The sequence below is a fragment of the Lipophrys pholis genome, assembly GCF_963383615.2.
Source record: "Lipophrys pholis genome assembly, chromosome: 7".
NCBI lineage: Eukaryota > Metazoa > Chordata > Actinopteri > Blenniiformes > Blenniidae > Lipophrys > Lipophrys pholis.
The window spans coordinates 12,130,897-12,201,756 of NC_137638.1; the positions used below are offsets into that span (position 1 = coordinate 12,130,897).

The following is a 70,860-nucleotide window of genomic DNA, read 5'->3' on the forward strand; positions in this document are numbered from 1 at the left end:
CTGCCATGATGTACGCCGGAGCTTCATTCTCCATTTAACCAGAACAGCCCTGGGCTCCATGAGACACACTGAACAGTGCATAATCAACACACTGAGACAGAAACATCATTGTCATCTTGTCTTGAGCTGACACTGTCACTTCATTGTCATGGCTGTTAGGTCTGCTGTGCTGATGTCCTGCTCCACTGTTTACGTTACAGATGTTGCAGTAATCAGAGCAGCAGCGTGTGAAGGACTCAGCCTGCAACCCCGACCATCATCCTGCCGGCAAAGGTCATTGTGGAAATGCTGGATGATGGTGATGGCTGGGATTTAAAGAGACGTGGTTCCACTGAGGTAATCCGGTTCTCTCACATCAATACTATGGCCATCATTAGATTTGTTAACTTTTTAGATGTTTTGCCACTTATTCCTGAAACACAAAAACAAACAACAAACTAGCAAAAAATAGAATAAAAAGGTCTGACAGAGACTATTACCATGAGCCAAAATATGGCGTATCTGGAGTATATGTCGTGATATTATGGTGCAATATCAGCAATTACGTTAATTTAGTCACATGGTAGTAAAGACAATAAAGCACTTGCGTGCTCAGTGTTTGTTCATAATGTTTTAATCATCTTGTTAGATTTTTTTTAACCAATTACAATGCTTGTCACAACATTATCTGGCCAGTTTACTCTCAGAATGACTTCACACATTAGCAGCGACTTTGAGTGCCTTTTTTCATCTAAAAAACAATGAATCTTTCACATAGAAATCTATATCCGTCAAGCCACAATTGCTGTTTTGACGCCAGCCTGGCTTGAGGATACAACTGGTGTACTTTTAAGGATGAGGGTGGAAAATGATGCCTGCAAGGCGCACTAAATTGTCAGACAGCGGGGTTAGCTATATCTCAGTCTGAGCATTTATCCTGGGCCATAATGGGGTGCTGAGTTGCTGGTGGCGGCCATTGTTTAATGATCTCCTTGGGCTCTGGGAGTAAACTACTGCAGTAATCAGAAGGGTAAACTCAGCTATATTTCAATTTGGTGAGCTGCTCTTCCGTTCAGAGAGGCCGCTCTGAGACAATAAATAATAGGACTATTTAGCCTATCCCACAGGCTGCCTCTCTGACATCTACCCAAACACACACACACACACACACACACACACACACACACACACACACACACACACACACACACATACATACATACACACACACAGTCTGCCTATAACAATTCATGTCCCATCCATAAATCAGCCCCACTAAAAGCTGGTGATTAGCGACATCATTTAGCCCCTAAAACCCAAACAGCGACAACTGTTTCCTTCCCTGTTTTAGTGAGAAGATAGAGAGATGCACAGATGGTAAATTGGGTGGAGGGGAACGAACTGTAGCTGGATGACTGGACTTAAATTCAATGCAGATTTCACTTCATATTGTGGCCAGTGAGAGTTTGACCTTGCAGATTATAACATGGTCACAGGGGATATGGATGTGTCCTTTGCAAAGCTTTTTGTTTTGTCTACAAGGTCAGCTAAATTTGAAAGGCCAGAGTCTTTAAGAGTTATACTCATATCAGTATAACCAGTCATTATTATTTAATGTTTGCAATGTATTTTGTACTTTAATTCTACTTAAATGTTGCTTTACTTCTTTAAATGTACAGCGTTTGATTAGGAATGAACAGAAAACTAAAATTGTCTGATTGACTTTCAAGAACATCACAGAGCAGTTCAAATACTGCAATGATATAATAGTGAAAGCATTCTCAACATGTAAATGTTGTACCTCTTGTCCATTGACACATTATATTCAGTTACAAATTGATTAATTACAAAGCATATTTGAGGTTGTTTACACTTCATGAGATGACAGCAAAAAAAATTACAATCTGACATTTCCTCGAGCACTATTGTGATTCTTTCCGACCCGGCTGCTGGCATCGCTTATAAATATATATTTCTATAATGATATATGGACAATTGCATTGTAATAATCATTTGCTTATTTTCGTGTCAGGAGCTCAGTGAGACCTAATGATGAATTCTTTATCATCTCTACATCAGCAGCAGAAGCATTTCTAAAATTACCGCAGGGCAGATCTGCAGCATGCAATACCCCTGGTGTTTATTTGCTCCGCAGAGTATCATGTTGTGAAGTTGAAGACTAAAGTCTGTATTGGCAGCACACATTCAATACAAAGTAAAAACAGTTAATGGTACCACACTGAGCTTTACGAACGCAATATGTTCGGTCCGGGAGTGAAACACGAGGCAGTTTTTATGTAGATGTGACTTGAGTTTACTATTTCTCTTTTCTTTAGCTTTTTTGTGTTCTTTTCTTAAAAACAGATTTAAAATAACAAATCGCTTTATTGTACTTTGCAACTCTATCTGCATTTGTTTCCACTGATAAACAAAGAAGCAAAAACCGAGAAAATAAATGACAGCTGTACAAAGCATTTCTGCATCTCCTGGTTCTGTGACAACAACAACATATTGTCTACGTGCAGTTTGCGTTAAGCATCAAATTTTTTAAAATTACTGAAATTAAATCTTAATTGATCCAAAGAGGTGCTCTCAAACAACCAGTTATGTAGAGAAGCGGAGTACAAATATATTGAAAACAAAAATATCCTTAAAATTGTTATAAAATGAAGTATTTAGACTGATTTACACGTGACAGTGAAATCAAACACATTAAGCTACCTAACCCAACAATTTCCTCATCTTCCTTCCGGCAGTACTGTTCTACTGGTCTCAGCGGATAAGGATCAGACGTGTGTCTGATGATGGCTTCCTAAAGAGCTTCAATTAATGGCCTGTCACTTATCATTAGACCTGCTGAAAGGGGGGATCCCGAGAAGCACGATGCAAACAAAGGCACGTTTTACAACATCAATTCTAAAAGCACCCACTGACTCTCCATTGTAACAGTCAGCCTCAGAGGCCCTCGTCCCTGCTAGCCCCCGAGCCCCGCCGTCTCTCCTGGGGGATTAGGAGGATCTGCAGAAATTAGCCGTTTGGATGACAAGCAGAGGCCAAAGGACGAGCGGGTGTTAATGTCCCGTTTACGGGAACAAAAGCAGTGGGGATTTTAAATAACACGTCTTCACTGCCGCCTGTGACCACTCCAGCCGCGCTCTGTGTGTGTGTGTGTGTGTGTGTGTGTGTGTGTGTGTGTGTGTGTGTGTGTGTGTGTGTGTGTGTGTGTGTGTGTGTGTGTGTGTGTGTGTGTGTGTGTTTGTGTGTGTGCGTGTGTGTGTGTGTGTGTGGTAGGCTGCCTAGCAGTGGTAATTGATTGAAGTCAGGCAGTTGCAGAGGGAACTGTCGTGTCTGATAGTCTTCATCATCCTGCATCTGGGGCTCAGATATTCATTGTATTTTAAGAAGGATATTTGAGAAGTAAATCCTGACGTGTTGACTTTAAATGTGAGTGAAACGGAGTAACCAAACACTGAAAACAATTATATTTACATGACAGGTGGACATTTTCAAACACCAGCCCAGTATTACTACAATAGGTAACATTCCCTGAACTGTTATTTCAAAGGCTGAATTATTTTATATCATTTTGAAATGATGTTGCTATTATAGGTCAAAGGTGCAAGATGTCAACATTCAACTTGAAGTCATACAATTTGTAATGCCCCCCAACTATCTTTGCTCTGGCACTAGCTAGGTTGTTTACTTTTCATTACAGTTTCAGGATGAGGCAGGGAGATCCTCAAAGAGAACATCCACAACAACATCCTCTTGACTGAGGATCTGCAGTGCTGCTTTTGTCCATTACGCTTGGCCTCCTCATTGACAGCCAATAAATCATTCATTTAGAGGCAAAGCAGGGAGAGAATCAAACAGCCATTTCAGAGCCTGAGGCCTTTCACTGTAGTGGCTGCTGCAGGCCACAGATCTAATGTAGAGTGGCTAGGCTGCAGGCGGGTGGAAGGGCTCTTAAGAGACAGGAGCGCATTGTTTGGAGAGACGGGAAACGCTGCTCTCATTAGACCTGGAGCTGAAAACCAACCTGAAAGGCCTGCTTCAATTTACCTGCCCTGTGCTTGGAATAAATCACCCGTGTGTGTGTGTGTGTGTGTGTGTGTGTGTGTGTGTGTGTGTGTGTGTGTGTGTGTGTGTGTGTGTGTGTGTGTGTGTGTGTGTGTGTGTGTGTGTGTGTGTGTGTGTGTGTGTGTGTGTGTGTGTGTGTGTGTGTGTGTGTGTGTGACAGCCAACACTCACACACTCATAAGCAAAAGCATACAAAGGGCTTTTTACATGCGTTTCAGAGCTCACCTCTTCAGATTCAGAGTTGTTTTAGTGCAGCACTTGTTAAAGGTAAAACCTTTTACCTCTCTGCCTCCAACAGCCCTTTTATTAGGGCGCTTTCACATTCAAATCAGAATCACAATTAAGCCAGTCCTGACTTTTGTTCCCTTTCTCCTCTACATTCAAGAATTTGTTTTTCCCATAAAATGACTCACCTCGATAGGTTATGCAGGCAAAAAGGCAACTGTCGGGAACGTAAGATGCCACAATGAGAACCGCTTCAGGGCAGACAAAGCACAGAAAAATATAGCTGTTAACCTTTCCAGAAAATATTGGAAAAAAAATAATACTGGAGAAAAATTTATAACTTTAAATTCACATTTGGCTTGGTGACAAACAGCATCACGCCAGAGTCTAAACTCACTCAGTGCAACTGGAGTAAAGAGAATCTAATACTTTACACCTGGTAGTCAGACACAGCAGGTACCACTGTGTGACAAATCCCAACACACCAAAACACAGAGAGTGAATTAATCAGAGAGAAAGAAACAGAGTGACAGAGCACAGGTGAAAGAAGAGGAGGCATGGATAGAGGGTGAGAATAAAGATACAGCGAAAGAGGGGCAAAGAGGGAAAAAATTGGGAGTGGGGAGCAGCAGGCCCCTCTAGAAATGTGAGAGCAGAGATGTCAGACTATTTAAATACTGATGAGGCCCCGTGTCTCTGCTCGTCTCTGCTAATGACATGCTCGTCAAAGCCAGACAAAAGAACCTACAGCCTGCTCCACCATGCCTGTCGAGGGGATTCTCACACTCTTGCTCTGTGTACGAGATACCGATGAGAAGTGATGAATCTCCTCTTCCTCGTCAGAGTCCGGCATCTTGAGACGCACAACTCTCCCACAAACAATGGAACCACATCTCTGCTCGACTCGCTTCAGCATTACTTTCTTTACTCTCTCCTCATTTCTCCTTTTCCTTTTGCCTCATCCCCTCATCCACTGGTTCTCTCGGCCTGCTGTGTTTCCACTGGCATTGAAAATTAAGCTGTCACACTGGAGCAGATGGATTACACACACATGCACAGAGTCACACACACAACTCATAAATGAGGTGAAATGGAATCAGACTCTTATTGAATGCCTGCTTGAAAAACTGTGTGGTGTCCATGAGCATTACACTCTGTTTCAAACCGTATCGATCCCTCCTTGTTATTTGTTTTGAAGTAAATAGTACGTACATGTTTGGACTAACGAGAAAGCCTTTGCCTCTCATGCTGCTGACAGGAAACAGCAGGTGATAGACCAACGTCATGAAACGCTGCTATAAAACAGGCAATAAGTAGCACAAGATATGGTCGCCTCACAAAACACATAAGTCAGTGCCGACAGTCACGTCAGACAGTAAAGTGGCCGTGCAACAGACACTCAAACGGACAGGAGGAAATATATTTGTTTGGATTTCAGTGTGTGACTACATTTTCAATTGTTATTGCAGCTAGAAACAAAACTTTTGCTCTAAATTGGCTTTAAAAGACATCATAAAACTGTCTCTCCATCTTTCATCTCCCCTCCTCGGCTTCTTCTTTCGTCTCCTCTTTGTGACTTTAGCTCTAAAGCAGAGGAGAGTGTCAGCGAGTGTGCGGTTTGATTCAGTGCTATCTAACCTTGCTTTATGAAAGCATTAAATTGATGGTTCCAGGCCAGCCCAGAGAAAATGCACATAAAACTGAAACTAACTGAGAGATAATAGTCCTCATAAACTCGTCTAAGAGCTCTATAACTCACAACGTCCTCAACTTGTTCTGTCTTACACAGCACGAGCTGTCACTTACAAAATACTGATGGCCCGAAGGTACAAACTGCAATGCAAATGCAAAACACAGGAAACGCTGGGCTCACGAGGGAAAACAAAATTGAAAGCTTCTACTTCTCTCAGAGTTATTGACTCAAATTATATATATATATCAGACATTTTAGTGAAGAGATTTTAGTGAAGAGATTTGTTTACACTGTCAAATATGAATACTGGAGGCGACGCTCAAACAGCACAACTGACAAAGGCCTGAAAGTGGCTAAAATCATCAAACTTGGTAATTCTGTGGTGATCACTTTTGGCTCACATTCCAAACATCTCGGATTTGAGCTTGGCGGCTCAGCTTTGTACTGTTTTGCTTGATTCTTTGTTTCTTATTTTTGCATGCATGATTTAGAATAAATAAATAAATAAATAAAAATGGTCCAGAGTCAAACACCGGCCAGGGGGTTTCTGTGTGTTTGCATGTTCTCGCCGAGTGTGCGTGGGTGTCCTTCCACAGTCAAAAAACATACATGTACATTTAAATGGTGACCCCAAATTGCCTGTAGGTGTGAATGTGAGTGTGTGTGTTTGCCCTCTGGTGGACTGGAGACCAGTCTAGTTTGTACCCTGCCCTCGCCCAACTGGGATCGGCTCCAGAGCCCGGCACCCCTGCACAGGATTAAGCAGTACAGAAGATGGATTGATGGAAGTTAATGTTCATCTTGATCACTAACAGTGCAACAAAAACAATGACGATGAGAATAATAATAATAATAGAAAATTGAACATTTCGAACATTTTCTAAGGCTCTCTTCCACAAAGTTTATCCCACATCACAAAGCCCAGCCTGCTGTCGATACAACTTTCCCTTTTGACTGACTGAATGAAATAAATCAGTTTTCTGACTGCAGCACAGCTTATTATTAGTTAGGACTTAAATATTATTATGCAGTCACATTATGGGGCATAATTCAATACTACATTACTATGCTTAACAATATAGGTTAAGTGAAGGTTTAGGTTAAGATTATGATTAAGCAAGTAGTAGTTAAGGTTGAAGTTAGAGTAAATCTGAAAGAAAGTCTGTGAAGGGTCTTGAGATTATTATGTAAATATATAAATATATATATATATATTTATATGTATATATACATATATACTGTATTTATATAAAATAGAATAGAATAGAACAGAATACAATACAATACAATACAATAGAATTAGATAAAAGTCAATGCAATATCCCTGCAATATCCCTGAAACGATAATATCGTATATCCTGTATTGGTGTATACATGTTTATGTGGATCCTTGTTTTATTCTCTTTTTTGGATACAAAACCTGAGAGTAAAGCAAATGACACTTAGGCCCAAACTTAACTTGTCTTTTCTCTGAATCCAAAGCTTTACTCATACAATCTGGTATGATCGGTCATGTCTCCATCTAGAGTATTAAAAACGTTTACGTTTACAAGGAATCCGTACTTTGGAAATTATTCAAAATGGACATTTTAATGGTCATACCTGCATATCGATACAACAAGTGAGGCAGACAGTGGGTGCATAAAATCCAGGAGTCCATTGTACATGTTTGCAGGTTGCACAGGGTGGTAATGGATGGCCGGTGGGTGCCCGCTGACGTGTTATTCTTTTATAAAACATTGCCTCTGCGTACTGGAGCGCAGGGGAGAGTGTGTCATCCTTGTGATGAATGACCAGAGGGTAACATCTTCACTCCTGACCCCTAACACAGGCGTGCATGCTAGCTCAAACACACACACACACACACACACACACACACACACACACACACACACACACACACACACACACACACACACACACACACACACACACACACACACACACACACACACACACACACACACACACACACACATAAAATCAAACATTCACTCATGCACATTCAAGTCAGTAAACTGATTGTTATTTTCAACATGAATCCATTATAAACATCTAATGCTGTGGATTCATTCAGCAGACTGGGATCTGGGCTGGTGACCTCTCTGTTGTTCCTTTCTCAAGACTCTGTGATGAATACAGAAAGACACTCAATCTTTAAATTCTTCTCAGTGCTTTTACCTGCAATGGTTTCATGGCTTTATTATTTTTTATTTGATCATACATCAGTCGTTGAAAAGACTCTTCTTCACTTGCTCTCATTTGTCACACAGCTCGACTAACAAGCTCGCAGTCATCAAAGGTAACCTCGGCTATGTCCCCTTAGAAAGCATGAAAGACCAACATCAATAGCAGCTTGTGTGAACACAGAGCTGGAGCTGCTGGACAATGCTAAGGAGCTGGAGAGGTGAGTAATGAGCACCGAGCTTCTGTTTTCACATGTGCAACACCAGCACCTGAACGCAGCACACATGCAATGCAATGAGTAGTGGAGAATGCTCATACTTTACAGGGCTGAGTCCAACAAATCTAAACCTGAAGAAGTGCACCATGCAGAGGAAAGAAGAAAATAAACAGAGAGACAGAGGAAGAAATGGGGAGAGAAGGAGACATGATAGGGAGGAAAACGAGACAGAGGGGATGGGGGAGACAATGAGACAAGGAGACAGAGACAGAGTGGCTGAAGGTGGTGGATGAGGCAGCAGAGGTTTGGTGGGGCAGGTGGGGAAGGGGGAACAGGCAGCCAGTCTATTATCAGGGGTCTATAGAGAAGCATTTAGGGACAAATAGGACACCACCCCCCTGTCACCCCGAACCATTCAGCCCCTGTCAGCCCTGCCCATTCAGCCAAACCCCAGGGGGAAGTGGCAGAGGGAGGACAGAACAGAGAGGAAGCAGGATAGGGTGGTGGTGGGGGGGGTGGGCTAAAGATGGAGTAGCCCAGCACCACCCCTCCATGATGCTTCAGATGCTGTATCTTAGCAACAGCACTCAGGGTGTGACCTGTAGTCATATGGCTCCATTCAGTTTCACACTTCTGGAACATACACACACACATGCATACACAGGGGCCCCGCAGCACTTATCAGGAGCCAAAACAGGCTCTCATGTTCAACAATTAGCACAGATCATACCTCCCACCCGCCTCCTCCAACCTGGCCACAGCAGCAACCCCACAGGGCGCAAACTTAATTACCATCAACAGACAGAGGGGAGTTTATCTTTACACACTTAAGATGATCCATTTTGTAGTGTTTGACATGCACGCACGCACGCACGCACGCACACACGCACACACGCACGCACGCACGCACACACACACACCCCGCGTGTACACCTACACAAAATCTTCCTTTTTCAGCATGCTGTCAATCACACACTGATTAAAGCAGCATATTGATGGCATTCTTCTCCCCCCAATTTTCATATGAAATTAGTATTTAATGAATTGTGTGCAGAATAATTATAACATAATGATATTTAATTGATACCAACTAATTGTTGTGGCATCGTGTTATTTGCAGTTGCTGGGAACTTTGTATAGTTTAAGTTCATAAAGGAACATTTGGCTGGAGAACACTTCGTTAAGCACCATTTAAACTTGAAACATTTCAGCAAAGGAGCAGATTAATTATGATCACACTTTATTTTTTTTCTGTGGAAAATTTGCCTGTCGCGATTCGGTTGGGATAAGAAAAATTGAAGATGGAAAAGGATGCTATGAAAGAGGAAAATTATGCTCTGACATCTTCAAGTCACAGCGTCTGTGATCTATCTCTATTGTCACCATTATAGCCAAAGACAGACAGATGCACTCATGCACACACAGGCACACATGCTGGGTATTTGTTTAGTGGTCCCCCCTTTCAGAAGGATAACTGTCTTTATCAGTCTTGTTCTAGTTAATAGATTAACACTCCATCTTTTATTAATCTAAGCATTATCAGTATTGCCTAAAGCTGGTGACGTACAATGTTAATCATGACCTTGGGGTGACACACACACACACACACACACACACACACACACACACACACACACACACACACACACACACACACACACACACACACACACACACACACACACACACACACACACACACACACACACACACACACACACATCCAATTTGAAGTGGAATTGGTGAGTGATAATAAACATGCATTCAATAATTGTCCCAAAGTCACTTTGATCTTTTTTCCACCCCGAGGAACCTTGTAAGCCAAGAGGCATATTGAATAAGATTGTCTACTGAGTCTTTATGACTACTCATTAAAACACACTTTTATCATTTGTTATAATATAGCACACTCCTCTCCAAATGACATCATTAAACATAATTCAATCTTTACCTCTTCTTCATGTGTGCTGGTTTTGCTGATTTATCCCCACTTTTATTTCATTTTCTCTGCTGCTGCTTGGCAGCTGCAAACTGCTGCACTGCCCCTCTGTGGACTGTGGCTGAGGTGCACGGCAGGTAACTGCAATAACAACGCAAATAACTCTCACACAAAAGTGTCCTCTCAGCTCAAATTGATCTAAACTATTAGTAAAACATGAGGAGACAACATCAAGTTTGACCAAATGTTGTCAAGGACAAACTTTGACTGCACTCACATCACAAGAAACACACACACCTTTCTCTTTCACTATATAGAAGTATATATACATGCACACACACATAGAGCAATTTAGTAAATGTCATCAAGTCTGCAGAAAGAGAGGGAAATAGCCCTGCCTCCCATCGTTGTATTGGGAACACAGGTGAGATTGATGAGTAGCGTCTGTTTATGATATCGGTTATTCAAGATGAAAGATGAGGGTTTGTAGAGGGGTTCCTCCCATTCACTGTCATTGATTTACACACACAAACACACGCACAAGAACATACCCACAGTGAGTGTCCTTGCTTTGTCAATAGTCAAGGTTATATCATATGCAGGAGAATATTTTACTAATATACCGAGATCAAATCGAGCAAATAAAAATTTACTTCTGGTCGTGATGATAGAACAAAGAACGACTTCTTAAGGGACACGCTTGCACCATACAGGCAAGGAAGTCCGGAGTGAACATCCATCAGTTTGAAGAAAAAAGAAAAAGAAGAACATAAAACTGTGGTTTAAAAGCAATAAAAGACGGCAGGGAAATTTGTGAAGAGCAGTCAGGGCAGAAAATGAAGCACTCAAGCCTGAGGCAATTCGGTTCTGGTGAATTAAAACCTAAACCTCCTTCACATTAACATCCACAGAGAGACAAGTGCCACAGTAAGTGAATGTGTTGCCTGTGTTTGTGTCAAAAGCCTGTTTTTCTTCCTTGGCCAATTAGAGGGACTATGGCACAAAGGCAGCTAATTTTGTCAAGCTCCTGTAAATGGAATGATGGATGCTGACGTGGAGTGGAGAGGGGGAGAGGGGGGCTGTGCGAGTGAATGTACGCTTCATGTAAGCCCCCCTTATTAAAGCTTCTTGCAGAGAAACACAGGCAAATGCAGCAAGGAAGAGACAGCGAGAAACAGTGCGGGAGAGAGAGAGATGCACAAACATCTCCTATTCATGATGAATTAAAAACCTACAACACACTACTTCTCACAAGAGAGCATTCATTATGTGGCCTAATGTAATGCATAAAGCACAGGAGCAACAGCCTATCAAGTGCAGCGATTTGGCTTTTTTCACTTGTGCTGTTTCGTTGCTATAGGGTAATTTGTAGCACTCAGCAGGGCAGCCTAAAGTGAATCAAGATTAATTTACATGCAGGCGAACACTTAGGCAAAGGCAGAGCGGTAAGCAAATGCGCCGTCTCTGCGGCTGAGCGGAAAGAAGGCAGCAAGACAGGAGGAGGTGGCAGGGGGGGCTTGAGGGGGGCAAGTGTTTGATAATTAAGGAGCATCAAATGTGATTGCTGAAGGCAGTTAAAAGGCCACAACATCCCGACCGAGGTTGCTCTCAGAATGCAGCCTGCGCGTTTCAGCTGGGCTGCATTGACGGAAACATGGATTCTAATGGGAACAACGGCCCCACAGCCAAGCAGCTACTCCTGATTCAGTCTTCATTAATTGTGGTTTAGACTCTCTCCCTCTAAGCATATTATTCCGATACATTAGTTTGTCTTTATTTAGGTGGAAGAGTGCCACACTCAATGCCGCACCAAACAAGAGAGTGTGCTGCTTTCCAGGACTCGAGGAACCCTCGTATGAACCAAAAAGCAGGGGTTGTTCAATTGAAACACTTGATTTAAACAACACATTGCGACATATCACAGTGACACAAAGACACCGCAAAGAGTCCCTGAAGATGCGAGGTTAAAGTGACAGGACTAACTTGGACAAAGTGCCACCAACACTCTGATGCAAACGCAACTACAAATGCACCAAGGAGAGAGCTTAAATGAGCTGTTTGAGGTGGACACACATCTCAGAAAGGCAAAGGATGCTGAATCCTTGCCCCACTGAACAGACTTAACATATCAGAGAGAGAGATCACTGGGATGGGATAAAAAGAGTATAGCTGGTAGGCTCTCTCCCCTCTGTCGCTCAGCAGTAATGGTCTCTGGACCAAGCCTGTGGCAGGGGAATCTGATCAAGCATGCCGTCCGATGGAAAAAACACACACACACACACACACACACACACACACACACACACACACACACACACACACACACACACACACACACACACACACACACACACACACACACACACACACACACACACACACACACACACAATCATTCTGTCAAATCTGAATAAACACAAACACACATCGGTTGGATTGCGGGGTGCTGCTTGGGGATTTGGGGAGAGCGCCTGGCATATTTGGCCATCTCAGATCTCCTGTCAGGGCCTGAATGCAGGATGACAGCAGTAGAGGGCCGCAGCGTCTGGAGACCTGTCTCCATCTATGCATCTCTCACATAAACAAATTCTCCCATCGCTGTATTCAGACTAGCCTCTCTGCTCTATTACACACAACACACAGCTGCCAAAAGCACTCAGACACCCAATCAACAACCACCAGTGAGAGAGAGAAGGAGAGAGGGACGGGAAAAGGAAGAGGAGAAAAGAGAAGAAAGGGAAAAAGCAAAGAGGGGGGTGCAGCCGAGGGATATGCAGGAGAGGAGAGAGCGAGACAGGAGCAGCGTCGGGGGAGACGCTGAGATGAGAATGTTGAGAGGAGGCCAGCGCTCCGGAACTGTGCTCAGCGTTCTGTCTGGCCGAGCAGGAACCTCCTGAATGCAGGACAACGATCGGAGTGGATGAAAGAGAAATGGGCTCCTGTCAGGTGAGGCCCAAACAAGGAGCAGGAGCATCAGGCTAAAGGCTGCAAACACACTAAACGCATGAAATATTAGGTCCACCTGCTCTTTTCGTGGAACAGGTTGAGCAGGAGAATACAGGACTGAGGTCGGTGGGCTATCCTGCGTCACAGTAATCAGAGCTGCTCAGTCATTAGTAAGGTCACCCTGGAGCCAAATCTGTACACATCCCCCACCTGCTTCTAATTTTAATGTGCATATTCTACATGTCTGTTCTTTGGTCCCTGAATTTGGCTTTGTAGATTATATTCAGCATTATAAGCATTAATATGACACCTATTCTCTGAAGCACACACAAACCTCTAACCTGCTAAATTATTATGGTGTTATAGTGACAGCAGAGCAGTGGTGTACGATTCTGACAATAGGGAGCCTCTGTCCTCCATGTTTTAGATATCTCTGTGGTTAATACCATTGAATCAAATGATTATGCCATCAACAAGCTGCTCGGAAAGCCCAATAAGGTGCTGGTAAGTGTGATGCAGCAGAGAAACATCTAAAGCATGCGGAACAGCTTCCCTCCATGACCAGGATTGGACACCCTGCTGCAGAGCAACTCCTCAAAACAATGTGACTGTTAGACAGAGTCAACACAGGGGTGGTATCGTAGGCGCAAACATACAACCTCCTCCAAAGTGCTCTTTCAAACTGATAGCCTAAGCAAATCCCTATGAGGAAAGGTGCTCCACTACATGCTCACCTTCCCCTAGAGCAGTTCTTTCCCTGTCCTCCTTCAACAGTCTGTTGTAGAATAATCTTGGGTAAAAAGTTGTGGCAGATGACATGATCATAACACCTCAGATTTCACCAAAGAAACCACAACATCATGGTTGAGTGAGTTCCTCAGTACCAGAGTCAAATTCTCTTCTGTAGGACAATCCCAGATTGCACTCCAACTTTATTTTGTTTTTCAAAAGCAGAGTTGTCTGTAATGTTCCATATTGTGGCCATTAGGTGTACTGGCATCATGTAAAAATTACCATTTCTTTTGGATAGGTGTCTGCAAACTGAAAGAAAAGAAAAATGCTAAACCCTCCTAATCACAAGCATCTTTCTGGTTCCAGATAAATATTGGATACAACATCTAAAAGATGAATCTTGATGTAGTTGGAAATGGTTGATGTAGAAAAGTGTGCTTCTCAGCCAGATTGATCTGCCACATTACAAAACATTCCTCCTCCTTCCTCTGTGCCACTACCTTCTTCTCCCACCTCTTCTGATCAGAGAATTGATCCCCGGGCCAGTCGATTGGTTGCTACTCTGATCCCGAGCTGGGCCAATTACTTCAGTGAGTAATAGTGATTAGTTTGTGTCTAGATCAATCCACAATGATACAGGCAGAGAGGCTGTGGAAGGAGCCGAGGGAACCACTGACTATTCACATCAGCAGACATTTGTGAAACAACACCGGTGTCGATGCAGGATGCTCTGCTTAACCTTTGAAGTAATTGTTTCATCATCACATCAAACCTTCACAGGCCATTCATCAACTCTATGAAGTTGCAAGACAATCCAAACTCTTCACCTAAATTCTATGTCTACACATATCCAAAGGATATATACATATGTATATTTAACACACAAATAAGCTCTGGACACCACACTCACAGCACACTTACAAGGTATCCCTAAAGCTCAGTCTGTGGCATTGGTTTGACTTTATACAGGTCATTAAAGGAAAGCTAGTGCTAATGTTGAAGGCAAATCTATTTATGTTGATAGTATTCATGGGCAATCTTTCCATAACATTGATCAACACAGTTTGTCTAATAGGAAAATAATAAACAATTACTCTTGCAGACGAGAAGGGTAATTGATTTTCTTCTGTAAATTACAACCACCATCAGGCCTACATACACAGAAAGGTGATCATCTGCATAAAATCAATGGGATATGATCCTATCTGTATGATAACCATGGACTGTAGCTAAGTAGCCTTTCGAAGAGAGAAAGGAACGTGAAGTGTAAAACAAAGAAGCAGATGTAAAGACAGCAGTTGTCTTATTAAATCTCATTGCAGAAGTGTTTAGCATTTTTTTTGTTAGAAGCTAATGTAAACTTAAGAATCTGTGCTGTAGCGATTGCTTGGGACTTCACCTGAGCACCATAAGGCTCTCCTTCATCTGATCTCCTATTCAAAACAGTCGACACACTCTAGCCACACAAAAACATCATGTATTTAGTATCACTATAAATGTGAATATAGCTGGAACTCTTAAAAACAGCAACAAAAAAAAAAAAAAAAGTTAAAGTACAAACAATAAAAGAAAAATAATTCAATATAATGTTGCATTAAAGCTAGCTGATTAATTTCTTGTGTGCGCTCACACCACCCCTGGTGTTCCCAGCCGGACACTGACTTATAGTGATTGGTAAGCCCACCACCAGACAGCTGTATATGTATGACTGTGTCCAGGCCTCTAAATCAATACTGCCACCAAGTATCTGCCTACAGCAAGAATGAATCAAAAATATATGACTTACTAACATGAATAACGTGATTTACAAAACTGAGGAAACAATATACAGGGGAAATATTACATTATAGAGGCCCATCTCACTCTGTTCCACCAGCAGTAACAATTTGTGAAAACACATAAAGCACTTTATAGTTTTTCTCTGAAAATTGTTTGTGTGATCATTACTTTGTTCTCCCAGAAGCAAAGAGAATTATAGTTTTTTTTTTTTTTTACTGTTTTGTGCTTTAGCCATTACTAAATAAATCGTTCTCATCTACTGAAAATGTGAGAGGGACATTGAATCATGCCAACTCACATTTTATTTTAAATGTTATAGGAAATTAAAATGATCAGAAAACACATTTTCAACCATAGATCCGTGATTTGAAGGGAAAATTCTTCATGTCTCGATCTACCAAAAAATCTCTTACTGAGTCTGTATTCTTCACACATCAATTGTTTAGTCCAAAACGCTTCCTTCTCCGCATCACTTTGAAATACAGTAAATAATATTTCTTGCGATTGTTTACAAAATGACCAGTTATCAAGTTGACTCCATCATCAAATGTAACATTAGCATCAGAAGCTTATCAACAATTAGGGAAAGTTCTGATTTATAAGTACAAAAATTACTTTGTTCTTTCAATTGAGAAAATAAACCATACAGAACAAGTTTTTGAATTTGAACTTTTGAACTTAGCTATTTTATGCAGGTAACTAGCTGCTTTGACAATGTAAATAAAACCCATGCAGTCAGAACTCTTTGTAACTACTTTTACTTTAAGTGCTTTTATTAAAAGTGATTTAATTAGAAATCCAGTAAAATTCAAACAACAGTAGTTGTAGTAAAAATGCAAATTGTCAGGACTCTTTCCACCTCTGTATACAACTTCTATACCATGGATGGTTTGTAACTTTCTTTTTAATCTGGGACCAAAAGATACCAAGTTTAGAACAAAACTATTTGTTACCAACTTACCAAATAGGTTAGTGTTTCAAATCCTGTTGTCTGGCCTGACCACTATCCATCATTTCTTTTCACAGATCACTAGATACTATGAAGGCTACACTGCCCAGAAATGTTTAAAGTTGGCACACGTCAAAGAATGTGGATGTTTTCAGGATTAATGTCATTTTTGATTAAAACAGTTATTTGCTTCATGTAAATAGATTTCTCCGGGATGGATATTGAGGTATTGATTTAAAACTCCTCCAGAGGTTCAGTTTGTTGGAATGGGCATATTTGATGTGAATCAAAATAAGTATTTGCTTCGTGGCAGACATGCAAACTCTTTGGCTTTGCCTGCCTTGTTATATTCTTTAGTTAGAATGGGGTATACTGTGAACTTTTCTGGCTTCAAGACATCAGAGACAGAAGGTGAGTGGGTTTAACTGATGAGAACAACCTGGATCAAGACAGAGGGCTTTTAGTGTGACTACTTTACTGTCCCTCCATATCTCTATGACTCACCTTCAATCTTTCCTATTTAGTAGCCAAACACAGACATACTGTATAATGAATCTATTTTTTGGCTGTGACAGCACTCAACCCCTTTTTCACTCTGTGTTCACAGAGGGGGAAATGCGGTACACAGTTTTGTTAGAGTCTAAAACCAAATGTAGGCCTTTTCAATGACAAAGGCTTTGGGGGCTTTTAAAGGCGAGAGAATGGTTTTGCTGGAGACAAACAGCAAAAGGAGGCTTTCAGTATATTAGCTTCTCAAATCAAATCACCATGAAGGGAAGGCAGCATCAGCATTTAACATAGTAAGGAGGCCTGGACATGGAGCAATAAAGGGAAAGCTCTGTTTGAACATGTCTTCTCTTCATAGATTTTAATGGCCTAAGGTGAAGCAACATGTGTTAACACTTGATAACTACATTAGCCTGAAGTATTTTTAAATAACAGAGAAGGTTTAGTCCCTGTTCCAATTCTGTTTCCATTACTGCTGTAAATCACAGAAAATGAAATCAGAACCACGGATGCGTTCAGACCACATCCTGTTATCAAATTATATGAATTTATCAAAAATAAGTTAATTTGAAAATCTAAATGTAATTAAAAGTACTGCCATGCATATAATCAGCACTAATGCAAAAAGGCAACATATCACCTATCAAATGAAGTAAAGACTGCAGGTTTATCAATCGCAAATGTACAGCTGAATCATAGTTGTTGAAGAAGTAGCTTTGTCCAGATTGATGTCCTGCTTCCGTCATGACCGGCTGGAAGGCTGAGATCACTCAATACTAATCAACAGGCTGGACACGAGCTGGTCTTTATCACTTTGTCCCCTTTATATGACTCCCAACCTTGGCTGTGCAACCAGTTGCCTGATTTCTCATTTTGTTGCACTGCGACTGACAGTGAGCGGCTCTGATTGAGGGGATCCATTAGGGATCAGCCTGAGGAAAGCCTGTTTGATGGATGAGACCAGCAGTCACCTTCAGAGCTTGCTAACAACACCTGTATCCTCTCCGACACACACACACACACACACACACACACACACACACACACACACACACACACACACACACACACACACACACACACACACACACACACACACACACACACACACACACACACACACACACACACACACACACACACACACACACACACACACACACACACACAAACACACACACTGTACAGCATAGAGAGCATGAGCGATAAGATGAGAATCCCCACTGAATTATCAGTAGTGACTGTCGGTCCAACCTTAGCCAAAAGCAATAACTGGTGCAACTGCCCTCGCGAAATAAAGGAGCACTTTGGCAGAATCCCCTCAAACAAAGCCTGATTTCCATACAGAGGTGGTAGAACTATATATTTGTCAATGTATTTCAGGCATTTTCGAACAGGAACACTTTACATAATGGAGGCACTTGATACTTTCATTAAAGAAAAAAAAACGCATAACGGCTTTAAAGAGTGGTTTGTTTGTTTGTTTGTTTGTTTGTTTGTTTGTTTGTTTGTTTGTTTGTTTGTTTGTTTGTTTGTTTGTTTGTTCAGAAGGTTTGGGCCAATCTTCTTTGGGAGGATGTGTTTCAGCTGTATCAGTCACCTCGTCCCTTCTGAGGTTTTGATAACATTAAATGTCTGTTGAACCTCATCGTTCCCAAAACTGCCCTACTGCTACTTGTCTCACACTGAGTAGTGTTTTATTGTTAAATGCCAGACTTCCTGATGCTTTTCACTTCAGATATCCCAGCTAATAACCACTGTATCCAACAAAAAGCCTTCATGTTCTGATTTAAAATGTCTGAGAAGCATCTCTGTATTTCTACTATTGTTACAATACATAAATTTTTTTTATTTTACATAATTTTCAAAAAATAAGTACTTTTATAAAATATATATATCACACTTCTAATACATTTTGTTTTCTAAGTCTAAAATCGTGATGATTTACATAAATAGTGATTTGTTCAATTAAGTTTTTTTGGCCTATTTCACCTTTGATACCATAGCTCAATGTTTCAACTTTCTCTATAAAACAACAAACCACAGTATATTTTAAGGAACACTCTTACAAGTGTCTGACGCATTGACTTCCACAAATAACAGATGGGTTGAAAATATCTTTGTTTATGTTTTTATTTTGTTTGTTTATGTTTGATATTTGTTTAACTCGCTTTTGTCCATAGAGTTGTCGTGGGCATTGAGAGTGTCTTCTGTTGTGCACTGTCATATGTATTGTGTCAAGTGGTTGGTACTCTCGTCTCACAACAAGAACATTCCCAGTTTGACTTGGAGGACGTTGTTCTCCCTACTGGATTTTCTCTGAATACTCCAGTTTAACAGTCCAAAAGACAGATGTTGGAAATTCATCAATGACACAAAAATGTGACCATATGTCTGAATGTGAGAGCATTATTGTCTGTGTTTGCTCCGTTATGTTATTTCTCCATTTTGAGATGTACCTTGCATCCACTAATCCGTGGCCTACATATGGTTTCAAAAGTTAATCTTGATTAAATAAATTCGCATAGGTTTATTTGTCACAACCTGTGGAGAACATGTATTTAACCATTTCCCTTCATTTCTTGGCCTTTTTTGTGAAATTATTTCTTTGCACCACTGCATTTCTTTGCTCATTGCAAACTCAATGTGTAGGAGGGACAAGAAATCACCTGAGTCCTGCAGAGGCAAAGAGAAAGTGAGAAATCTATACAGGATTTCCAAGCAGCAGCATATGATAGATTTGACTTGAAATAGGTGCTTTGAGTTGTTAATCATAATTTCAAAAAGTACATTTGACTGTCTGTTGTAACAATGTGCATAAATACATATAGAGGAGTGGCACACTGAAACAAGCTGGCCTTGCTTTCAAAATAGAACTTGAAAGAATCATTGGACTTATGTGTGAAAAAAATTTATTATTTCGGAACACGGTTGCTTTCTTCACTCAACATTATGCAGCAGGTACATGAAGGAACACAAGTGTGCCTGTATACTTACTGTATGTGTATGATTCTCCATGCCTTGATATGAATTTGCATCTGGCTGGCTAATTGCCCTCAGCAGTGTCATCTCATTAGGACCCATCAGCAGTTGACATTTAAACAGAGAGCAGCTAAAAGCCTCTCTACTTATTTAACAGTAGCATTACTCCCACATCCTCTGGAGGGCCAGTGCAGACACGGGCCTTGGTCTTGTTTCTTCTTCCTCCCTGCTCTCAAGGCCTCCAGTTAAGTTTAATCTTAAGCCATCAACTGATGCATTTAATAAGAATAATACTGTGATTAGCTACAGTGTGGTCATGGCAAAAGGGGGAGCACAATAATGTCAAGGAGGGGACGCAGCGATGAGTAAAGCAGGAAGGAGACGCGGAAGATGAGGGAGTGAGGAGAGACAAGGTATGAGAAGGGGTGAGGTGTTGGGAGGGAGGTCAGCGGAGTAGCGTTACAGAAGGAAGGTAGAGCCTGATGGGCACCAAATGAACAAATTATGACGGGCTCCATTTTGCAGGATGGGGTCACCCCCCTCACCTACCCGTCCCCTCTCTTCCCCCCATCCCACCCTCTTCTCTCTTCCACTCCTCCTCTCTTCTCTTCTCTCTCCTGACAGTTCAATTTCCCCCTCTCGCCTCCCTGCTCCTGCCTGCTAATTGTGAGTGAAGCCTTATCATTGGGCCCCCCATCCACCCGCGGTCCGAGGCATCGCTGTGTCTGAGAGAGGAGACTGGAATGTCAAAATGTTATCCGAGACAGCAAACAGCCAGAAAGACGGAGGTCACACACAATAAGACCGGACGTTCATCTGAATGCACGGGCAAAGGCGTGGAGTCTCTCACAGACTGCTCAGGCAAAAAGACAGGAAAACACTGTAATACAGAAAGTACAGTTCATAAGTTCAGGGTCAGTGTTTCATACCTTTGGAAATGTGCTTAAGAAATGCCGTCTTAGCAGATTAGCTTCCCATTTTTGTTCTTAAAGATTGGTTGCAGCATCAATAACTGTGTAAAAGGTGCCAATCACACAGAATCATTAGAAAACACCTCTGTTTCACTGAGAGTGACACATCTTTGATCCAATAAAGTGTTATCCCAAAGCATATTGGATTTCAAGACAAAGGAATCAAACTCAGCTATTCACCACTAGAGCTAATTCTTGGAACTTGACTGATTTGTGTGCTTCACATTAAAAAAACACATGGTTGGTGTGCTGATGTCTCCTTGGACAAAACTCCTACAATCTCTCACACACACACACACACACACACACACACACACACACACACACACACACACACACACACACACACACACACACACACACACACACACACACGCGCGCGCACACACACACACACACACACACACACACACACACACACACACACACACACACACACACACACACACACACACACACACACACACACACACACACACACACACACACACTCCTCAAATCTTGGCAGAGAGCACTTGACTCTTGTGTGCAAAGTGGAGCTGAGGCATGTTATTTACAGCCCAGTGGAGGCCAGGTCTAAATGACACTTGAGCATAAAGCTCATCTCACACCAGCGCTCAGCTCTCTGTCTGTACTTTGAAATTGAAGCATTGCTAAAAGCATTTGCTCATGGTCTTCCCCGTTTAGTTGCACTGTTCACTCAGTTTGTACCAGAAAGACAGAGGCAGATAAACAAGCTGAGAGTTATGAGGCAATCTTCACACTGAGGGGAGCAGCTGGCTTTGGGAAGGGTTGGGGGTCTAAAGTGCTTTAACGGTGAGCTGATTGGGCTGATCTAAGGTCAGAATAATCTGAATGCAGGAGGAACTATCGGGGGCGACACTGGACAGAATTACTGACCCCAGATGTCCCCCATCACAGAAAGCTAGATGGAGGGTAAGAAGGGACAGAAGGGAAAAGATTCAGAGCAAGATGGTGAGAGAGAGAGAGAGAGAGAGAGAGAGAGAGAGAGAGAGAGAGACTATGTGTTCATCTACATTCCAACCCTGGTAATGAGGGTTAATTCATTGGTTAAGGATTAACAAGGTGCAAGAATATGATAGGCAAGCAGTTGGCTTCTCGAATATAGATTTAAATCAACCCCATTATGTGTGATGTAATTTCAGCTCCAGAGCCCCGCCTAGTGGGAAAGTAATTACGTTGTGACTTCAGGGACTCTTCTTAAAGTAAAACTCCAAACCTGTGGTGCTCCGATACTCAGTTCAAACACCACTTTTCTTGTCTCCTTTCTTAATTTCTCCTCTCATGCAACACACAAACACCAACTCCCACCATACAGTTAAGTCTTTGTCAAACTGATTTAACCCTGCGTAAACTGTGCACATTAATCTTCACATATTAAAGACTCTATATATGTTCCACATACATGGGGAACAAATGGCCAGTTTCACATTTATGAATGCGTTATATCACATTTAATTTGCTTTAATTTATTGCTTTTACAGAGTTCATTACAGCATCCATGCAAACCAGTTCAACCAAGCACAGCAGAGTGTTGAGGGGAGAGTGGTGGTGGAGGTGGTGGTGGTGGTGGTGTTGGTCGCGAGGGACTCACATGCAGGCTCAAATTCAGTGGTGACTTTAATGTATATACGTCAGGTGTGAACCTGGAGTAGGCTATATATTTTTTTGAGATCTAAGTTTTGATTGATTCAATATTGATAATTGTCATTTTTAATATAATATGTAGTAGATACAAGGTTAAGGGATAATGCATTTTCGGTTACACGCGTGTCAAAATGACACTGGTGAGATATTTAATTTTAGAATTAGTGTCGCGTGGATCCTTTCAGGGGGGAAACTACCCTGGAGAAAATTTTATGATTGCAAAAATCTAAAAAGAGGACATAATTTATAAATTTAAGCTGCACCAAGAATTTATGGGGTTAATTCAACACTATTTGTATGATCTATAAAAACAAACAGATAACACAATAAACACCCCACCCCCCCCCCCCCCCCCCCCACACCCCACACCCCCACCTCCACCCCTCGAAATGTGCATTTTTAATAAACTGACAAAATTAGAAAATTAATCTGCAAATTCATTTAATAATCTGGGTTTGATAACAGAGCGTGAGAAATACGATGAGCCTGACCTCCAAGGCAAGTCCAGACTAACTAATGGCAGTCGGAGCTAAGCTAATATTTCATCATCACCTAGCGCGCGTGTGAATGATCTCGGTGCTATTAGCAGACTAATGGCTAAATACTCTGGCAGTGCTAAAGAGGAGCCAGCCCCAGACACACTCGGCATCCGCTGGTCCGTTTAGCATTGACATAAATGAGCGTGTGAAATGAAGACGTGAGAGGGATGGGCATGCCACTGACCCCCACATATATACTAGGACATATACAGAGCGATACACAACACACACACACACACACACACACACACACACACACACACACACACACACGGACATGGTGACCCCTACACAGTTGATGAGACAGGAGCTGATATGCGAGTCAGACGGAGCCACATTTGTAAAAAGCGATAGCCAATTACAGCAGCTCGGGCTGAGGGATAATAGCCTGCCTGTCAGGCTCTGTGTGCAGTATATGCGAGTGCATGTATGTGTGTGTCTGCACATGAGCACGTAGTACCCAAGAGTGAATATTGGGTTCCTATTCTCATCTATTTGCCCTATATCTCCATTCCTTAGATATTAATTTTAGAGCGGTGCTGCAGCACAGGGCCCAGGTCGTTAGTGTGATTCATCTGGGGTTCATCCGAAATGAGCATGAAAAGAGACAGAAGAGTAAGCCATGTCCATGAGAATGGGAGGCATATTTCTGTACGATTTCAGCACTATGGAATAATAGGGAGGTTTTTATCTATAACACTCTCTATGCCTGCTTTATATTACAAATGATGTACAATAGTGGGTGAAGCAGAACATAAAGATGGAGGATAAAAGTCTAGTGATATATAATGAGGATATTCTACACCCCTTGGAAAAAATGAATATATTGCACTAATGATCACTTGAAATGAACATGCTACATGATCCCCTACACTGTATACAATTCAAAGCACCTAAATTAAACAAAATCATGAATCGTTGATGCTGCCAAGCTGTGGACTTGTGTCACACTGTGAATGGTAAATAGCAGGGAGAAAGCAAGGCAACAACAGGGACACTGGTTTGAAAGCTCAAACATCAGTGCTTGTCCTGTACTTTCCACAGACACATGATCTCCTCAAGGACTTGGCCCCGTCAGCCACAGTGGCCAGCCACCTGAAACAGAGGGATGATAGACTATCAACGGAAGGGAAACTGTTCAAGGGAATTGTGTGGATTTAGTGGTCTAGTGCTGACACATGGCTTTGAGCATGGTAGAAAAGCACTTTAACTCTCGAGTGCTTTTATCGCATGTACACACCCCATAAAACATGAGTCTTTGTGGCACACACACACACACACACACACACACACACACACACACACACACACACACACACACACACACACACACACACACACACACACACACACACACACACACACACACACACACACACACACACACACACACACACACACACACACACTATGTATACATAACACTAGCTCAACGACTATCAAGTGTGAGTCAAACAACTTGGCTTGGAGTTCAGTAAAAGGAAAATGTCTTCACTCATATCAAACATGACAACGCTCAGCTCCTCCTGTGGGTTTTACTTTGCAACAGGTCTGCAGAAAGGTTCAAGCAGCCATGTGTTCTCTGTGTGATGAACCTGTGGACTGAACAGAACAGTTTTAACCAGATCAGTTCTGAATGTGCATCTTTTTTCCCATCTACGAGGAGTAACCTGATCGCCCCTTCATCTGATTTTGAAGCATTTCAACTCTAAACAAATTGGCAACAGCGAGGCAGAGATTCATGCATGCACACACCCAACCAGACTCCTGAAATGTATAAATGCATTGTCCCTGCAAGTTGCCATCTTATCATTTCCATAAAATCAAATCACAGTGAGAGGAAAAATGAAATCCCCACAGAACTGAAACACTGCAGCAACAGTGTTATGGCATGGCTTTTTATAACATTATTGGATTGAATTTAAAGTAGTCATCTATAAAAATGTATTAGCTCCAAATAAATTATTTTTCAAGGGCTGGCAGCATTCGCGCGCATGAATTTTATATTTGTTTTGTAGCTGTGAGTAATTTGTTCTCGTTGCTTTTACTGTGACAACAAAATAATGTATCTACAGTGACAACAGGATGAATTATGAAGGCCATGACTATATTATTCCTTCTAAGCAAGCCTCCCCTGTATATTTACCTCCATAATCCATATGTACTTTAAGAAATCCCAGATTGGGGCTTTCATGCTAAAAACAAACAATGAAGTTAGAGTGTATCCTATGCAATATTCCCCTTTCTCCTATTCATCTCTGTAATAGAGATGCAAGCTCCGTAATGCTCGCTGGGAGCCAAGCATGAGATTGAGGATTTCTCACACACCATGCATTATTCATAGTCCAGAGCAACAGAGTGTGTAAGATGAGAATTACACAGCATGAAGAGAACAGGGGAGAGGGAGACCCGGAGAGGGGGAAAGGCGAGGAAGGAGAGGGGAGCAAAGGTGAGAAAGAGTGTGGAAGAGAAAGAGATAAAGGAGGAGAAAAAAAGAGCGAGACACTGGACACTGTCAGATCTTCATTTCCTACCCTTTTTCGGGTTAACCCTGGGATTGTTTCTGGAGTTTGTGAACAGCAGGGTGGAGGAAATGAATATGGAACCGGGAGCCCAGATAGCTCCACCAGATTGGCTCACAATTTGCATTTGTTAAATGTGTGTCTTGTGAGTTGGTTTGTATTCCAAGCACAAACTGAATGGTGAGCAGGAAATTTCAGGGTTCTGTTACGATTCGTGTCCGGCTTTCGTTCTTCATAATGAAAAACAGTGGGAAGTGAGTCAGGGCTGGAATTGATTTGTTTAACAATGGAAATGAAACAAAGTAGGAGGCATGGACCAAAACAGGAGGCATGCTATCTTAAATGAAAGCTTGAGACCAAGAAATTGCAAGATTGCAGCTGATAAAATTTGACAAATGACTTGTGCAGAATGATATAGAGTATTTTTCATCAGAATAATTGGTAAATGGATAAAAAAAAATGGTTTTATGTCCATTACAGTGCAAAATTATTCCTGTGCTGACACACATGAGGCTGACCAATAAGCTCACTCCACTTCATTTACAGCTTCCAAAGTTCTTGAAAAAAACAAAAAAAAACAATACAACTGCACAGCAAAAGTAATTCATCAGCAGGCACTTTGTGATTGTAATTATTGAATCAATGCAGGACATGAGATTTGAAAGAGTAGTAATAACATTTTAGTTTTTCCTCAAATGAGTCTATTTTCTTGGTCTGAAAGCCTTTCAGAATATATTTCCAAGGTAATGGCATATAATACATGTTTTTTTCCTTCCAACTTAAATACGTCTCTCAGCATGTGTGAGTGTGTGTGTGTATTTGTGTCTGCGAGTGTTCGTGTGTCTCCACAGATGCAGCCTTAATGACAAGAATGTGATGGTTACTGGCTTTTTAGCTTCCCAGTGATGAAAAGCCAGTATTAATTTAGGCTACAGATTTCATTTGTTCCGAACAGGAAAAACAATATAAATCACTTTTAGAGTGATTAGAGAGAGGGTTAGATTAATCCAGGCCTGATTAGGGCATTATGCTGGCTTGTTATGGACACACAGGGTGACTGACGGTAATTACTGTCTGTAATAGGAGCACACACACTCAGTCAAGGCATGAGCCACGGGCACAGTGTGGGTGAATTTATGTGTGTGTGGATATGTACTGTATGGGTGCACCTACTTTGACTAAAACTAGAATTAAAAATGTTTGGTATTCACCAATTACAATAGAACTTTGTAATCTGCATGCAATCAGAAGTGAGAGCAGCCGCCTGTGAGAGACAGACAGAGGTATGTTCAGGGAGAGGTGAAAGAGTCATGGCTTTGTTTATGATTATTGATATCCTTAGACAAACATATTCACCCGGATAATAAAAATGGATGACAGGCAGGTGAGGCAAATATTACCGTGTGGAAAATTAGAGAGGTGCTAAATCAGCAGATCGAAACCTGAGCGTAAACACACACACACACACACACACACACACACACACACACACACACACACACACACACACACACACACACACACACACACACACACACACACACACACACACACACACACACACACACGTATAACTATACAAACTATACACAGGCTAAAGAGGTGTTTTTTTTTTAAAGAAAGGATATCCTTATAAAGTTGACACATTTTTTCTATTTAAATTCACTCTAAGGGTAAACAGTTTTATCTGTACTGCCATTGTCCTAACAGGATTAGAAACGCAGGACAGAGAAGCAGATTCAGCTCCATATGCCAATATTGTCTTTATTATAGGGAATTTCCTGCAGGTGTGAAGCTAAATTTCTTTAACAGTTTGGAAACAGACATAAAGCACGCAATGAGATGTGTGCCATAAAAGGCATGGAAGATAAGTGCGCATATTTAGCAGAACACTGAGCATTTCTCAATTCAACTGTGCTCCCTGTCCACCCAGAGCGCACTTTTTCTTTTCTTCGTACCTTTCTTCCTGTTCTCTCCTCTTTCCTCCCTTCTTTCTTTATGGCAGCATTTGTTCCTTTTCATCACATCATTGGTTGAAGGAGAAGTTTAACATGCTGTTGGCTCAGCAAGAGCACTACGTGATTTGATAGGCTGAGAGCTCCCGGTTGGGCCCTTTGGGCTGTAAAACAACAGCCTAGAAGCTTATTTTATGAGTGCACGCCTTTGCTCTTTGCATGTTTATGTCAAATATTTGGAACAAATGGCATCCATTGGTTGGAACAACACAGATAAATCTCGTCAATTCACAGGCAGGGAGAGTAGCGCAGGCCACTGAGAAAGTGGCCCACTTGATAGCTGACAAGAGGAGTGCTTGCATTATTCAATTAATACCTGAAAGGGTACATTTTATGCAGCATTTACTAAAGCATCCACTCGTCAATGTACACAGAGCACACGCAAATACACAAACATGCACATACTCCCACACAAACACAAGGACTTGCGTTTGCATCCTGGGAGAAGACTGGACTCCCCTTCCATTTTGCCAAATCAAATATACAGTGAGAGCAAGCTAAAAGGCACTTTCAATCAGCCGCTCTGGGTCTGTCTGTCAATCTGGGAACAACAACAATCTAGCCTACTTGGAGTGGTCTAGTCAACATCCATTCCCCAATAAATTCAATCAGTGATGCTTTCTGCGTGTGTGTGTGTGTGTGTGTGTGTGTGTGTGTGTGTGTGTGTGTGTGTGTGTGTGTGTGTGTGTGTGTGTGTGTGTGTGTGTGTGTGTGTGTGTGTGTGTGTGTGTGTGTGTGTGTGTGTGTGTGTTGTGTGTGTGTGTGTGTGTGTGTTTGAGACAAGCAGAGCGACGGACGGAGACCATTTCTGACAGGGTTGTTTTAGAACAACAAAAGATCATTTTAAAGTGACACCCGCATGTATAGATAAAGGTGAATATTCAAAGAAAAAAAGATATAGGTACATCGCAGTTGGGAAATGCAGGGAACACAGAAGTGAATAAATATTACTTTGTGTGCAATCCTATCCCTCATTCGAAGTGACAATAAGAATCTCCAGTTCACCAAATATTCTCAGAAAGCCAAGCAGCAGAGTTAACAGGCCTGAGCTAATGACATTGATGTGGAGGGCTGCACACCAGTGTGATTGTCTGACTGTCTGAGACCCAAACGCAGCACTAGCAGGCTCATCATGGACCCGCACTCTCATTATTTGGCCACAAATGGAAATGCAAATCGCTCGCTTTGCTGCGGACGCCTCAAATTTATTAAACTAAAAGGTTTAATTTCCATTTTTCTCTGCATCAGCTTTATTTATAAATGTCGTGCCCTATGAAGACCCTGTTATTTTCTCCCTCTCCTGCGGGCTCTTAACAAATCTGCTCATTAATATGGAAATGGAGAATCAATCGCTTTTCCGGCGACAGAGGGCTGTTTCCCTCAGCGATGTGTAATGTGTTCTGACTGGTCATCAGCACAAACAAACTCACACGCATACAAGTGCCATATATGAAGCTATACACACTATATACAGTACACCTGTATCCAGACATTCATGTAACAATAACACAATCTGTGTTTTATTTTACTATCTAGTCATAACAGCAGTGCAACACTAAATTTTCCAGCCCGTGCAAACGCTGCCAGGCAATTGCCAGGATGGCACCAGATGTTGCAGCATTAATAACCCATAATATCGAGTCCTGCTTATCCAACCTTTCAGAGCCCTAAAATAACACTCATAGACCTTAATGAGATCTAATTATGCACAAGGTTCTTATTCAGGGCAATATGATGATAATTGCATCTGTAGCTTTTTACACTTGGTTGTCATTTTGGCCGCTAAATTGCTTCTGCTTCCCTCTGTATCTGTCCGTCTGCCTGTCTGTCTGCCTTCCTCTCCCTTGTTTTCTGTCTTACCACAGTCAACAGTGGGGAGTGAACTATCACACCTTTCTACTCTGGTCTGCGACCTAATGAACATTTCTAAATGGCCATGACCAGCTGGTTAAAAGACTAATGTAGCACCTATTAGCTAAAGCGGTTGTTTCCACAAAGAGTCATCAGAGGAAAGGCAGAGAGTGTGCAAGGACAGACAGATCCGTGTTTTTTCCCCCTGTTTTTCTCCTCACACACATACATACAGTATATGCATAAGTGTGCACAGCCTGGTACGGCATGTTTATCTTTCACATTCTGCAGCAAACAAACCATGTGACGTATTTTCAGCCCACTGTGCATTAGAGCTTATTAGGGCCTCAAGGTGTGTGTGTGTGTGTGTGTGTGTGTGTGTGTGTGTGTGTGTGTGTGTGTGTGTGTGTGTGTGTGTGTGTGTGTGTGTGTGTGTGTGTGTGTGTGTGTGTGTGTGTGTGTGTGTGTGTGTCTTATTAGGAAAATTCAGTTTCACTCAAGGTCTCAGCACTGCGGTTGCAGACCACTGGCCATTGATTATTCATAGAGTCTGTGATTGGGTCCATTAATACAAGATTAGGGAAGGAACCGATGCTCATTTTGTGTGCATGTGTATGTGAGAGTGTTTGTGGACTGGAGTTGAATTGTAATGAATTCACAGTTTGTGTTTATCAAAGGTCCATCAATGCAAAACATTATAGGTACAGTATATAAGGTGAAGGAGGAGGAGCATTAGCAGGGTATGAAGGTGTTTAGTTACTCATTGACAAAAGTACATTAGTTTTATTTAAATGTGTTAGATGTGAGGCTCCTATAAAACTACAGTGACGTGGTGCCTTTGCTTAAACTAGAGCAGTAGAAGTCAAACAATAAAAGGGAATATTTTAACCACCATTTACCACATACTGTAAGATTTCAACCTAATAGCATTTGTTCTCCAATTGAAAGTTAATCTGGGTAAATGGTGCTTAAATGTTTAAATCACATTTACAGGCTGTCAACTGATCTGATGTTCTTCACATGGTCACCCTTCGTTTGAATGAAAATAAATTGACGGCAAATGAGAAAGGATTCTGTAAAAAGGGGGCCTGAAGAGGACCTATTGGATCGTAGCTCCCCCAAGTGGGCATTTCTGGGAAATAACACAATCTTGTGGGCAGTGAGGGAAAAGGCACACACAGGCACCACAGGAGCTCTCAGGGGGCCTGATACTTCCTATATGGACAAGTGAGATAAAATGATTTCTGCTAAATTGTCTGGGAATGCTCGAGAGAAAGAGGTCAGTGTTACATATTAGGGAATAGGCAGAGTCTCTTTTTGCACACAGGCACGAGCGACCAAGTGAGGAGCAGACGCTTCCATACATCATAGTCCCCATCATCATTACATCATTAACGTAATCATCATAATCATCAAGCCGAGGAGGTGGCTGTGGTATTTGACCTACCGGAGCTCAGATATCACAGTGTGCCAACAGATGACTGAACGAACAGAGATGAATTAAAAGAACATATTTTGTTCTCTGTGGGTTTTTTTTTTTTTAACAACCTCAGAGTCCGTGTCTGAGGTTGTTAACCGTGTTATTTATAGTTCAAATTGTTAGTGTGTGACTCAATGTAAAGTTATTTACGTTGAAATTAGTATAAAAACAAACACCTGAACACAAAAGTTAAAGGTTGGGTCTCCTGATAAATGAAGTACACATACATATAGAAGTAATGTTACACTCGTGAGTAATTGGGAAGTGAGAAGAGTCCCATTTCCCAGAGGGGAAACTTTGGAAGCAGGTCTGATGTGAAGGATGAATATAACAAGTACAGTAAGTTATATTCATCTTAGTTGTCCCTCATGATCATGGTCATAAACTAAATCACTCGAGCTCACCACTTTTGTGAAATTGACATGCTGTACATATATTTTGGATAAATGTATTGTTAACATAAATTGTGCCTGCTCTTCATTTCGCTATTTGTTGATCCATGTAATGACAAGTGTGTTTAGTTATTTTTTCAACTGAAGAGTTGTCAATATAGTTTGTGTCTAAATGATTATCAAAGTCATTGCTGCTGATAAGTATATTTCTGAACAATATTTTTTCTTTGAAATGTTGGCAAACATTGTACCGAGTATTATACAAAACAAAAGAAGTATAGATCTTAAAAACTCGATTGTGCAGATATACATTGTTAGTTTTTCCAATGTTGTCAGAGACTTTGTACTTTGGGTTAAATATGAAGCAAAACAGATATTGTCTCACTACTTGATTATATTCAGGTGCATCACTGAACAACACTATTTTAAAACACATGAATCACAATTAAACTGACAAATAGAACGTGTATCAACAGGGGGTTGGATGCCAGTCTGTGCTGATTATTGTTGTGTACACTACATGCAAAATACATAGCAGAACAGAGGCGGCCTGGATGTACAGGAATTTAACTAAATGACTTCAATAGCTTCCTGACATTACTTTTGCCTCAGTGGACTGCCATCAGATTAACATGTCTAAGTCAAAAAGAAGAGATGAATGAGTGATGTACGTATATATGTGAGAACAGGTTAAGTTTACCAATAGTCTTTTTTCATCAAGCCAATTAAAGTCAATGACGTCCTGAGTTGATCAGCATTGTGATGGATCTGCACATCAGTGCACATTATGACAAATACTCATAGAAAACAATACTGAACAAATAGCACCCTTAGAATCCAATTTGAGCCAATAAGATCATTTACTTCTATCCCAATTTCTTCTTTTAGCTTAGCTTTAGGAGATGACTATTTTACTTTTTATTAAATATTAAAGAGCTTATTCTATATATCTATCATTGTGCATCTGGCTCTTTATCAGTAGAATCAGTTAAACTTTCAAGATCTATCACAGAATTCTGCAATGTGTGACTCTGCAGACTCGTGGCTCCTTATAGTTTTAACAAAACTTTGTATTAATGTATTTTTTTTTACAATCTCGTTCCCATGCAGACAATCTTTCAGAGAGATAGCTATCTTTGCATTTCTTGTCGAAAAATTGTGACTCCAAAGTCTATAACAAAAGAATGTTATATTACATGTTAGATCCTACGATTTCCTGTGAAGCACTTTTTTTCACTGCAGGTAACTGATGCTGGGCCCAGTCCTCATTACCAGAACCATGAAAATATCCAGAAAACGAAAGTCTCAAAGGGAACTAGACTGTTTCAGTGTGGAAAGTTCCCCCCAATTGCCCTGCTGATAATGCTGCCTTACTTATCTGATATTTGGAGAGAAATTGCCAAACAACAAAAAAATGTATGTTGAACATTGAGCTGCACGATATATTGAAAATTCTTCATTAAAGCGATAAGAACGGTAAGCACAGTCACAGTATGCATATATGTTGCAAAGACAAACAGAAATACCATAAACGTTACAAATACGTTTCCATTCACTGTGTATTCATGCACCACAAAGCCAAAATAAGAGCTTTTCAATTGTGAAAGAAATCAATTGCAATACATTCACACACAAAAAAATCTGATTAACTAATAAGAGTATTTTGCACATCATCATCAATTATTTCATACCTGGTGGCAGCACGTCAGAAGTCAGAACCACTAAAGGAAAATGGCCCAAAAGAAAATCTGAAATAATGCTGGTGGGAACTGCAGACTCGCATGTGATGAAAAAATGAGAAAATAAAACCAGAGACCACACAGCTAATGTGAATTAAGGGCAAGAGAAAGAGCACATTAACATTATATATTCAGCTGTTTGTATTTCTCATCAATCTTATCGCAATACTATAAGCTAACAAAATGTCCTTAATTGTAGTTTATTAAATACAAAGATGTCGTGTATCGCTCGTGTTTAAAGGTTTTATGAGATGCACGTGCGAGAAGAGATGCTCCTGTGCGTGCACATACACACTGTACCTGAGCGGCCGTCACGCTGTCCGCGGTGCTGAAACGGTGACGTCAGCGCGCCGCTCATCACGTCCCCCTCTCCTCCGCTGCCATCTTTGTGCTACGAGCTAACGTGCTACGCGAGGGGTCTCCATCACAAGGAGGCGGAGAAGACTGCGGGCGGCAGAGAGAAGCAGTCAAAGCAGAGGACTGACCCTTCTCTGGAGAACCGGGGAGTTCTTGCACACGGGAAAGCGTGATCGAAAAGCCTGTGCAATGTCCGATTTTGACAGCAACCCGTTCGCAGACCCGGATTTCAGCAATCCATTCCAGGTAGCTCAGTCGGCTAGTTGTTAGCCTGGTAGCCCCGTTAGACACCAGGCAGAGCTAATCATCTATCACTTCATTTATAATGGTCCCCTGTCTTCATGTGGCCAAAATATCCGAAGATAAACCTAGAAGGAAATATCTTACAGCTCCAACGCGTGGTTGTTATTCGTAACATCGTAAGAAACACTATAGAAACAAAGACACCTGATGTTAGCTCGGTGTTGCATTAGCCTGTGTTCCCCGTCAGCAAACATCACTGCTGCACTGGCTGCTTAGCATCACACTGGGATGCTGTGTGACTAAATTACAGCCGTTTGTAAATTTATTTGATGTGCAGGTTCTGGAGATTTAGACGTGTTACGTTTGGGGTTTTTTTTAGTATCAGGCCGATGTAAACATACTTAGCTTGCATGCCACAGATTGACACTGCACCTACTAACGTCGCATTGAATACAGACAATACTGTTGCTGTTGGACTGCTTCCTCGTCTTACTGTGAGGTGATCATTTAACAATCACTGTATTTCATTGTTCAGTCAAACTGTCCTCAGGCTGCTAGAGTCTGCTGGATCTCATCACCTCAGCAGGAGGTTTTACTGCTGATTCCTTCCACTTTATCGTGGGTGGAGTTTGGCTTGATTGAAAACCTGCACACTGTTGGTTTATCTGGCGCTCCTGCCCTGCAAGTCTGTCATTAATGGTCTCTTTCAGTTCCCCATGCATGTTAAATTATTCAAAGTATTCCAAGTTCCCCAAGTTCAAGAAAACATTCATGCATTATGTAATATTAATAGCAAACATACTCTTGAAATTGGTTTGGAAAATGTCTTTTTTTCATTTGGCTGCTGTGGTTGCAGTTAACGGCTGTTTAATCTAGTGTAAAGCATCAGGTAGCACTTTTTCAATTTGAGTAAATCTTTAATTGATTGGTAAGATTGAATAGTTGTAGCTGATCATGTTTGTAAACAGAAAGTCAGGGTCAGTTATCCAGATACTCTTACATTAACCAATCAGCAATTCTATTGATAATCAGCCTCTTCAATGAAGGCTACCTGTACTGACCACTCAGAGACAGAGACTGTGTATCTTACCAAATATGAAATTAATTTTATACCAATTATATATTTCAATGATTATTAAAATTTGTACATGATGGTTACATTTAATCTTCCAGTAATTTCTTAAGGCAATATTTGCAATGCAAATGTTACCAGGTGTTGCATGCTTGAGTGGTCTCTGCCCTGCCTCTTCTTGTGATCACATTAATTCTGACTTGCAGACCCACCGAATGTGTGGCACTTCTTCTTATTAATAAACATTAGAGTATGTGTTTTGTCGTGTTTTGTGGTTGTAGTTTTAACCCCTTGAATTCCTGTGTGAACCTCTTTGCCCCATAGGATCCTTCAGTGACCCAGGTGACACGGTCTGCCCCTCCTGGTGGTCTGGAGGAATATAACCCCTTCACAGACGCCAGAACGGTCAGCTTAACAAGCGTTTTTTTTAACGTGTGTCTGTGTCACCTCATTTTATCCACTACCCTCCTCCCCGCCTCCCCCTCTTTGTCACCACTGAGAATTTTACTCACACAGTTCATGTAGTTTCTCAGTTGGACAAATATTAACACAGAATCTCTGCTGGTTTTACAGGCGGCGCCTGGAAATGCCCCCAAATCTGCTCCTCCCCCCTCCCAGAACACACAGCCCGCCATCATGAAGCCTACAGAAGAGCCGCCAGCGTACTCACAGCTTCAGACTCAGGTACTGCAAACAATCACATAAACTTCTTTATTTGCTTCATATGTATCTCAACTTGGGTTAAAACACATGCCTATGTGTTGCATGATATCCATTTGAAAATGTTTCTCACTAGAAAACAAAGTGTGCTGCTGTCTTGTCAATATTCAATTCAAGAGAGGACTTGAGGCTTTCAACCTTAAAGGATTCAACACAACATGTGAGCCTTTCAGGCTTCTTACAAAGTAGAGTACACATGAAAAGTCAATTTTCAAGTTAATAGTGAAAATTCCTAATTTATTGTATTTACTGTATTTCAGATTAATTACACATAAACTAATATTTGAAGCTTTTTCTGTTATTTCTAATAACAGAAAAAGTGAAGTAATCTTGACTATAGTCTGTTACCTGACAGTAATCAATGTGAGCTCCACGTGCTAAAGACCAAACGGAAGACAGAGAAGTCCAACGCAATGTGTTCAAAGTGTCACGTGTATTGTCCTAAAGCAGTGAGTCTGAGGAGGAAAGGCGTTTGCATAGATTAGACCAGAGGTGCGTACATCTGGCGGTGAATGGCCGGCCATCGTCCTGCATAGTTTTACCAATGTACCAATGTGATGAAGCTCATGCAGAGCGACCTGGAGCAGCAGGAGTGCCCACCTCTGCTCTACACTGTAGCGTCACATCATTATGATGCTCTGGAGATTCAGTCTTTGCTTCAGGTTAATCTTTCCTCTTGTTTTTTCACACACTTCTGTTTTTATGATGATCCAACAGCAACGTCAAGAGGTACTCTCTTTTATCTAGTGTTTCTTCTGCCCCCTTGTGTCCCTGTAACGTATAGTGTGGATTCACCTGATGCCCTCTCCCTACTGATAGCTTTCAACTCACAGTGCTGACCAGAGTGACTGGCATGCAGAATGTTTTAGTGCTGGCTTCATGAAGTTTCCGTGCAATATTAGTTTACATTTACAAAGTTTTGTGCAGAAAAACAATAATAAAAATCCAATAGTATACTTGAAAAAGCTATCAAATTAATTGTAGTCTGGACTCAATCACAGTAATACATCAACCAAACCAGCATTTTAAATAGGTGCCAAAATATATAGGTCTTCTGAGTCTATATTTTGATATATGATCCCTGTTTTTTTTGCTCTTGACTTTTAAAAACTGGAGGCATTTTATCCAATGTTTTCAGTTTAATTCTGATCAATTTGAATTTTTGTGAATATATTCTAGTTTCTATAATAAAATCAAAGTTGTCAGTAATTCTGTTCAGCACCACTTTAGTACTTCCTGATTGATGTGTGATTGAGCTTCAGTAGCTGAATACTTTTACTAATCATAACCTGTGATTTACCTCTTCACAATCTAATTCGCTTTAGTGTAGCTGAGAAGAAAAACACCCTCATTTCTTATGCCTGGTTCACACGGCAGGATTTTAAAATTGTCGTCAGAGTTCCCAAACCTAAGAGACCACACACACACGGCGATAAATAATCACAGGTTTAACAGTTTTGGTCGTACAGTGTGTGGTGTGCAGCCACACAGCAACATCAACACACCACACACGAACCAATTTCACTTGCAAACATCCCCAGATCAGACGGGAAATCTCGCAAAACCTCTCGAGATCAAACGTGATTCCAGACGTCAACACACATGGCGGACAAAGAGGATGCATTGGCCATCGTTTGTGGTGTGTTATTATTGGACATAACACGTCATAAAAAGCAGAGGCGTTGGTCAAAGGAGTGGAGACAACGGGAGCATGGTTGTCAGTCCAGTCCGACGTTTCCTCGCCACTACGTCCCCTCGCTTTCTGATTGGCGATACGTGACAGTCAACAGGTTCGTGCTTGTTTTCCCCTCGGGAGACACCACACACCATGAGAACTCGGGCCAAAACAATCCAACATGTTGAATATCCCCGATTTGAGATCGGAACGGTCCCGACATGCTTTCAAGCAGACGAGAGCAGTCTTAACACACAACACGCGGCAGGGATATCTGATAAGATTATCTTCTGATGATCTGAGCGTCCTTAAGATTGTCGGAAGGGGAGAATGGGGCCAAAATCAGCCTAATTATCCTGCTGTGTGAACCGGGCATAAGCTGACTATATATCACATCATTCCAGATATGACGGGTGGTGGATGTTATAAAGCTGTGTGTGTGTGCGTGTGCGTGTGCGTGTGCGTGCGCGTGTGTCAGGATCAAGCGCGCGCTCAGGCTGAGTTGTTGAGAAGGCAGGAGGAGTTGGAGAAGAAGGCAGCAGAGCTCGATCGTCGGGAGCGGGAGTTACAGTCTCACGGAGCAGCAGGAGGTCAGTCAGTCGCCCACTTTATACCCCCAACACCTCAGTGACCGGAGCGCGAGTGGTCAAAACAGTAATCCACAACTGCATTGAGTAGCAGATCAGCTTTTCACCGGGGCGGCAACATAATCCGGTTCACAATGTATTATTTAAGGAACATTTCACCCCCTGAATGTTTAATACACACATGAAGTTGAAGCTGTGTCAACTTTTGTCCTCAGAAGAGCTCTTTCTTTCTTCTGCTTGTTTTTTACTTTTAAAAATGACCCGTTTGAAGATCAAACGCAGAGAGTTTGAGCAAAATGTTAAGTTGTAGTTTGAATCTATGATATAAGCAGTTTTCACCTCCATCAACTCGACCTTTATCTGTCCTGTAAAAAGATTTCGCCTTGTAATACTATGAGCTTTTTCTGTGTCTGCACAGGGCGTAAGAACAACTGGCCTCCGCTGCCCGAGAAGTTCCCTGTCGGACCGTGTTTCTACCACGACATCGCAGTGGACATCCCTGTAGAGTTCCAGAAGACTGTCAAAATCATGTACAACCTCTGGATGTGTAAGTAGATCGGGCATGAAATATTATGTCAAATATCTTTAGACAAAACATCTGCCCCGGAGACACAAAAATGTGTGACAGTATTCAAAATGTTCTTTGGGAATCAAAGCATGAAGACCACACTGACACCCTGAAGACTCATTTCTCACACATTGACTGTTACAATACACAACGTGTTCATTTTACTGAACATCAACATTTGCTTAATTGTTAGTAAAAATGAAAACAACTGTTTTCACTTTCAGTGACGTTTGTTTGTTTGTTTGTTTTCTTTTTGTGCCAGTCCACGCAGGCACGCTCTTTGTGAACATGTTCGGCTGCCTGGCCTGGTTCTGCGTCGACGCCTCTCGTGGAGTAGACTTTGGCTTGGCCATGCTGTGGTTCCTGCTCTTCACCCCTTGTTCTTTCGTCTGCTGGTACAGACCACTTTATGGGGCTTTCAGGTGAGTAGAAACACGTCATGGTACACCAGAAATAAGCAGATTAGGGGTTTAACAGGTTTGAACCCAATGCGAAAATCTCTATTTGAAAAATTTGGAAAGTAACTCTGCCTTCACGAACCTCAGTTTATGCAGTTTATGTATTTTAGATATTTTGCTGTAGACTGAGCTGTTTGGATCCAAAAGCAAGAAACACATAGAGGCAAGTTAGTTAAAATGCTCTCGTGTTTTCAGTTGCTCTTTATATCTAATTTGCTGATTTATTTTGTCTTTATGTTTACATTCAGTTTTAAAAATGTGTATTTTGTTCATAAAAAGTGATTTTGATATTTATTGGTAAATCGTAAAGGGAAACTAGAAATGCAGTAAAAAGATGCAATAACATCCTTCCCACTTTAAAAACCGACGTTTCAATTGAACTGATTAACCCCTAATATATATGGAAGTTTGTTCTCTAAGCGTGTCTTTGCTATTGAACGTCCTCTCAGCTGCTCCTGCCCTATTCTGTCCTCTGTACAGGAGCGACAGTTCGTTCCGCTTCTTTGTCTTCTTCTTCGTCTACATCTGTCAGTTCGGCGTTCACGTCCTACAGTCTATTGGCATCACTGGGTGGGGAACCTGGTGAGGAGTTTTTATTGGGCTTGCACAGGTTTGTTTCCGTCCCTTACATGAGTTTGTACTGACGGAACGTGTGTCGGTTTGTGTGTCCCCAGCGGTTGGATCGCAGCTTTAACTGGTCTGAACACCAGTATCCCAGTGGGAATCATCATGTTACTGATCGCAGCTCTGTTCACCGCGCTGTCCGTGGGCTCCCTCATCATGTTTAAAAAGGTAACACACCCACACCTTTAGCATCAATGTCATCATTCTTATGGACTCAGTAAAGCTCTAAAGCATGAGATCACATGACATGAGCTTATTGTGAATAATAGGAGAAAAAAAAAAGAAAAAGGAAGTGTTGACAATCCACCAGGAAATAAAAAGTATATCTCTTCCAGTGCTCACTTTAAGTCGTGTTTTCACTGACTTATTTTCTTCCCCGCTCCTTCCAGGTGCATGCACTGTATCGTACCACCGGTGCCAGTTTTGAGAAAGCGCAGCAGGAGTTTGCAACCGGAGTCATGTCCAACAAGACCGTTCAGACCGCGGCGGCCAACGCCGCCGCTAATGCTGCAACCAACGCCGCTCGTGGGGCCTTTAAACCTCATCCATAAACTGAGCCATACGGACACGGACACGGACACGGACACACACACACACACACACACACACACACACACACACACACACACACACACACTCCAACACACTGAAACGATGGAGATGCACAGCTCTGGGTCTGCTGGTTCTCGGATCGAATCAATTCTATTTATGAATGTTACAATGCTAAGATTGCCGTGCGCACTTTGCTTGAGAACTGTAAAGTTTAAACAAATTACATAAGTGACCAGAGTTGTGCATCTTCAGCTCAAGCTATAAATCGGTAAGAAACAGAACCTCTCCCACATCCACCCTGCTTTTTTCAGTCAGGTGACCGTCTGCCAGCATCCCTCCAAACATCCCGCAAGTGACTCAAAGTAGACTCTGAGTGTGCGGGACTTCATCTCTGGCACTGAAACACTCCCTCGCTTTCACGCCCTTCAGTCCCCCCCCCCCCCCCCCCCGAGATGATCCCGGGTCAGGCAGAGGTCACGGTTTTAGCATACCTTATTTTTGTCATGGTGACGACCTCCAAGCAGCTTCCTGCCTGATAAGTCCAGTGTAGAGTCATGAGAAGTGATAATCTGATCAAGGTTGTTTGCACTTAGTTGTTTCTTTGCCCACGTACTGAAAGTACAGTGAATGTGTGAATGGCTGGGCCTCTGTGCTAAATGTGTGCTTCGGGTTTGAGAGAATTGTGGCTCTGACTTTGTTTTGTTTTTTTGTTTTCCTTTATATTTTAAATAATCCAGTGCTTGGTTATTGAGCTCTGAAAGGTAAACTGTACCATGTCCTATATCAGTGCGTCTATTATGAGAAAAGTACCATTTTGGTTATGGTAAAACGTGTTTCCGTATAAATAAGATCTCTGTTCTTATTGAAGGGCCCCCCCAGTGAGACCTGTCAGTGGAGCCGTTACTTCTGCTCTGTGCGACTTTCATGGGCAGCATCTCGAGATCTGACTGCATGATAGAGACATGCATGATTAGCACATTGAAGGTAGCTATTTCTCTGGCAGAGAAAGTCGATGCGACTGGTTTTTGCTCATTTTTTATTTAATTTTTTAATCTGAGCAGCAGTCGCATGTCCCCAGTGGCTATTTGAATGACGACGATGGTTCAGGCCTGATGCTCTCCAAGGAGGGAATATGTTAGGACTGGTTTCTAGATGTACGTGTGACACTAACATACTGCTATTTCTTTTGTAGCTCTTCAAACTTTGGTTGAAAACTAACGCTGCTATAAATGTGAGAGCTGCTCAGCCGCGGCCTCCTGCTGTCTTGTTTCCCGTTAGAAGGGAGGTATCGCCACATGTAGAGAGAACTCGCCTGCCTTTTGTCGCAGAAGCAGACCTTGGACAGCGATTAAGCTCTGGATTTCTCTCGAGATTAACCCGACATAGTAAGAAAGCATTGATCCTGTGTATATGTACACAGGATAGGCCAATAGTCCATTTCCATTGATCCCCCCCCTGGTCAGGATGACTGGCCTCATGTTTTATAGCCAAAACGAACATTACTGTTACAGAGGATTGGACTTGATGCACATTCAGTTATATCACTATGGTTCTTTAATTTATATACGATATTAACAGTGTTATTCAGCACTACGTTGTACAGACTACTGTCACTGAAGTGTAATATGGGTTACATTTTATTGTTTGTGCTTTAGCATCTCATAGTGGTGGTGGTTGTCTAAAGATGTACATGATGACTGGACGAAATCCTCTTGTGAGCGTCAAGTCGAAGGTCTGTGAAGATAAGAATGAATCTCAACCGTATTGATTTTGTCTGGAGTTACTTTCTATTATTGCACATTTCTTGGTATTTGTTGACCTTAGTGCAAACATGTTTTTATTTATGGTATAATTTAAGTTGTCTGTTTTGTTTGCTTTGGTTTTTCATCTCATTTCTATTGTTTCCTCGTGTGCGATTTTGTAACGACGTGATCATAGCATCAGCTAGATTCGAAAAGAAAGAAAAGTATTCGACATCGTTGCGACTGGACCCTGCGAGAGGCGTGCTTGTACAAGGATGTGTGTGTGCGCGTGTTTGGTATGAAAGGAAGAATAAGAGAGAAAAAAATCTCCCTAAAGTGTTATTCTATGTCCTGAAAAGCTGTGAGAAATCTACCAAATGTCCATATAGATTTGTTTTCAAATCTTACTTTGTGATGTGTGTTCTCTCTCCATGTTTTATTTTAAAGAACATTCACTTTGCTGCACACACCCACAGGATGTCCATCTTGAGTCCAATGTTTAAATGAAGCCATGCCACTGTAGGGTCTTTCTTGATGTGCTTGGCGAGCCCCTCTGCAGTACAGGACAAGATGTTTTTGAAGTGTGCTGACACAAACCTGTGGTTGACCTGTGACCATGTTATTTCACTGAATCGGAGAAGAAACTCATCCAAAAAAATGGGACACCTGTATATTTTGTAAAATTGAAAATTTGATCCCCATTACATGTAAAAAGAGAAAAAAAAGTAATGCACTCTTGTCTGGCCTTTGTCGCATGTGAAATAGTTTGAGTTTTGTATATTTATGGTATTAACATGAAATAAAATTTGAAAGAATTGTTTCTAGATTTTTTTTTTCCAGGAAGATATTCAGCGCTTACTCTACTTTTATCATATGTGTATTAAATAGGGATGATGGAACAACAAGTAAAGCTAAAGATTGAAGTCACTTATTAGTTGTGCAGAAGCTTTGAGGTGCAGTTCTATTTTGTGTGCCGATAAACATGTCTGATGTTTAAGCAGTTTGGAGAGCTTAAGTTCAATATACTAAACACAACAGTAAACAGTGTGTGAGCATCTGTTCACCTGCAGGGGGCTTCCCAGCGGCTCAGCTCATCACAACTTGCACCATGAAACTATTTTCTATGTTCGATGCCCTCAAACAAGTCGCAACTGGGATTCAAACTCTGGTCCCACACTCAAGGTCAAGACGTGACCAAATGTTCCACCAGGCTGCTGATAACCCACTGGAGGGGAAGCTTTGGGTATGAACCCACATGTTAACACAAACCTGATATGTGCTTTCAAAACAAGGAAGGGAGATTTATTTTTATTTTTTTTAAAGTAAGATTTGACACATTTATCACACATGAACGTACTTAAGAAAGACTGATTTATTTAAGTACAAACTATCTCTCTTCACACATGTAGCATCTCGCTGCATGCCACAGATGCTGTTTTACTCTTTTGTTAATGTAACAAATATAGCAGACAGTCAAAATATCAATTCAAGCACAGGCAGTCTAGAAATGCTTTTCTGATATAAATCCATCATGACTTCTCTTGCAGCCACACTCACAGCCGGACAACACTTTCAGGAATTATTGCACGTCATCTACGATGAATAAAAGCACAGCGTCACATGAACAATAACATTTACAGTGGTGTATGGAGCACAGATGAAAGAAAACATGAAGACATGAGGACTGAATATATGCAGCAATGAGAAATGAACACAGGGCCAAGTGCAAAACACAATATCAGGTGCATTTTGAGAATGAAAATAAACCAAAAGGTACTGTGGTGCTATGCAGGATGTCCAACAATCAGCTTTGAGTATCTTCAAAGTGGAAATTATCATAAGATATTTCATGATAAACAATGGTGGAGGCTGCTTTGTTTCACGGTGAGCAAACATCCCCTCATGAAAGCTCAGACAGAAACATCTGGCATGTCTTACACACACACACACACACACACACACACACACACACACACACACACACACACACACAACCACACACAACCACACACACACACAAAGCTGAACAATCCCTTCAGCGGTGTATCTAAAGATAGCAACAGTCTTGAGCAGAACATTATCGAACTGTTGTGTGATTTAAGTGACAAATTGACTAGTGGTCATATTGATTTGTTTCAGGCCGTCATGTTACCGATCAGCACACTGCCCTGATAACAGTGCTTGACATGTTTGTACAGCAGTACTGTACATACACGGTATCATTTTTTTAAATAATCACATACTGTTGCTGTACAGTGCTTTGTTTTCATGAAAAAAAAAGTGGTAGAAAAATAAACTATCTCCTGGAGAAACACTGGATACGTCGGTATTCCTTTGTCTTGTGCTGCAGCTCGGTTTCTGAGACAATCTTTTCCTAATCGCTGTTTACAGATTTACAAAGACAACACATAAAGAGCAAAAAGGTTTTCACCAAGGCTTCTTTCTGATCAACAACCAGCCATCCAGGAGGATAACACCTACCCACCCCCCCACCGCCGAGAATTGTCTGTTCATCCCCAGCGATGATTTCTTTGAGTTTGTTGATGTTCGTGAAGGCTCAAAGTAGGCAAATCAAACGCTTCCCCTCCTCAATCTCCTCCTGGACCTTGTCACTGGAGGTGGCGATCTCAGCCTGCGCGGACAAAACAGCACACAGGAACGTCGCCAGAGTTCCTCCTATTGCGGCGTAGAACGCCCAGCCGAGCGAGCACAAAGCTGGCTTGAAAGGCGAGGCGTCAGGGCCGCAGTAGGCCATCACCTTCTCCGAACCCCAGCCGGCAGGGTACAGCATGAGACCCACCATCAGCAGCAGGCCTGAACGGAGAGAGAGGGAGAGGCGAGGAGATCAAATCCTGTAAACATCTGAGCCGAAAGCACAACAAATCACAGCGTAGGTGACTCAGCTCAGCTAACGATAACATCTATTTATCAGCTGACAAAGCTCTCGATTTGTGATGAGAGGAAAGAGCCCGTCTGCACACTGCTCTCTACGTCACAGACACGTTGCTGTTTAAGAAAATATGCAAACACACTTTGAAAGTAGGATGGATCATGAGCGTTGACGACAACATGTAAAGCCAGATGGCGCAACACGGAATCCCACAAGCAATAACTAACCCTGCGGTTTGGTTACATGAAATACTTCCTTTTATAGCATTGTTTGTCGAGACTGTTTCAGATAATGTTTTATTAGTAATAGAGTTTGAAAACATCAAGTTTCTTTCTTTTTTCTTTTTTTTTTAAACACAGAGCCTATAAAACATGAACCCAGAAGAAGCACGGCAAGGAAAAGAATGGTTATTGTGTGTAGTAATTTAGTAGTTTAGGAAGAGTTTTTTCTCATTAAAATCAACACTCAGCAGAATATTCACAGTTTTTTTTTAAGTCAGGTAAAATGTCTTTTATTAAGAAAAAGTAGATTTATTGCTCAAACATAATGATGAAAAGATTTTGCCTCTTTGTGCCTCCAATTTGTGAAAAAAGTAAATCAACACTTGTCTTTAATGAGACTGTCGTTACAGCAACTCGGCTCTTTTTGGAGTGTGAGAACTCCACAACGCACCTGCTGGCAAAAAAGAAACACCTTTTCTTAATGACCAGAGCACATCTCTGCTTAAGGGACTATTTTCTGCAAATGGAAACCATTTTAAATTATATAAACTATAACTACAAACAGGAGGAATCTTGTCGCCCTTCTGACTGCATTTGCATGTATATATATATTTTTTTCTTTTCACTCTGGAAATTTTCTACCCTACACAACTCAACTGCCATTTAACTATTATAATAGATGTCAGCTTAGATAATTCCTCCTGCTTATTTTGTACTACTTGTTTACATTTGGTTCTTACTTTTTAATGTAAATTGAACGTACAAGACCAAAATCAAGGACAATGTTAAAATAAAACGCTTTGAACTTTGAAGAGCAAACTCAAAACTGCCATGCAACAAGCATATAGTTATTTAAAGTTAATTTATTACAAGATTATGCTTTTAAAATAACAAAAAAAAAATGGATATTGTGTAACATCTGGTAGGTCTGACATACAGTCAGAAACCATCAATAACTGTTACCTAATTTGACGAATTTAGTTTATCTCCTTTCCATTTCCAACAAATCCTTTTCTAAATGAGAGAGACTGTTTCTGTTTGGAGCATCAGTCGGCACTGTTAGCCTGTTTGCACACAGAGTTTTGACGCAGAGGATTTCAAGTTCATTAATAAGTTTGTGCTATCAGAGCTCTATCATAGTGCAGGAGATAAAAGAGCTTAAAGTCCAAAATACCGAGACGGAAAAGCACATGGATTTTCGAGGAAACCGGCAGTGCTCGACCTGGAGCAGTTTACCCAGATAAATTATATTATGATCATAATTGTGTTTATATGTTCAACTTCAACACACACAATGTCTCACCAGCAATAGCCTGGAGCAGGCCACAGATGTTGAATATGCTTTTCTTCAGGATGCTCTGAAAACACAAGCTGAAGATGGAGATGCAGGCCACACATCCGAGGACTAATGTCCCAGCTGCTAGAAACAACATGGCAGCCTGCCAGAATCCACTGGCCACTTCTCCAAAAGTGCCAGCATAAGGGCCGCAGCTCACCCCGACACCCCGCGTCCCCACACGGAGGCAGCGGCTGTAGAGGCCGAGCGACGGCCGGTACTCCCGGGAGTCCACGCCTGCTCCTCTCACGTTGGAGTCCGACCGAGGGAATCCGAGGAGCCAGTCAGAGCTCATGAAGGCGATGAGCTCGGCAAAGGCCACCACAATGCTGAGGAGGGTCCAGAGCATGGACCGGCATGTTACAATAACATGGCACATTGCGTTAACTTTAAACAACTTTAAAAAAAAAAAAAGGATGATGAAATAAACTGAATTGCCTTTTAAAAAATGAACATGACAAAGCACTGCTAACGGGGAGGTGAAATTCCTTTCTTTAGAGGGGAAAAGGGTCAAGCAGGTTCCCTGTTCAGGTCCAGATGGGCTGCAGATCTTATCCTCTCAGAGCAGATGTGGTCACTCTTCTTTGCCTTCCTCTCTTCCTCTGTGAGGCGAGCTCCGGTCATCCAGAACAGCTATGGTGCACCGAAGCAGCTTCCATTAGCCACAATGTCGCCTGAAGAGCGAGCCTACCGAAACAGAGACACATCAAATCAGGCAAAATCTGTTCAGACAAGATGTGAAGGAACTTCAAACATGAAAAAGATCAATGAATGATTTCCCCTTCATTATGAATTATTAAGTTCCTTTGTGTTTGCTCGATGGCCCACAGGAAGCTCAGTTTGTGCTTTTCTCATAGAAAGGATTCACCCTCAGACCTCCCTATTGAATGCCACCACAAACTTGTTGTCAGCCGGCTGTGACGGCAGCATGAGCAACACATCCAGATGTCTGCTGAGGAGAAACGATGAGTCACACACACACACAGTTTATTTTCCTCACGACTGCCAAGCCATCGGGTGCTGGATCCTATCTGCAACATGATGGGAGCCTTATGTGCTTTGCTGTGCAGCTGTTAACACAGATCAGTGCAGAGCTTTGTTACAGCATGCCACATTTGACAGTAACACACAGTGCGGCATGCCAGAGCCGCAGTGTTGTGGCAAGCTCGCTCGTCATGAACCGGATCACTCAGTTTGTTGCTCACTCCAGCCGGAGTGGATGAAATGCATTAGTGGGGGTGGTGGGCATCATTAGAAATAAGTTATATTCTAGTGAGTGTTCATGTGTGTACAACTCACAATCAGAGTCATGGTGGCGCTGTTGCTGTGTGGTGTTTTATTTGCTGAGACCACACTGGCCTCCAAGCTCTTGAATGTAAAGATCCAACAGGGAAAAGTATGTTGGATCTGGTTTGGAAGGTGCCAGGTTGGTGGATTGTTCTGCTTTAAGTTAGAGGAAGATGGAAAGTGACCTATTCCAGTTCTTATTTACAGTGTGTTAGTTAAAAAAATACATATCATTGAAGCCATCATTTTTTTTTGTACTTGAATTAGGTTTCACTCTAAATCCTGCTGTAATACCACTGCTTGCTCCCTTGTTGGTTGAACACTAATGTCATTGAGCCAAACATCCAGCCCACAAACATCTGAAGGACAAAGTTAATCAAACATGTAGAATAAATGCCAAAGCTTTTACATCTATAAGTGCAGAAAGCTCTGACAAAAATACATAATTGCTGAAGTATTTTAGAAAAGAATCAATATTTTTATCCTCTAAAAAAACTCCAACCATTTGTATTCTCCGTGCATAAGCATCTATTTTACAAAAGGTGAATAATCATCATTCTTTGAAAATCATTTAGCTCAGATGAAGAGATATTACACATGATCCCAGAGACAGCAGCGATAACGTCAATGCTCAAAGTTTCCATGAAAACACACTTTTTTCTCCTTTCATGTGTTTCCCAGTTTCTCCCAAGTATCATGCTAAATACCAGTCAATAATATCAATTGCGAGGCTTTTTTAAAACTGGAAATTCCTCCCGTTAGCTTCCTTTTATAAAACAATTTTAGGGTTATGACTCATTCTACACTCGTGTTTACTAATTTTCACATGATTAGGGCTGTTTCCTGCCATTTCTCTGTGTCCGGCCTCCACAGCCTTAACTGTTGACCTTGAGCTAACAAGTCAGTGACACTGGGTCATCACTGTGTATTTGATTGTACTAGTTAACACAATATTCTCCCCTTGCCTGCTTAAGAAGGAAATTGTTGAATTCTCATAAATAATATTTTTTCATCTATTTGGCACAGCTGGGAAAACTGTAACAATGATTTTCACTCCTCATGGGGGCTTTGAAATAATCCCTCCAGTATTGTCAGGGTTTAAACTCCTCCAAACTGAAGCCAGGTTTGTAACTCTTGACTTACACTGGACTAATATCACCTTCTTTGTCCTGGAGGAGTGTGAGAAATCCAAAAGACTGACATGGATGAACATAAAACCAAACATTTTATTTGCATGGCTTTAGATTAAGCATGAAGAAGGCTTCTCTCCTCTCTGAGATAAACTATAAATCAGACTTTATTGGAGTCATAACTTTCGCATAAAAAGGAAGGTAGGCTTGTTTAACTGATGGAAGTGGACTGTTCTATGGTGTAATCACACCCATTCTTGCTGAATGTGTCATTTTGCTGGTGATGAAAAGTTCAGCAGGAAAACAGTCATTGAGAGCCATAAGTCACTCCGACGGCCTGGGGGGAATAAGTGTGGTATAGGTTATACAAAACCACACCATGGTTTAAGATAGTGAATCATGTCACCACATATGTAAGGACTGAGCTCTAAGGCTGTATATCGTCTCACAAGGCCGGAAAAACTCTGACATTCACAGGGCCACAAAGTATGAGGATTATCTCATGCAGTCTGTTTTTTTTAAAACAGCTGAATGATTCATCTGATTTTGGGGTTGACTGGAAACCAAAGGAGGTAGGTCATAATCAAAGTAGAAAACGTGACAACATCTGAGGAGCAAGTACGACATTGAAAACAGTCATGGTGTGGGTGTCACTCTGTTGTGTCTGAAATTCTTGGTTGTGTTCTTTCAACGGTTCATTTTATCATAAAATATTGTGTTCCTCTCTGCTTTCGTTTAAGGTCTATCTTTAAATCTCCCATTCAAGTGAGTAGAATATCAGGGTCACAACTACACTTAAACTTTTCTTTGTTCTCATTCTATAGTTTCACATCTTGATTAGAGATTCCACAAAACCTCTGGCGAAATACTCCGTCTGCATATAATTACCCAGTGGAGATAAACAGAAGGAGTACATTTCAGTTACAAATGAGCTGAAGGAAGTCATAGTAGTAGATAAAAAATAAAAAAAAAGCTGCAGAAACGTCACAGGTTATTATCAACCACAACGGAAACAGCAGAAATAAACAGGAAGCAAACAGGAAGCATCAGTGTCCATGCAGAAGGCCTCAGAGCCTCGCTTTACATTGTGAGGGTGTCAAGGTCGAGCCTCTGCCCATGTACAGGCAAAAAAAAAAAGCTGAAAGAGTATGAAGAGCTGTGTTTGCATTTGTGATTCTGCATGCAGCAAATCGTGGCTGGATGAACAATTCACAGAAAGGGATTATCAGGTATTCAAAGCTTGTTTATGTGGCCAAGGACAGTCATGTTGTTTCCTGCTCCATTACAGTTTGTTCAATGACTCCCTTAATTCTTATCAAACTCTCCATTCTTTCACACAACAGTCACTCAGCCGTACTTGCTGCTCTAGTCAAAGCTTTTTTTACAAGTACAGAAGTGTTGAATATGTGTGACTCCTGACCAAATATACATCAGCCTTCCACTGTGTACACAGCATGTCTACAAGTGTGCATGACGTTTTTGTTTTCAGCCACCCAGGTGACAGTTCTGGAGTTTTGAGTGTTCTGCTTGCAGCTTATTATAGCCTGAACAGGTATGTTGCTTTCTGTTAAGACTACAATGCCCACAAATCAGCAGATCTGCCTCTTCAAACTACAGACATGGAGCCAAAACATACTTTGTCAAAGCAGTCAGCAGGCATCTTGTGTGATCTCCCTCAGCTCTTACAGGAAACCTCCACACACATACCTCATCGTGGCTCTCTGAAGTCTCACTAAAGACTGCAGTCAAAGGGAAATAAAAGGGAAATAAAACATCGAAAAGTCTTTTTTGACTGGGTTTCTGGGTTTAAAGCATTTAAAGGGGAAACAGGGAAAAAAAACCTACTCAAGCTTCAATAACTGATCATTTATTTGTGGTGACTGTATACAGAAAATACTGCATGCTGCAGCCTCATTCAGTGTGCAGAAAGGTCACAACATCCTGCGACTGATGAATACTTTCCGCTTGTTTTCTGGTTGTTCAAAAGACTTCTGAAAAAATTGCTTAAACAGCACTTGCCTGGCAAGGTCAAGATTTACTTTGTGTTCGTGTGAGCGCTGAGGGAAAAGTATTTTACACTTCACGGGACTTCAGGCACTCTGAATTATGACTTATTCATGATCAAGGCACAATGGGTGAGAGATCTCTGCCTCCCGGTTGCTCTCGAAAGATATGCATCTTCAGTACTGTCAGATCTTTGTTTCTGCAGCTCGCCATGTGTCTGCAAAGTCACTGTGGTAGATATGTATCATCATCCACACTCAAACATCAGGGAGTCTCACGCTTCTTTTAGGAATCCTCCACGATGCCGACTTTGACTGATGTTACGTTAGATATGCCACAAGATGAAAGCTGTTCAGCAAGTGATGTGGTTCTACATCTGATCTGGAAGTGCTTTATCCCACATTGCTCTCCTGTCCTGACAGAAACCAAGCCCGCCACACAGGCTTGTATGCATGTAGTGGCGGCTTGAAGCCAATTTATACACAGTTTTCAAGTCCTACATTGAGCGGGCCAATATGAACAGTCTCCTCTCAGCAACCAAACAAACTTTCTCTCTTGGAATTTCCACAAGACTAAAGTTGCAGGCCAAAAGCCAGATATGTGGACTGCCGCTCTTGCGTGAAACCTGTTGGCCAAGCAGCCTGCATGCTCAATAAAAATTGGACTAATGAAGCAAAACATCAGTGTGAATCAAAGACCTGGACAAAGCAGCCAGCAAAGGCATATGTGGGTCAGTCTGCCGGCCGTTACTTAGACAAGGTCACTGAGTAGTAAATCTAGAGTAATTGGTCTGAGATATCAGCAACAGCGCTGGTAGCATGCCAGATAGCTGAGGTAATGAGTGCCGGCCAACACAGTCAGTTCTGAAGGGTGAAAGTGAATGAGGACTGAAGGTGGGTGGCTGAAGGATCACAGCTGACCCAGATTACTCCATAATGGGATGCTAAGAGGCTTGTGTTGAAATTTGCAACAAAGAAAGCAGAACAAAAACCCATGAATTAATAAACAGTATAGATACTTATGTTTCTCTGCAATAGGCTGAGAGTACTACATTAGCTATTTTGCCTTAACTCATCAGAAACCTCAAACCAATGTGTTCCTGAAGCTGCTGCGTCTGCTCCACTCCAGTCTGGTCCTGCATGTGGACAACGCAGGAAGAGAGGGATGAAAACCAAAACCACATGAAAAGTTTCCCTCAACATCTTCAGGGCTACACAGTTACTCAAACAAATATGTGGACAGGGATACACTGATGAGGGTCAAAGTACCTCCAGTATCTCCAACAATCAGTAAAGTAAAAAAACCAAAGAGATATGTAACTAGGACGCTACAAGTCAAAGTGGGGCAGGACCAAACGTATCCCTCCTTCATAAAAGAATGCAAGCGGCTGAGCTCAAGGTGAAATGACGTAGAAACGTGGGTGCAACACTGAACAGGCACTGCCGAATATCAGAGAACAATACTACACCTCAATTTTCAATTACTCAGGGGAGTTTCAGTTAATTTCGTAGAGAAGTATTTATCGAGACTCCCTGAGAGTCCCAAGACCTGCCAGAACAGAGACACGTATGCCCTCCAGCGTGACTTACGAACTTTAATCACTGCTCATTTTTGTCTGCTGAGCAACAACACTTCAGTGCCACGATTTTCTTCACCTGCAGCAGTGAACAAGCCAATCTGGGAGGTTGTGTAACTGCATCCGTGTTTAATGTCAAAGATGATGTAGTCTTTCTAACAAAAAAAAAAAACCTACAAAAGACGAGAGAACTTGCAGCAGGAGGTAATGACATTTACATTAACGCCTCCTTTGGTTACCTGACGCCTTGGGCTTTGGGTATGCAAACATTTAATTCCCTTTAATACATTTTCCAGAATGAATACAGAGAAAAGAGAGAGCGACAGCAAAAGACTGAGTCACATAAAACATACAAAGCATCTGAGAAGATAAACACAACCGTGAGTAACGTTTCTTTAGTTTACAAGAAACATTCTCAATCGTCCAAGATATTATGAAACAAGCAGAGCAGCTATCTTCAAGAGCTCTTTCTCACTAACCATAACCATGTGAGCCGCAGCTTTTGTTTCCCTCAATAAACAGTGAACGAAAGCGCCATACCAGCAGAAATAATATTTCCCATGGGTAGGCACTCCCTCGAAGTTGTCTCATAACTCCATCCCATGAAAAGGGCCACCATCAAATGCATGTTGGGTGCTCCAGAGCAGGATTTATTTGACAAACTTGGATTAAACACTATAAAACATTTCAAGCTGTGAAAGGCCATTACACTGTATTCCCACCCTGCATATGAAGAGTGAAGGGGTGCCAGCAGTTATAACCTCCATATAGAGCCAGCGGTGGCCTCCGGATTCGATGACAATGAGGGGCTCCAAAACGTAAACATAGAGTCAACAGTGAGAAGGCCTCCAGCGTCGCGCCAAAACAATACAGCCCACTTTACTGATGCACAAAAACAAAAACAATGCAAACACCAAATAAACGCACACTCATAAACTGTGAAAGGTGCCAGCCTGTGCTCACTCATCCAGGGATTAATTGCATCAAAACGCATGACTTCCCCAGAGAAAAGTATCCGCCTTGCGCGTGTGTGTGTGTGTGTGTGTGTGTGTGTGTGTGTGTGTGTGTGTGTGTGTGTGTGTGTGTGTGTGTGTGTGTGTGTGTGTGTGTGTGTGTGTGTGTGTGTGTGTGTGTGTGTGTGTGTGTGTGTGTGTGTGTGTGTGAATAAAATCAGCCCTCTTCATCTGGTGAAACTTCTCTCAACAAAAGCGAAGCACAAAGCCGGACTGACAGAACCCCCCCCCCCCTTCACTCCGGCTCTCAAAGACGTGCCACCGTTAGACCAGAATGCACTCCTTCAATCCTCAAAGACAGGTCGCAGCGGCCCCTAACCTATTCAATCTGTGCTGAACCGCGGCCCCTCACTCCCCGCACTGACACCACAGCAGCCCCAACAGCTCCAGACTCACAAAGCCCCTCGGTGACCCTCACTTTTCACTTACACAAAGACAGGCATGACATGGCCTCCCTCCACTCCTTCTTTACCCCTGCTTTCCAGTTTCTTCCTGGAAAGATCACAGATATACACACAGCTTTCCTTTTCTTCAACTCTGTTGTTCTTATAAACCTCACATTAACACTTTCAACAGTTTTTCTGAATAAAAACCCTCACTGGTGGGTTTTGCTTGTTAACTTAACCAAAAAGTGGCTTCAGCGTTTTATGACGCCAAACATTAGTTTAAGCTGGAATTAACATTCATTCCTCTAAAAGGCTGCTGTAATGAGGTATGAGTTTCAGAGCCAAACATGATGCTGAGATGAGATTCAAAAGTGCATCAACGAGTTGAGGGAAAACAGAATGACAATAACCAGGGAAAAAAGAAAACTGGGGATTATTTTCAATGGAATTCATGGGGTACATCAAAGAGCTTTCATTAGAGTATCAGATTACTTGTAATGTAGAGTACTAGAGCAATTAATTGTTATGAGTGGCCCACATGAAAAACTAGGACTGTTAGCGAGAGCTGAGGTATATGTTTATTATAAGCATATCTCCATTAAAACACAACATATTTAATAGTTTTAATAAACTATGGTTTCTGCTCGGCAACAGTCACGTCCTTTACATGTTTTGTGTGATAAAACAGATTCAAATTCGAAAATTACGACACAGGAAAAAGACAAACCCACACTATTGCACAATTATGTCAGTTTACACGACAACGGTGCTCAGAGCCACATTCTGAAAATGCTCCGACTCCTTTGGTGTGCTAACGGGGCAAAAAGCCACTTTTCTGAAATGCTGAAATGCACATGAGCTCCACGGCCGTCGCAAAATAGTTCTTCTGCACGTGCATGAGTAGATGGACATTAACAACAATGTTTGCCTCCACAGTGTCATGACTCCCATATTCTCCTGGGACTTGGTAGTTTTACAGTAGGGAGTCACCCGTAATAACAATCCTTCGTCATCTGTTCATACGAATGTCCGTGTATTCGCCATTGTTAATGTTTATGAAGTATTATTCTTTGCGTAAGTGTGGTTTCATTAAAGAAACAAACAACAGCACCTACTAGTGGTCTGACATGAAAACTGCATCATTTTTAGCATTTTAGCCATTTTCAAAACATCGCGATGTAGAAGGGAAACTCTTCTGAAACAAAGATGCAAAAATTCTGTGTTTTCACTTCAAACGTTGCATAAATGGGACTTTATTCGGTCTTTCTTACCTACGGGCAAATAGGCCCCCCTTCTATGGGGGTCACAGATGGCTGCATCTGAAGCACCACATCTTAAATTACTAATGAGTTATAGTTTAAATGGATGCGACTTCATTTTTCTGCTCTGTCTTCCTAGAATACTGAAAATGACATATGATATGAAAACAAACGATACTCATAAATCTCTGAACCTCTGACCCGACTCACAGTTCATGTTCACAACTACACTACACAAGATGAAGCCAATCACATAACGAAACGTTTGCAGTGTCGCTATATGTAACTCTCAGTAGAGGGAGTTCATGTATGGCGACAGGAGAGTATTTTGGATTCACTAACAAGCAGTTTGTTTTCACTGCTGAAAGAAACTTTCACTTCGCTTTCACCATTGCGAGTCCTCCATCCAATGACACATAACAAGTTTATGCTTGTCAAACCTCATACTGAGAGAAGAAGGCAGGTCAGGGCAATCACACTAAAGTAAATCACAGTGTAACTGCATCATAAAACAAGTTCTGGAATTTGTTGGACATCACAAAGGATCATTTGTAACAGCCTACGCCCCCCACCGTAAAAAAAAAAAAAAAAAGACATACTTCCCAAGGTGGACCAAACTAAAAAAACAAACAAACAAACAAATATTTTCTGTGAGCAAGTGGTGATTGCGTCCTCTCATCACTTTTCAATGGTTTGTCCTTGAAGTCTGAATAAACAAGCAGTGCAGATGTTCCTGGTTTTGTTTGGTTTATGATGGAGAACCACTTCCCTCTCTGAGATGGGTTGTGTCAGGCGGAGGGCCTCCATGGGTGGCTCTCACATCGAGATGGACCTCCTCCCAGCACATCAAGGACACCGGGTTGTGGTCTCTGTGTGTGTGTGTGTGTGTGTGTGTGTGTGTGTGTGTGTGTGTGTGTGTGTGTGTGTGTGTGTGTGTGTGTGTGTGTGTGTGTGTGTGTGTGTGTGTGTGTGTGTGTGTGTGTGTGTGTGCGTTAGGACAAAATCCACATCTAGAACTGTTCTTGTGAAGGTGACTGGAAACTGCTGCCACATGTTGCATCTGGACACATCTGCTGATAAGTCTGCAGACTGGAACCAACATTGCCACTTTTATGTTCTGATGCACAGCGCCCAAGATGTAACAGAATTTAGCAACAGTTCGAAGTGTGTGAGTAGCAATGAGACTGAAAGACGCATGCAGACTTTAATACAACGCCGCTTTTTCAATTAAAACACCAAATGATCGTAAAAAGAAAGAAACGCGTCTCTCACTGTGAGTACAGCTGTAAATCAACCGCCTCCTAAATGAAAGAATCAGCAGCAGCTTGGAGTCACGTCTGCCAGCATAACGCGTGTTTATGTTGCCTGGTGTACTTACGTAAAGTGTGAGCGCACAGAGACGCTGGTTCGAGTCCCAGGACAGCTCCGGTTTCCAAAAAGCCCTCATTCAGTTCAGCCTCTCTCCTTTCTTCTGCACGTTTCTCTTTTGCCCTGTTCCCTCCCACAAAAAGCCATCCTCCCACCGTCTGACGTCGTCCTTTCTCCTCCACCTCCTCCCGCTACCATCCCCCAGCCTCCGTGCGTAAAAGCGAGGGGAGGACGAGAAGAAGTTTCTGAGATGATGTGAAAGACGATGACCAAGTCCTGTTTTCTCTCCCAGTTAAGAGTGATTTATTCAGACTTTCCTTTCAGCCTCCTTACTTTGTCTGAGTAATGACATTCAGAGGTCAGGCCTCTTTCTTTTCTGCGGTTTTAATTAAAACTTTGTCGGCGCCGGTTCCCACACGTGAACGCAACACGCACGAAGAAATAGGACAGTAGGTTTGAATTAAAATTACTACAATATCCACAATTATATCAGCATATTTTGAATATAATACGACCATAACAAATTCTTAGCATTTATGAATGCCATTTTTTTGATCTTAGGATATTAAACCATCAAGCCAGTGGAATTACCTGAATTTATCAAGGCAACTTTGATTATGTTTGATAATATCATGATTCAACGTGCATGCAAATAATTTTCCTTGCACAGTTAATTAAACTACGTGACACAGTAGTTTGGCATAATTAAACTGATACCTGATTGAAATGTTCTTAAAATGACCATCATACTGTCACAATCTGTGAAACCAATATTTCAGTAATTGGCTCCCTGGCCAGAAAATATGGGGACAGGAACCATATGTAGCCCACTGGGATAAGTCTGGCCTATATGCTGATTATAATATAATGTGTCTATGATTTGTTTGCTGTAGGTTCATATTTGAAAACTATACATTTTACAGTTGGATGTTAAACATTATGGAGCTTACAGCAAAATTCAAACACGGTTATAAATCAATCAATAAATAGATAAATACCTATAGTATAAGTCCTAGTCAGGGGTTTTCAAAGATCTTAAACTACATTGATATGATTGAGCAATAAAAAGCACAACTCTACTACAATACAACTGCACACTAACAACTTTACACCAAAGCTTCTGTTCCTATTTTAACATTGGTGATTAGTTATTGATCCGTGTATTAGTTTGGTCCCAGAGGCACATCGTAAAGTTGAACCTTCATAAGCTGTGTTGTTTCAATGTTTTCTAATTAGACACCTGAAAGGCCTATAACTGCCCTGCCAGAGACGTGTGAGGGTCACAGAGTGAGGTTGGCTGCTGAGGAGAAAACCTTCTATTGCCAGTCTGTTCAATCAGTGTGACACTGAGAGTGTACTGCTCTAAGCAGCAAACTAAACCGTAATATTTCTCAGTTAAACTTGTTCTATTGTTGTGGGCAATCAATCATCCCATTAGCATTTTGGCAATAACGTAAGAAAGCTTTTGTTGAGCTGAGTGTAAGACTTTGGAGTGTCGACGAAAAAGGATCTTCACTGCAGAACCTAAAATAGATTCCACATCATAAGTTACACTCTGCACACTGCGTCCATCCCTCTGTCTGAACAGAGACATAAACCACACCGATTACACTGTGGTATGTAGGACTGCAATGACTCAGAGATGACCGTCACTATGGGAGCACATGACAAACATACTGTAGCTGAGGAATAACTCTGGGCCCCTGCATGATTTCAAGGAGTGCGTCGCTTGTAACTACTGATGGCAAAACACTGCAGGAAGATTTCTGTCTGCACTCTCAGAAATGCATTATTTTAATTTAACTTGTAATGTTTTATTTTTCTAGCTGTTATAGATTTGTTTGACTGTATGGGTTGCCTAGTTGTTGCCTTTTCACCTTTCATGATCTCAAAGTGAAAATGATGACTAAGCAAAGTGCTCACAAGTCACTGAAATAAATTCTGGATTTAAGTTTCCCTTTGACTAGAACGTAGAGGAAGGAATCGAATAATTGAACAGTGGTTAAAAATGAACCATAGTAACTGAGCCAAGATAACATTTTGTATTTATTGGAAGGCATCGCATCTTAACCAAGTTCAAATCAATGTCAAATAAAATTGGAAACTAAAAATGCGAGTAAAAAAATTCCATTGTCCACTTTTTAAAACCACTGCCTCATAATTCTACTTGAATTTCTATCATGTTGTATAAAAAACCTACAATATATATTGTAGGTTATGTATATATATATATAGGATCATATAGTTCAGCCTTATATGGGGTGTTTGTGCCCATTCAAGGACAGAAATGGAGTGTTATCCACCACACTTGAGGTTTTTTTCAAATCACATTCAAAGGTTAGTCGACCTCTTAAAAGAAAAAATGGCTGAACCTCTACAGATCATAGATTCAAAATGATCTGAAACAAATTTTATTCTTAAAATACAAAGTGAAAGTAAAATATACAAGCTTTTGCAGGTAAATCTGGAGAAGAAAAAAAAAAAACATGTGCATGCTTTTACCTGCAGGATGGAAACAATCAGGAAGCAACAGCAAGACTTAACACGGCTCGCATGGTGTTTTATTTATTGTCGTTTAAGCCTTTTCTGCTCCGCCTTGGTACTCTAACAGGCTTTGTGGTTGAGGGAGTTGCGTCAGGCAGCGGTTTGCTCTCCATCCAAGGTGTGACTTTTTTAATTCGCCAAGGTTAAAAAAAAAAAAAGAAAAGAAAAAAGAAAAACAAAAATAGACTCTGATTTACTAAAGGTTGCTGTCAAACGTAGTGACCTTCCAAAGCAGATAAAGGTCTTGATCCTGGAAGGAAACAGTCCTGCATGTTTATAAAGTTTTCCTTGTTGTTTAATGGCAGCTTCATGTTACTTGTGCCATTGTCTGGTTCCAGTTGTCCATTACTCTTGTTTTGAGTCGAGAAGTCACGTTGCATCTTGAAATTTAAGCAGGAACTCCCTGGCCTTACCTAATAATAATACTTTGTACGATTTCCACAAATATTATTTACCTTTGCAATCATTTATTTACTGATGTTAGCTGGAAGCTTCACTTGAGAGAAATGTGATGTTCAACCCTGATAGCATGGTAATGGATCGTTATTTTTTTGATAGTGCTCGTAATAACCCAACTGACTGTAATAAATGTGTCATTGTGAAGCTCAGCAGAAAGCCTGATGATGAGCCACTCATAAAAATCAGATACACTGGTGCAAACCATGCAAAATTGTGGCCCTGCAGGGCCGCTCATCTCTGCTTCAGACTGTGGCGGCGGGTGCGCTTGCCTTGCACACCCACAACCTCCATGTTTTTGTCCTCGGGTTTAGTTTTGGTATTCTAACATGGAAAACACACCAAAATCTAATCATGTGAGTGAAGCTGTGTCCCCTTGAATTATTTTCACGAACATAAAAAAAAAAAAGTCATCTCTCATGCAAATTGCGATACAATTGTCTTAGTCATATCACTTACATTCACCAACCTGAATGAATAAGCGCCATGAAATCTTAATGTAAACAAATACATATAAACTGCCTAATAACTTCTAACACTACAATATCCTCACAGTGGGTTAAATGGGTCGGCTCTCATGGTGAGAATATTCCCGGTTAGTGTCCAGGCTTGGGGGGTCTTTCTCTGCAGAGTTTGCATGTTCTTCATGTGGATTTTTTTGTCAGGTACTGTGTATTCCATTCAAGTGCAGCAGAGATAAACTGATCTGAAAAAGATGGATGTGCATATTGGTAGTGGTAGAAAGTGCTCATCTAGGACAAAGATTGGACACCACTACTGTGCACTTTTTTTTTTTTAATCTTGGATTGTAAAGTGGAAGTTGACGTTAGCTTGTGTGCTTCACATGTATAATTATGATATTTTTTGCACTGGGTTTCTCTGTTTGGCAGTGTGTGTGACTCTGCAAATCACACTTCACCACACTGGTATTTACTGCATTCTTGCTGCATGGTGTTTGTTATTTTTGCTTAACCCATACAGAAAAACTAAAACAGCTACAGCAAAAAACAAAACAAAAACAAAACTCTTTCCACCTTGTGAACACCAGCTGTCATTTCCTCCATGGGATGCAGCAGTGGGAGTTTCTGTCACGCCGTCCTGCTGACATTCTTCATGGCCTCCAACCTTCCCCGCAGTCTGGCTCACAAGCCGGCCACCGTGTCATTTGGTTGCCTCTGCCTTCAGGACTTCCTCTTTCCACGCCAGTTCTGTCAGACTGTGTCGTCCTGGTGAGAACACAGTGGGAGGCAGAAACAGTCCATAAATAGAGAAGTGCGGTCACAGCAGCTCTCTGGTCTCAGAGACAGGAAGATGCTCTTAGCTGCAGGGCAGCTTCGTGGGAACAGGGGACACGACTTGAGAGGCACTGGGAGAGATAATTGGGATTGATGGTTAGAGGTTGTGGGGAGAAAGATATGATGATGAGGATGATGATGATGGTACCACTCATGATGTATGTGTTTACAGATTTGCAAGTGTTTGTGTGTGTGGAAAAAAAAACCCAGCCGTCATAACCGTCTTAAAAGTGGCAGAGTCTTAAATACATTACTGAAACTGAAAGTTAAAACTATCAAAAGATGAATCATGCCAGATGTTTGAAGCTAAGATAGAAGCGGTTGTGGTAAAGTTTTCATTAGGGTGCCGTCTGTGTGTGCACAGTTAGTCCAACTAAAATTTACAGGTTGGTCTTTATCTGAACATTTTCCATTGCGGTACTTAAGTCCTCCTGTTTCTCGCTCACCGTGGATACACTAAACCTTCCACATAAACAAACACAATCAAACATCAGTAACTGTCAACCTGGGAGTCAGAAACTCTGTCATGGGTCAAAGGGTGAACCTGATGACTACGGCCTCAAACAAAACAAAAAATACCAAGAAGTATGGATCTGATTTAATTCCTTTGTAGGTGTTTGTTTGTTTTTGACTTTCTCTTGTTTGAAATTCAAATTATACAGCAACTTTAGATTAACATGAATCATAGTATTTAATATCTTTGGGTAATAAATCTAATGATCCTGGCACACCCATGCACGTTGGAACATGGTGCATGTTGAGGTTGGGTGTACGCCAGAGTGCGATGGAAATGTGGGATAGCAACATTACATCAAAGTGTCAAAACTGTCAAATTCCTGAATTGCATTTTCCTCCATGTGCTGTTTGTGTGCATGCTCACACAGCACTCTGCAAACATCCCCCACCCACCCTCCCCCCAGCTAAACATCCAGTCACTGTTGGTCTATAAATGGACCTGGGGTGAGGTTTCTCAGAAGGTAGCAGGTAGCCTGTGAACCTGTTTCAGGGCCCAATCAGAGCAGACCTGGCGTTAACAAGCTTTTCGGGTGATTCGATCACATGTGATGTGCCCTGACGCAGACTGTTAACACTCTGTCCATATCATGTATTTCAGGCAAACCACTTGAGGTTGGATTGTGTCACCACCTCTACGTCACTTTTGTAAATGGCCTGGTGTGCAATTATGAGTCATGCGGGTTGGACAGTATCGTCTGCTTAGGCCACTATAAAACACTGTGTCTCCCTGCAGACCACCAGACGTCCATGCACTTTCCATAGTTTCTTTGGAAAGTGGGAAAGACTGTGTAAACAAATCAGACCCATGTGCACTAATGACAATTACGTATAACGTATGATGTATTTTCCTGCAACGCCACCATCCTGGGATGCATTCGTCACACATGCTGTTCACACTACAAAGCCTTTTGGTCAGATGTGTCCCTGGCCTTTTCACAGTTGTCTTTGGGGCTCGTCACTTGTGGCTGGATCACCCGAAACATATGTTAACGCCAGGCCTGAATGGGCCCAAAGTTGAGTTGTCTGCCACGGACATGTCCTCTAACAAAAAGTCACAATTTTCACTGTGATTCATCATCAACATCTTAAGACTTCCATCACCATATTTAAAGTGAATATGGTCAAGTTGCTAATAAGAGCACTTAAGAGTGTAAAGCATGCAAGTGAAATGCCTGAAACTGCCTGTTACCAATAGGTGGCGCTATGACTCTGACTCAATTTTACAGTGTGGATGTTTTACAGACACATATTCTTGTCAATCATATGTAATGTGGGTCAGATTCAAAAATCTGCAGGTGAGATGTAAACATTTCTGTTTTAATGGCAAACCATGAGTTTCACCATGAGTCTTCAGCCACATGTTAAGGCTTAGTCATCAAATTTCACTTTAATATGATTAACATTCTTACAGTATGGTACCATATCCAAGTGTCATTCCTGTTGCCAGCAGGTGGCACTATGACTGTGAATGGATATTGGCATATGGATGTGATAATGGCAGCCTTGTGATCAAACATGTAAAGTTTCAGGGAGGCTGGACCATGCACTTGAACGTTAGACAGTACTCCTGTTTGACGGCGAAGGATGAAACGTTAGGGGCCCCCATGGCCACGCCGTTTGAGTGTTTCAGAAGATGTTGATATGTTGATTTTTTCTTCAGTAATATGTTAATATTAATATATTTATGTCTATATTGGCCCAATTTGAGGTCCCCCTCTGTGAGGAAATAACCCCTAACAAATGCACCATTAAAGCAAAATGATGGACTTCCTGTTGGTCTGACAGTATTGTCACTGCATTTTCATTTTCATGCAGCCTCATGTCCTGCATATGCTTACCAAATTTCTTGTATGTAGAATAAATGTGCAGCCCACATATCCATAAAGTATCACATTTGTGGCCACTTCTGATGAGTCTGCAAATTGTCATTTCAATCTGAGCAAATTTAGATCATAAAAAAACTTAAAAAAAACTCAAGAATTGGCATTATCAAATTGGATCTAATTTCATTTGATAGATAAAAACAAGGACATAATCTCCGAATGACTTATAGCTTTACACACACAGAAAAGTTGTTCGTCTTATATGGTGATTCAGAAAATTATTCTAAAAACATTTTTGCCTCTCTCTCTGTCCAAATTTTATCTTTCTGACAAAAATTCTTCTTTTCTACTGACCTCAAGTAATAAATCAACCTGGAGACGTGGGATTCGAGCTGAACCACTGCACCATTTAACCGACACATTCCTGGTAAATCACATGAAGCGTGCAAGGCAGCCACAGTGGTTGTTGGGAGTTGAAACCGTCTCAAACTGTGTTTGGACAACTCATTAGAGGTTGCTAACAAACAGAGGATAAACAACCTAATAATTCTACGGTGTTTGACTGAGAGGCAATCCTGTAAGATGCCCTTCATGATCCTGCAGAGGTACAGATTATTTTGTTATTCGGGATCTTCAAACAGAATGAACTCTGCCAAGATTTCATCTTAAATTGCTAGTTTATAATTATTTTTTTCTCCTTCAGCTAATTATTTTCCTTGCATGGTTTTGCACATTGTGAGACCTTCTGGAGAGATTACAAGGAGCAGTTAAAAAGATAAGTCACTGTAAACCCTCTGTAGACTGCACAATTACAGTGTCTTCACTCTGAGAAGTAATAAAAAGAAGAAGGTCATGAAAAGCGGCTCCGCTGCTTTATTACAGTGAACCTCAAAATAGTTGGTTCAAACCAGCCCTCTCTTTACTTAAAGTGTCACAAAATTTACGGTCACTACTTTGGAAAGAGTTCACACAAAGTTCCTACATTTTGAAATAAGTTGGCATAAAATACAAAGCTACTGTCGCCACTGCTTTTTTTCTAGTTTGTTTTTCACAATACCTTTATAATTTAAATTTATTCCTGACATATAAATCCTCACTTTTTAAAAGCATATCAACAAACATATACACGGACATAACACAGTCTATGTATTATGCAGCCATAGCCCTAAAGCTATTGTGTATATAAACTCACTCATACCACACAAACAGTAATCATTTATTTTACCATTGAGATAAAAATCTTATGTAAACATGACCAAAGATGCGGGCAAGTCAAATTATACAACCCGCAAAACATGTATATAAGTAAACAAGTGCCACAATAAATAAGAGTACAACAGAAAACAGTAGAGAAAAACAAATGAAACTCTTTATGAGAGCAGTTACGTTCCTCGTTCAATAGATTTGTAATACCCTTTAATTTAACGATGGATAAGAGTGTTTAAAGATTGAGCTCTGTTTGGAAATCATTTGTTTAGCAGGGTGATGGGTATGAAAAGGCAATTTTTCCCACCGAAATTGGTCCAAACTTTGGGTACATTTAAAGCACAATACTTTGAAGACCAGGCCTGAGACCTCTGGGCCACATGTCGACTATGGGAAATAACAATCCACATCCCTGCAAACTTTCTGAGTAAAAAAAAAAAATTTAATCAAATCAATGCAGAGTGCAAAGTTAATGCTGTGTGTTACTGTGAGGAAAACCGATTACAATGGCTAATGATTAAGGTATAAATCACTATAAGCAGACAAAACACACTTTTCAAGACTGATGCAGAATAGGAGCAGTATAAAATCGCTTCCGAGGAAGAGCTCTATTCATATCGAGCAGAATTGAAGTTGTTTTTTGTTTCTTGGGAAATTAAGTGCCTGATTTCAAAGGATTAAAGCAACAAGTATCAAAGTGTACAAATATTGTAGACAAAAGAAAACTGATGCAGGTGAGAAGGAGCACACAGGCTTCAGAGCACTAAAATTATTAATTAATTGTCTATTACTTTAAAAACATGGGTAAGAAATTGAACAATCCATCCATCCATCCATCCATCCATACCAATCGCTCTCGCTGCAGAAAGTGAGCTATGTTGCCCTCTTGTGGACTAAAGTAATATTAAACTATGTCGTCACCAGTGCTCCACTTTTTAAAGTTTTTCTGCACACTTTATTCTTAATGTGCATGCATCATAAATAACCATGTCCATCTGCATCATAAACACCATGCACTTTTTTGAGTGATTTGATGATTTTTTTCTCATGAAATGGCCTCATGATTACTTTAGAGATGGAGTATGTACCTCCACATCAGCAGTGCAGAGTGACATTTCAATGCATCAATAAAGTGTGTGATGTGAAGAAACCCTGTAGTTAGAGTAATTTACAACCCGAAGTTTTATAAAACAAAACAAAAAATATGAAAAAGGCTTTCTTTGTTTGTTGCTTTATTAAATGTGTGTCTACCCCCTCGGAAGTGTTTTGGTGTCTGACTCAGCTTTATTTCAGCATTCACTTATCGTTTTTTGTCTCTCTGAGAGATTATAAATTATACAATAAAGCAACAAAAAAGGTCAGTTGTTTTTTTTTTGTTTGTTTTTTTAGCTCCATGAATTCATTAATTATTCATCTACGTGCCACATTGGTGTGCTGAAGTCAAGTGTGCTGACTTTTAAGAAAATCAGTGTTTATATACAAGTTCAAGAGACAGTGTCTTTAAATGACACTTCAACTGCCGTTTATATGATCTTCTTATCTAAACGACACTATGTCACTTTGATTTTGATAGTACACTTAAGTCTCTAAAGGACGATGGCAGACATTAAAGGTGCAACGGTTGTTAATGATTGAAAATGTATACGACCAGCTTGAGATTCTGCTACCAATCTAATTCTGTCTAATATGGGTCAAATTGTATTTATGGCACATGAGTCTATTATCGTATGTGTCCCCATCTTTATGATCTATAACCTACTTTGTGTTATTGTGTGCAGATATTCTGGATAGACATTTGATTTACTCTTTAAAACCAAAACTTTTCAAAAAGGATAGGGAATGCTTAGTGGGAATGAATCCCAGAGCCATGACACATGAAAATATCCATGTGTAGATATTTGGCTGTGAGTAAAAGTTTCCAAGAAATGCTTTCATTAGTGCTGCACTGGAAAATGTTTCCCATTCATAAAAACTGTCATTCTGATCATGGCTTCATTATATAGAGTGAAATGTGCATGCCTAAAACATTGGACAACAGTCTCATCAGATGCACTGCTGAGACTGAACCTTCAGCTCCCTGTGTTGTTTTTAGGATGTCAGTGTATTGACCATACTTAATCATCCTGAATAAAGGATGTGGAAAGAAAGAAATGGGAGACGGAACCCTAATACGCTAAAGCTTAAGATAAACATCAGGCCTCAGTGAGAGATTTTAGATGAGACACTACTATTCTTCTAGAGTATGTATTGTGCCTCAAGGTCCATAACTTTGGTGAATTTTGCATAGCGTTTTGTTGTTTTGCTCAGTTTAAAAACATGCATTTGAGGTTAATTGGTTACTGACAAATTGCCTGTATTTGTAAAATAAATGTGGTTGTCTCTGTCGTTCTCTAACAATAAATCCAATGAAGCAGTATAAAGATGGTTGGAAGAATTCTCAATGAATCAATCAAATGTTAATACATTTTTGCAAATCTATAGATTTAAACTTTGGACTGTTACACTGACTGGGTATACAGTATCTTGATTTGATACTTGTAGAGTAACTTTCTATAGTTGAATGAAGCTTTTTTCATGGCGGCCCCCTAACTCATGGTTTGATGCATCTAGAAGACATTTTTCATAGCCATGGCAGCGCATTTCTACTACATTTCTACTACATTTCTACTACAAATCAATATAGTTTTTATGGCGTCTAATTTTATGAAAAATCCTGATTCTTGATTTAATGCTCTATTTTATACAGAATTCCCATCACAAATGAGGTTGAATTATGTTTTAATTGACTTTATGCCACTGATAACTGACTGATTGTTTTGACTTTTGTAAGTTGGGACACAAAGAATGGAGATCAGGGGGCCGTATGTGGCATGTGAGCTAGTTACCCATGTTTGGCCTTTGTGATAATCTATGAATGTAAGGTACAGTTAGAAAATATATCCTAACCACATATATGTCCCCCTTTGTGAGGAATATTATCAGTATACTTTCAGTATACCGGTCAAGACTAATTCTCAGGTGAGCATCTATCGCCAAGGTTTGCTCAAAGTGTTGTGTGTTGCCAGTACTTCGATGTGACTATTTCACCTACCAGTTAATTTTTTGAGTCACGAACCCGCCGATGGAGGTCATGTGGAAAGAAACACAAAGCAAAGTCAAACATGGCAATGATCCAAGGGTGTCCTTGAGTCCATAAATCTCTTATCAGATCTTGCAGCCATATTCACCAATCTTAGCCAAAAATTCGCTTTCTGGTGAAGAAGTTGTGGTTATGTGGCATTAATAGTAAACTAAAGTTAAAAGAAAAACACCCTCTTTGACCGAGTTGCCAGATGGCAAGTCAACAGACCCAAAAGGATCACATGATCAGGACACACAATATGCTCATTTTGAGTCCGTCTCTCCCTTTTGCTGTTTCTATGGCCCAAAGACTCACAAAGAACAAACAATTTCAGCAGCGTGGCTTCCATAGACTGAGCTGTGATTGGACCAGAGGAAGGGGTGGAGGTAAACAGCGGGCTGCAGGACACCAGTGCGTGAAGCAAAAACAGAATGGAGAATGTGTGTGAACATTAACAGGAGAAAAGACATAAAGAGGTGGCTCGATGTCAGCTCTGCAGGGTCAGACAAACTGGTCTCTTTCACAACATGTGTAGAAACACCCACAAATACGAATGTGTGTATACATTTTGTAACAGACCAGAGAGTGTTCGGAGCAACATTACCATAACAAAGTATAATGCTATTTCAATATTAGAAGTAAGTGGTGTTACAGCAACAGTTTTTTTCAGTTTTATGTCTGTTGCCACTTTGTCAAATAGTGTGTCCAACGGTTTATCAGTTTGTTATGAGTCAATAGTTAACCACAACTTTATCTGTGTCAGCTCGGGTCATTCACATGCTCTTCATGCCCTCAGCAAGCTTGAATACATGCATTTTTCTGTACTTATATCCCTCAAATTCGGCTTTTCTCACACAGGCTTCACCCCTTAAACTATTCCAGCTTCATTACACCATGAAAAGTTCCTCCCCCTCAATTGCCCGTCAGTCGTTCAGTCCTTCGCCTTCCACACGCCGCTTTAGCCTTTGATCACTGAAGCTGCACAGAGTGCCTCAGTTCCAGCCTCAGCCTGCAAAAACTAGTTGCGTCGAGAAGGGGGGGGGGGGGGGGGGGGGTGCTAGTTAGTGCAGCTGCTGGTCAACTTATTATACTCAAACTGGGATGGCTTGGCTAACTCGGAAGAAATTAGATATGGTAGATGTTGACCATGTAAATAGATGTCAAAGAATGGAATGTATGCTGCAATCTCACTAGGATAAAGATTGGTGCGATGTTTCTTAAACTTTTCTGAGAGGAGAAGAGGGGCCACACAGTCATGAATAATGAGCACAAGGTGAGAAGTATGTAAAGCTTGTTCCCAATTAAATGTGATTGCTAAATGAAAAATAATTCAATCACTAGTATCTCTTTATCATGTGACGCATTAACAATGACTTGACTATGTTCCATAAATGCTTTGGTCAGTCATGCAATGTGCACACTGGACATGAAGAGCAGAGCTCACACTGGACTATCTAGAGCTTCTTTCAGAGCAACTCAGGGAGCAACACGCAGTTTGTGGTCTCCTGCACAGTCCAGATCAGCTGACTGAATCAGCATCTTAGTGGCACTTGACAGACACACACGCCCTATTTCTGTACTTACACACAAATGCACACGTGCATACTTATAAGCATGTGAAGAAAGAGCCCGAGAGACGGAGGCAATTTGGGGATATGGGACTTGTTTGCGTAACACAGCAGAGAGCAGGAGGGAATGTGACTGTGCTTCATTGCAAACTGATAAAATCATAGGATGAACTATAGATTGGAAGGTTTCTGAACTTTGACTGTGTTGATAAACATGTTGGAAGGCCTATCTCCAATGTTCTCCCTGAAACTGGATAGACCCAGCACTGACAGAACTGCACACCACCACTCTGCCGAAGGTCAACTCCCCATATCTCTGTGTGTGTGTGTGTGTGTGTGTGTGTGTGTGTGTGTGTGTGTGTGTGTGTGTGTGTGTGTGTGTGTGTGTGTGTGTGTGTGTGTGTGTGTGTGTGTGTACAAGGTAAATGAGGCGCTCACAGTTGTCGTTGTGTGTTGCCACTGGACGAGGTTACATGGTTGAGCAGGGCTGTGGTGCACGAGTGAAGCAACTGTTTCTCTTACAGAAAAAAGTAAATGGCTGGACATTTTTAATATAAGGCATTTCCATTTGAAAACAAATGCGGCAAATAATTGATCATTTGAATATTTGCTGATTTGAATATTATATGGCAACATGTTGAAGGTGTACCCTGCCTGGGGTTGGCTCCAGCTCTCTGCCACCTGAGTCAGATGGAGTAGTACATCCATCCATACACCTTGGAAGAGTCGCCAGTCTATGATAAAATCCACTCAATGTTTAATACTTTTTACAACTCTGGACCTTCAATCATTTTCCGAATCGAATGACTGGATTTATTTAGATTTCAGAAATGTCAAAAGCTGGAAATGATAATAGTGAGTGAGAAATCCTAACTAATGTTTAACTTTCAATATCTGGCAATTCTTCAGTTTCCCTTCGCGTGTTTAAGGTCCAGTCGCAAAAGTGTGCCACACTGATGACTTTTATTTGTGATTGGCCTCTGGGAGTTCTGGGGTCACTGTGATGGCTAGTATTTGTGCAAACCTTTCTTTCTCTGCTCCCGGCGTTATTTGAATTCTCTGTTCTTTATTCTCGATTCATCCTCCATTACAAAGACTCAAGAACTTATGAGGATGAGAAGTACACATGCTGAATCCAGTCAGGGGCACCTGGATTGGAGTAAAATGGTTCATATTATTGCTTGAATGTTAAATAAGATAAGAAAGGAAAAATCTTTATTGTCATTGTACAATCACATGTCAGTATGACAGCGTGACAAAATCTGCTCCTCATCTGCAGCCCGCAGCATACAGTGGTAAACATGAGCATTTCACCCACACATTACAATCCTTCAACCAACCGGATGCATCACACTGCCAGACATGCCAATTATAAATACTATAACAAGAAATATTGTGTACATTGTATAAACAGTATATCCATAAAAAAAACTATTCAGATAAATACTATGTAGGATACAAAGAGGATACCAAATGAGCAGAGTAAAATAAGCTGTTTTAAACCTTTAAAAAACGTTTCTGTTTAATAACTTTCAGAGATTTACAAAATGTAAACATACATGTTTCTTTAATTTCCGTAAAGTTTTCAAAACTTCATTTATTTTTTCCTTAAATCAAAACCGTGTATTCTCTTCAGTCATTTGTTATTCGTTTTAAGTGGGCTTAAGTTTCAAACTCAACCAGCCTTACATGTTTGTCTTCAGATGAAGAGAAATGTTTGAGTTACACAATCCTGACCTCAGACTTTTCCAAGTGATTTCAGCTGAGTGGATTGATCGCAAGAAAGTCCACAATCTGGACCCCTTTAAGGTTTTAATGAGGTGAGGAGTTTGGACGTGGATATCAAAGCTCAGAGTAATGGCGAGAAAAAA

At 41.2% G+C, this 70,860-nt stretch overlaps 2 protein-coding genes across 4 annotated transcripts; one reads left to right on the plus strand and one right to left on the minus strand.

Moving 5' to 3' along the window:
* The first annotated feature begins 33,768 nt into the window (after positions 1-33,768).
* On the plus strand, positions 33,769-42,810 carry LOC308111983 (secretory carrier-associated membrane protein 1-like). Its single transcript, XM_080467146.1, has 10 exons — positions 33,769-33,995; positions 35,389-35,469; positions 35,638-35,748; positions 36,502-36,513; positions 37,938-38,049; positions 38,465-38,593; positions 38,877-39,036; positions 39,553-39,654; positions 39,747-39,864; positions 40,086-42,810. The coding sequence occupies exons 1-10, from the start codon at positions 33,939-33,941 to the stop codon at positions 40,245-40,247; spliced, it is 1,044 nt and encodes a 347-aa protein (XP_080323272.1). The 5' UTR covers positions 33,769-33,938; the 3' UTR covers positions 40,248-42,810.
* Positions 42,811-43,266: 456 nt separating this feature from the next.
* Positions 43,267-56,597, minus strand: LOC308112654 (LHFPL tetraspan subfamily member 2a protein-like). 3 transcript variants are annotated; one of them, XM_080468338.1, is made up of 4 exons: positions 56,471-56,585; positions 46,876-47,124; positions 46,405-46,766; positions 43,346-44,804 (listed from the first exon to the last, which is right to left on the minus strand). In XM_080468338.1, the coding sequence occupies exons 3-4, from the start codon at positions 46,730-46,732 to the stop codon at positions 44,548-44,550; spliced, it is 585 nt and encodes a 194-aa protein (XP_080324464.1). In that variant the 5' UTR covers positions 46,733-46,766; positions 46,876-47,124; positions 56,471-56,585; the 3' UTR covers positions 43,346-44,547. The 3 variants fall into 3 exon arrangements, with proteins under 3 accessions (XP_080324463.1, XP_080324464.1, XP_080324465.1); XM_080468339.1 differs by having other exon boundaries at positions 46,405-46,459; positions 46,598-47,124; XM_080468337.1 differs by having other exon boundaries at positions 43,267-44,804; positions 46,405-47,124; positions 56,471-56,597.
* Between the last annotated feature and the right edge of the window lie 14,263 nt (positions 56,598-70,860).

Excerpts from the sequence above, each read along its gene's own strand:
- LOC308111983 (XM_080467146.1), top strand. The coding sequence starts at position 33,939 with ATGTCCGATTTTGACAGCAACCCGTTCGCAGACCCGGATTTCAGCAAT. Across the intron at positions 39,655-39,746 it reads ATCACTGGGTGGGGAACCTG|CGGTTGGATCGCAGCTTTAA; the intron begins GTGAGGAGTTTT and ends GTGTGTCCCCAG. Across the intron at positions 39,865-40,085 it reads CCCTCATCATGTTTAAAAAG|GTGCATGCACTGTATCGTAC; the intron begins GTAACACACCCA and ends CGCTCCTTCCAG.
- LOC308112654 (XM_080468337.1), bottom strand. The coding sequence starts at position 46,816 with ATGTGCCATGTTATTGTAACATGCCGGTCCATGCTCTGGACCCTCCTC. Across the intron at positions 44,805-46,404 it reads CCTGCTCCAGGCTATTGCTG|GCCTGCTGCTGATGGTGGGT; the intron begins GTGAGACATTGT and ends CTCTCCGTTCAG.